Source organism: Myotis lucifugus, unplaced genomic scaffold (assembly GCF_000147115.1).
Source record: "Myotis lucifugus unplaced genomic scaffold, Myoluc2.0 scaffold_10, whole genome shotgun sequence".
NCBI classification, from domain to species: domain Eukaryota; kingdom Metazoa; phylum Chordata; class Mammalia; order Chiroptera; family Vespertilionidae; genus Myotis; species Myotis lucifugus.
The window spans coordinates 9192272-9245052 of record NW_005871058.1 but is presented as its reverse complement, the minus strand read 5'-3'; the positions used below and the strand labels follow the sequence as shown (position 1 = coordinate 9245052).

Sequence of the window (52781 nt, the reverse complement as noted above, 5' to 3'; positions counted from 1 at the left end):
TGGGCATGTGCCTTTGACTGGAATCAAATCTGGGACCCTTAAGTCCCCAGGCCAATGCTCTATCCACTGAACCAAACCAGCTAGGGCTTAGAGCATGTTCTTGAGCTTTCCCCTGTCTGCTTAAGGATTCTACTCTCTATAATTAAGGTTTGACTGACTCAAGGTGCCTATGGACATCAAAATAGAGACGTGTTCTTGTACATTCTGACAAGAGCTCAGGAGATCTTGGTACAGATCTTGGAGCATCTATATATACAAAAGCCTAATATGCAAATTGTCCCGGGAGACCGATCGCTCACTATGACATGCGCTGACCACCAGGGGGCGGCATGGAATGAAAGGAGGCCCCAGCCGGCAGCTGGAAGGCTCCAATTGGCCCTGATTGCCAGCCAGGCCTAGGGATTCTACCTGTGCATGAATTTCATGCTCCAGGCCTCTAGTAAACCAATAAAAAGTAAATAAAGACATGGGAGTGGGTGTGATTAGTAAGAATGAGAGGATAGCCTGGCTCAGTAGTTGAGTGTTGACCTATTCCTGGTCAGGGCACATGTCTGGGTTTTGGGCTCAATCCCCAGTAGGGGGCATGCAGGAGGCAGCCGATGAATGATTCTCTCTCATCATTGATGTTTCTATCCCTCTCTCCCTCTCCCTTCCTCTCTCTGAAATAAAAGAAAAAGAGTAAGAGTATAGTCAAAAGAGAGGTGGCCAGCGCATGAACCTTGAAAATACCCACATTTAAGTGTAAACAAGAAAAAGAAATGTACAAGAACATTGAGTGATGCTAAGAGGAAAACAAGGGTTGTGATGTGATAGATCTCAAGGGAAGAGGACATTTCACAAAGGAGGTATTGATCAACAGTGCTTAATGTTGCAGAAAACAAGAAAATATGACTGAAATTTATCTATAATATTGAACCTCAAAGAGGTCCTTGTGTGACCGCTTTTCTTAGAGTTGTCAAGAGAAGTGAATTAGGTTTCAGGGAAAGGGCAGGCTACAAATGCCCATGTTTGGTACTTATCTAGTCCACTGAAGATTCAGTTTAACTTCAGAGGCACTGTGGTGGATTTCTGAAGGCGATTCGGGGTGGCAACGTAGGTCTGTGCCCAGTCAAACCTGCTTTCCAAGGTACATGCGTACAAGCCCATATTTAAGCCCCAACCCCCTTTCCGCTTGTGTCCTAGCTAGCCTTGCAAAACCTATTTCCCTGAATACTTATCTCAACAGGAGCTATAAACCATACACAGCCCCACAATGGGGTCTGACTGCCAGCACCAGACAGGGTCTTGTTCACTATCTCACTTCCCCCCTAACAACCGTCACAGGGGCTGCAAAAGCCGCAAAAAGTCTGGTCCGTATTTGGGAGACAAAGAAACTAGGAGGATAGAAGGGAAAGCCCCGCCCCATTCGGTGCTCAGTTTTGGGAACTGATTCTCCTGAGTCATAGCACTGGTGCTCCTGGAATTAAAGTGCATTTTCTGAATCTTCCGAGTGCCTGTTGTGCGCCTTCCCGCCGCCTGGTAACTTCTGTAACAGATTAAGGATGGCTACACACTTTTTGCCACTCCTCCCACCAAGAGGAGATGTCTTTGTCCTGTCTTTAAATTGGAACTGACTCTGTTGACTTATTTTGACCAATAGAACCTGGCGGGAGTAATGCTGGGTAACTTCTGAGGCTGAATCTTAAAGAGATCTGCAGCTTCTTCCCCTGCTTCTTGGAATGCTCCCTCTTTCAACCCACAGCCATGCTGTCAGAAGCCCACGTGAGTCAGGTAGAAATACTACATGGAAGAGAACTCTGGCCAGCAGTCCCATCAGAGATTCCTGATGGCGGGCAGCACCAACTAGCCATCCGAATGAGGCCATTGTGGATCTCTCAGCCAACACCATGAAAAGCAGAATTTTTGCCTGACTAGCATACAAAATCATGGAAAATAAGAAATTCGTCTTTTAAATCACCCAGTTTTGGTGTGGTTTGTTAACACTATTAAGATAATTGGGAAGAGGCAAATATATCAAAGGTACATGATAAACAAACGGTATGTATGTAGTGTTTGAAAAAGTAGCACCATCACCATCTTCAGGACAGCTCTATTAGCCTTATTCACTCATACCAGAAACTTTACACGGTGCAGGTGATCCAACTAAACAACAAGCAAATTCCAATTTCCCTGTGATGAAATTCAGTTCCAACCTTTATTAATCATCCAACCCATCATTCTGTTTCTAGAAATATATCAATGCCAAGTCACTAGAGAAAAAGTCTATCTCCAAAGAACTAATTTCTGTAACTTTCCTTAGAAAATGTAAGCAATATAAAAGTGAAATGTTGTCTACTTTATTTCTGCTATATCCCAAGTGCTTATAATGGAAAGGCTAGAGTATAGAAAGTTTTACATGTTTGTTGAATGAATAAATGAATTATTCATGGATATTTATTCAGGAAGTCACTCCAATATATAATTTAAGCTTCAAAATAAATTTATTTATTTTTAAACCATTAAAAAAATTTTTTTCAATTACAGTTGACCTACAATATTACATTAGTTTTAGGTATTCACCCCAGTGATTAGACATTATATAACTCACTGGGTGATAATCCTGATAAATCTCAGACCCATCTAACACTTACATAGTTAGAATATTATTAATTATGCTGCACATATGCTGTGTTTTACTAAACTTATTTTATTCTGTCCTAATTTTTGCAGAAGCAGTAAATATTATTAAAGTTTGATTCATAGTGAATATTGAAGGATAATTTTATGGCTTCTACGAATTCTAGAACTCTCCCATTCTCTCTGTTTCTCCCTCCTTTTTTTCATTCTTAGTGTCCATGTCTGTCCCTTCTCTCTGTCCTTCTCCCTTATCTCTTCTTTCTTTTAACCTCTCTCTTTTTTTTTTTCTTTCTGCTTTCCTCTGTATGTACTAATTCCAAAAGGAGCATAATCATACTTATGCTCAGGGCCTACCATATTGATATTGTGTTTCATAAATATTAGTTAGTTGATATTACTAACTAGTATATAATAACTAACAATTAATTGTATCAGTATCATAACATTATTATATACTAGTTATAAATATATACATGTTATCCTATCTAATAAAAGACAAAAGGGTAATTAACCGTACCTCCACTATGCTTCCCATTGGCTAATCAGGGCAATATGCAAATTAACTGCCAACCAAGATGGCGGCCAGCAGCCACGCAGCTGAAGCGAGTAGGAGGCTTGCTTGCTCCAGTGATGGAGGAAGCCAAGGTTCCCACCCTGCCTAGCCGCAGCCCGGCTCTGAGCTCCGAAAGCAACAAAGTTTCAATTATAGAAGCTAAACAAACCCCAGATACCTGCTTTCAGCCAGCCGCGGGCTCAGAGCTGGGAGTGCCAGTGACAGCAACAATGTTTCAATTATAGAAGGTAAATAAATATCAGAATTTAAAAAAAAAGAAAAAAAGGAGAGGCTGGGAGCTTCAGTCGCTGGCCAGCCTGAAAACAGCCCTCAGCCCCTCACCCAGACTGGCCAGGCACCCAAGCGGGACCCCCACCCTGATCCTGGACACCCTTCAAGGCAAACCAGCTGGCCCCCACCCGTGCACCAGGCCTCTATCCTATATAGTAAAAGGGTAATATGCAAACTGACTCTAACAGCAGAAAGACTGGGAATGACTGGTCACTATGACACACACTGACCACCAGGGCACAGATGCTCAATGCAGGAGCTGCCCCCTGGTGGTCAGTGTGCTCCCACAGGGGGAGCTCTGCTTAGCCACAAGCCAGGATGATGGCTGCCAGTACAGCAGCGCTAAGGATGTCTGACTGCAGCTTAGGTCTGCTCCCTGCTGGCAAGTGGACATCCCCCGAGGGCTGCCGGGCTGCCAGAGGGATGTCTGATTGCCATCTTACGCCCAATCCCCCGGGGAGCAGGCCTAAGCCAGTAGGTGGTCATCCCCCGAGGGGTCCCAGACTGTGAAAGGGCACAGGCCGGGCTGAGGGGCTCCCCACCCCCGAGTGCACAAATTTTTGTGCACCGGGCCTCTAGTATTTATATAATAGATACATAACTATGTGCAGTATTATAGTTATAGGACATACTAGTTATCTATTTAGCAGCTTAAAAAAGCAAACACTTATTTTCCCAAAGTTTCTGTCGATTAGGAATCCAAGTACAGTTTAGCTGCATACCTCTGGCTCAGGTTATCTCATAAGGCAACATAGTCAAGATATTGGCTTGGAAAAACAAATTTTTTAATTGAATTTATTGAGGTAACATTGGTTAATAAAATTATATAGGTTTCAGTCCTGGCTGTTGTTGCTCAGTGGTTAGAGCATTGGCCCACACATCTCTCTCTCAATCCATCCCTTCCACTCTCTCTAAAAATCAATGGAAAGAATATCCTCAGGTGAGGATTAACAACAAAAACAAATTATATAGGATTCAGGTGTACAATTCTGTAATACATCAACTGTATATTGTATTGTGTGTTCACTACCCCAAGTCAAGTCTCCTTACACCACCATTTATACCCCCTTTACCCTCTTCTATCTCCCCCTACCTCCTTTTCTTTCTGGTCTACCTCCCCCCACCTCCTTTTCTTTCTGGTAATCACCAAACTGTTAGCTGTCTCTGAGCTTGTTGTTTTTTGTTTTTTTTTCCTTAATCACTTCACCTTTTTCACTCAGCCCCCCAGTCTTCTTCTCAAGACCCAACAGAGAGTATCCACTTCCAAGTTCATTCACATGGCTTTTGACGGGCCTTTGGTTTTATTCTTACCACATGGGCATTTCTATAGAGCAGCTCACATTGTGGCAGCTGGCTTTGTTCAGAACAAACAAGCAAGCCAGGGATCAGGAGAGAAGCCCAGAACTAGAAGCCAGTCTCTTTGTTACCTAATCTGGGAAGATACACCACATTGTCTCTGCTGCATTCTATTTGCTAGTGGTCCCTAAATTCATCCTGCACTCAGGGGGCGAGAATTACACAAGGGGGTAAAGAACAGGAGGTAGGGATCATTGTGCCCAGCACACATAATCTATACAAAATATAAATATGTACTAATCACATAAACGCACTAAATCGAATAATTATATTAGCTGCTATTATTATTTCTTAACCATTATACAAAATTAATAATTATGTAAACATAAACTTTCCTGGTGATTTTTTCTCCCATATTTGCAAGTTCCAGGCTTTCTGTTTTCGTTTGTTTGTTTATGAGTTGCAAGGGAAGGTGGAAATTTTCTTCATGTTAATGAATGTATAGTATTTGTCCTATTTTGTTTGTGTGTAGTCAGTTTTTCAAAACTTTTGTTGTGGGTTCTATTTCAGGAAGCTTAAACAGAATCCTTAACTTGGACCAAGCATTTTACATTTGCACGGTCAAGGGAAGGTGGGTGTAACAATGCAAGACCACCAGAAAATTTACACCACGCAGAATGAGACAAAAGCACTAATTATTGTAGATATAACTTACATATGTTTCACATGCACTGATTTTCATTACAGCCTTCGTGTTACAATCCCTTTGTTAAAAAAGAAATAAGTAAAATCCCGTTGTCTCTGGAATAACTTGCTCACTTCCTCTGCCTCTTTCCCTTCCTTCTGTTCCCCTCCGATCACACTTCAATGCGTTGGCTAGTTGTTCCACTTGCTGTTGTGCTCTCAAACCACCTTCTTCTTTAGAACTTTATCCTCTACTTCTTTGCATTTGACTCAGTTTTTGAATGTTTCTCTCTCGAAATAGGAAGTTACTATTTCAAGTCTTCATCTCAACTCAGTTCAAATGTTGAAATTTTGAGTTGTTATGTACTGATCGTTCTGTCAGCTAGAGATGAGTAAAACCGAGCCTCTGCTATCAAGGAACTCTCAGTCTAATCCGAAATACGAATATGTAAAATAAATAATAGCGCTGATGGCATAATTATAAAAACAAAGAGGCCCCTCAGTAGAGGGGAAGGTTAATCCTTCAGAAGCAAGGGGGTTAGGAAAGGTTTCTGGGGAGAGGCAGCACTGAGCTGGGTTGTCATGTACATATAAGCATTTAGATACTAGAGTTGGGCAAAGGATATCACAGAAAGGAAGGGACAGAAAGTGCCATGTACAAAGGCATGAAGAACAGTGTGTTATAACAGGTCTGGGGTGCTAAGAAGCAGCAAGTTCTCCTTTGCCCAAGTTTTCTGAGGACATACGTTGGCTGCCTCTAAATCCTGCGGTGAGTCCATCTTTTAGGTTTGGCTGTCTCTACTCTATTGCTTCATTCCTCTATGCACACTGCTTTCTCTTCCCTCCCTCCTCCTCCCCCACCTCATATAACCCTCCTCCCTTCTTTTTCTTCCTTTTATGGAATATTTTTGTGTGTCTGTTTGGGCCCTGGATTTAATTTAGTTGGATTGGACTGTAGTAATAACGTTTCTGTACATTTGCCCAGAGGCCTTCAACTAATGGGTGTATTCTTACAGGCCAATAAACAGATGAGTAAATCCAGTTTGCTGTCCTGTATCTTTGCCTCCCTTCTCTTCCTTTGCACTTTGCCCATCTTCCATTGCTTGGAGACCTTTTTAGAAAACTAAAATTTTCCTAGGTAACGCAAACATTAGGTTGCCTTCATTAAGTCACGTGTGCACCTGCCACTCATTTCCATGGACTTCCCTATCGCTGGAGAATGTGTTCTCTGCCCATTAGAGACCCAGCCTGTGTCTAGTGGGAGTTCTGCTGCCCAGAGGCCTCTTCCCCAGTGTCAGCGAGAACCTCGGAAAATTATAGGTTCACATCTGTGAATGACCGTTGCTCATTTTTGACCACTGATGCTGATTATCACGTAATTCCATGATAAACAGATAATGCGATAGAACAGAGGCTGACCAAATCGCCTTGGACAAAGTAAATAGGAGGTTCTCCGAACCTGGGGATCCAAGCCTGGGCTCTAAAAATAAATGGGGAGCTGCCATGAAGGGGGAAAAAACACTAACCAAACTACTCTAAAACCAACTGCACTTCTGCATGTTGATTAAGCCCAAGAATAGATGGTGGTTTCTGTTCTTCAGCCAGTTCTCGCCTTGCTTTCCTTTTCTCCCTGTCTGCCTCCTTCTGCCCTGCTCTAAACATTCTGTTCCATGTTCACTGACCTAACTTCAGGCTCCCTCCCAGGACCCCAGGAGAGTGCCCCCTCCTACTGCCTGGGGAGGCTTCCCTGCACTTCAGTCTCTAGCTGGGCCAGCACATTGAGGTCATTGCTCTCCCTGCCAAACGATTGGCCTCAGTTCAGTTTCTCCATCTGTCTGAGCTTCATGGAAAACATGATTGTTGCTCTAGGCTCTTTATTATATGACCTGCCTCAGATTGTCTGCTTTGCATCTGCTTTTTTGTTTTTCCCCCCGATCAACACCCCCTGCTTTTTCCCCCCGTGACTCTCCCCAGACTAGAATCACATCTGTTTTCCAGCCTCTGTACTCTCACTGCAGAGCAGATGGAAGAAGAGCAAGTTCTGGGCCAAGCAGATGAGGACAGAGCTGGGTTTGTACTCAGATTTGTTCTAGGGACTCACCAGAATACATGTATCTCAAAAATGGCACACTGACAGCTCCTTCAAAGGAGTCAGAGGTGCTAGTCACTCGTTTCTCATTCTATCCAGTGCTCTCCCTTCCTTCCAGCTAGACAGCTAGTTATTTCTCTTCTTTCCTCCCTTGCTCCCTCCTCCCTTCCTTTACCCTCCTTTCCTCTAGTCTGTAATTTGTTAATACAATCTGCTCTGTGTCCATCTGTACTCTTCTCTAAGTTAGCTCATCAGAGAGATACACAGTGTAGACTACAGGAGTTAACAGATGCCTTGACATTTGCAGTTCTAGTGCACATAAGATTCACCACTCCTCCTTTTTGAGATTCTATAGTTCAAGTTGATTCTTTCTAAAGTGGAGATATTTTATGGTCTAATAACCACTAGGGTTTCTATGAATAAGAGAAAATACAAAAGCCCGTTTGAAATGAATAAAACTAAAAAAAAAAAAAAAAAAAAGACCGTACCCTTTTATGTAATGATGTTTACTTTGAATTTATATTAGCTCACACAAACACTCCATCCATGCTTTTGTTCCGGCCCTCCGGTCCAGTTTAAGAACGCATTGTGGCCCTCGAGTCAAAAAGTTTGCCCACCCCTGGTCTAACCACTAGGGTTTCTATGAATAAGAGAAAATACAAAAGGTTTTAATAAAACTCCTGGATCTGAGAAAGTGTTATCTGTGGGGAAGCGCGGGACTTGGTTGGAATGTCTGCATAGAGGATTCTCTGAAAGGTCGGGGGCCTCTGGGGGGACCTTGCCAAAGGTGGCAGCCCCTACCTTGACTTTTCCAAACAAGTCTGATCCCCCTGGGTGTTTTGCTAGAATCTCTATGTTTAGTCTCTAAAGACCTGACCTTGTAGAAGCATATACTTTCTCAAGGATACTTACCCTGCTGATTGTATCTAGAGGTTAATTTTAGTTCAAGCTGTTGTGACAATAAAGTCTAAGAAGGCAGGTGAACAGGACTGCTTTTTACTTCTAAAGTAAAACAGTACCTTAGAAACGTGTGTCAGAGCAATCTGTTCATCCGTCGCTCAGGGTCTGCTGGTCAGCCCCAGCAGTCATCTACATATTACATAATATGAGGGAAAGACTGGTGGAAAGTAAGTCCAACAGAACAAACATAAACTTGGCCCTCAGTTTTCTTTGGGCTTCTGATGGCATTTTGTCCTTAAGATTCCAGACACTAAGATTCTTAGCGTAAACGTAGACAAAGCCAAAGACAAAATACAGCTGGCATCTCCTCCCACAGAGCTGCTCCACATTCCAAAATGATTTAGAGTTGTGTCCCTCAACTTTTTCGAACCCTAAGACAGACAGCCCTCCTCTTGGACAAAATTTATGTGGTGTCTGTTTTTGCTTAGATGTGGGAATAAATGGGATTTCTAGAGGAATAAAACAACAAGAGTCTGAATCAGTGGGTCAAGAAAGAAGATAAATATAGGGATACAAAGGAATTTGTTGGACTTGAAGAGATGAATGTCCAAAATGAACAAAACTGAGAAAGGAAGATGCAAAAATGATTCAAAGATGGAAGACAGTCAGAGATAGGAACAGTTTCTGGTGATGTGCAGAAACACATCCCAAGGATGAGGTAGAATCGATTAGGTAAGAAGGAACCCAGGGAACGGGGGTGGAGGGTGCCCAGGCCAGATTTCGAGAGGGAAAATAGGCTCGTGGAAGAAAGGCATATGTGGGCTTGGGCCAACCCTTCCAGGGAGCAGCAGTATCTATCACCAATGTGGTAATAACCTTTGGAATGAGGGTGTGAGTGACTGCAAATTCCCATCCCCCTTCTCATTTTATCCTCATTACACTCCTCTAGCCTGGCTCTCTCTCCCTCTCCCTCTCTTTCTCTCTCTCTTTCACTCTCGCTCTACCTCATCTCATTGTTTCAGGAGGCCAAATTTGAAGTCCTTCCCAGGGAGTGGCCCTGTTCATCTTATTCTCCAGCCAAAGTGGGAATAGCGTGAGAAGGAGAGAGACACAGTCAGCAGCCAAAGGACTCGGTGGAAAGAGCAGAGGACCATAGACAGTGAGTTGTTTCATTGTATAAAACCCTAAATAAGCAGAAGGAGTGTGTATGTGTGTGTGTGCATATGTGTGTGTGTGTGTGTGTGTGTATACATTGAAAGGCTGGAGGGGGGCGATTGGGAATCTCATTGAACAACTTAAAATTGAGCAGACGCCTCAATTAGCCACAAAATTCAAATGAAAGAAGACACCAAGGTGAGCAGATGACATAAACAAGTCACAGATACCAAAAGAGAAGGAGATCAGACCCTAGGGGTGAAAGAGACCACAGGGCAGGGGCAAACATGGACCATTCCAAATATAAAATCTTCTCTGACCTGGTAGAAAAGAGCAAGGAGAGTGAGAATAATGGTAAGTGACCAAAGAATAGAATTCAAATTGAGAAATAAATGTCGGGTGAAAGATATGAAGAGGGAAAGGGTTTGAGTGATATGGGGGACCAGGAAAGGTCCTGGGAAGACAAAGAGATGTGGGCCACAGACAGCCTTCCCTGGAACTGAAATGCTGATGTGTCCCTGAGCGTTACAATCTCTACTCTCCCCACCATCCCTGTTAGATATGCTGCTCTTGGGACCCAAGGTGCTGCTGTTTCTCACTGCACTCATCATTTCCTCAGGTGAGTCCCTACCTTTATTCTTTTCTCCCTAAGATGCTAGGTCCTCAGCTGTACACTTGTCTGGAGGTGTGTTAGAGTGGAATGGAAGGAGGTTGAAGGGGAATTGGGAGAGAAATGCTTGCTCTTGAGTTCTAGAATTGCTATGAAATAGAAGAAAGGAATAGATTTGTGTTTAAAAAAAAAGGCAGAGATATGGAAAGAGATGACCTCAGACTTAGGAAAAGGTATCCTGAGAGTTATGAAATTAAGGTGAAATACATACAAATGCATATTAACCAAAAGAGGCTCACACACATAAATACCCAAGTACACAAATACCAAGGGAAAAGGAAGCTGATACACACACATGTACAGACCACCTAATAAGAAAGTAGACCAAATTTAAATCCTGTAGAAGAACAGTAACACATACCAAACACTAGCACCAGCATACACACAAGTATATTCACTGGCACACCAAAAATATGTGCCAAATCTATACACAGAACTAAATGATCTTCACAGATTTCACAGAAGCTGGCTAGAAGTTTAGTCATGGAAAATAAACTTTGTATTTTTTTTTTAATCCTACTCTATTTTTCTCATTCTGCCACATACAGACTTTGAGAAAAGAATCTTTTTGGCTTGTACAGTAGTGTAGCTAGTGGGATGGCTGTGGGCATAGAAGGACAGGACAGGGTAGAATTGCTACTGGCTCTCTCTGTAGAACAGGACCCCATTCCTTCTGGCTGGGAATGAGGGCAACAGGGCATGCTGAGTCAGGGCAAAACAGAGCAGGGGTTTGTTCTCAGGAATTTGTTGTCTTGCTTAAGTGTTTCCACATTTGTGGGTAGCACTAATGATCTGAGTAATTTTGTATTGAACCATATAAAAATAAAACACAAAAAATAAAACACAGAAAGATAATGTACAACCACTTCCCCATATTTTCTGGTTCATTTGATTAAAGCTTTTTGGGGCCCTAGCTGGTTCGGCTCAGTGAATAGAGTGTTGGCCTGCGAACTAAAGGGTCCCGGGTTCAAAATCAATTAAAAAATATTTTTAAAACTTATTTTTTTTGGCGGGGGGGCGGGTGTATAGAGCTGGAGTCACTCACATCTCTTTTCTCGTTCCTTTGTACAGACTGGACACCTCTAGGGGTCAGTGGTCAAGAAGGTAGGTGAACTTTTGGATCTGGGCTTTGTTGAGGTTATTTAAATGAATGGTCAGAATTAAAGAATCTGTAATATAACAGAGATGTGTTACCACAGGGTGGGAAATAGGATCTAATTCACCAGTTTCTCTAATCCTATTATCCGATTCATAAAATCTTATCTTTTTATTTATCTACCGAAACACTTTTCCCAGGACCTCCTCTATACCCATCTCTTGCTTACACTCTCCTCTGTTCATCTCTTATCTCACTCAGAAAATGCCCACTAATCCTAACAGAAAGCTTTTTCCTATCCATGTGACAATGGAGAAACTAAAATGCAAAGACAGGATTAGTAATTATCTCAGTACTATAGGCAAGTTGTGGCACAACGGAACAGAACTCAAACATTTTGGCTTCCAAAGGACTACTTCCTTCACCTTAATGAAGGAAATTCCAAGACATTCAACAAAGTTATAATATATCTCTTACTATTTCCAACCCTTGTGAGCACAGCAGTGTGTAACTCATTAATGGGTCATAAAATAAAATGAGTGGGTCACAACTGGTATTTTTTATAGAATTAGGGTAGACTAGATTCATTTCTTTGGATTGGGTAAGGCCCAGTCTTGGACCTTATCTAATAACTAGAGGCCTGGTACACGGATTTGCGCACCAGTGGGGTCCCTGAGCCTGGCCTGCACCCTCTCACAGTCTGGGACCCCTCAGGGGGTGTTGGATTGCTGGTTTCAGCCTGATCCCAGGCAGTCTGACATCCCCTGAGGGATGTGGTAGTGCACGAAGCAGCAGGCGGCCAGGAAGGAGCCCGAGGTCAGGCGTCTCGCTGCTGCCACTCATCCTGGCCCTGCTGCTCCTGCTGTGGGGGCGCACTGACCATCAAGGGGCAGCTCCTGCATTGAGTGTCTGCCCCCTGGTGGTCAGTGCGTGTCATAGTGACCAGTCGATTGGTTGACCGGTTGTACGGTCGACTGGTTGCTTAGGCTTTTATATAGATAGATAGATATCTATGACTTTGTGTTGCTTTTCTATCAGAAATATTATAATATAAGATGAAAATGTCTCCTTAAAGATTTCTTTTCAGAGAACATAAATTCTAGGTAAGTATTTATATGGTGATAGCTCATGGAAATGGGTGAATTGAGGAATATGCAGAGAAGCAGTATTCTGCCCTGAAATCCCGAGGCAGCTGGGATACACTCTCAACCCCCTTGCCCTCCCTGCTTCTCTTTTGTTTCTGTGAGTGGCTGGACTGGAATATGGCTAGAGAGAAGGGAAACAGAGCCAGATTGGGCTACACCCCAGAGGCTCCACTCCCCTCACAGTCTCCAGAATGATTCAGGTCAGTGGTTTTTCAAATATCCTGTAAGACTGAAAGAAACCTGGATCCCTCTTATCAAGGGTTGCTCTAAAAGAAGAAAGTTTATACTGAACAGTAAAGATAAAAATGCTCTATTGTCAGATCTGATTATTCTTCTGTCTGGAATTTTTTTTTAATGAGGTAAGCAGTTTGCAGGGGAAATTCCTTCATAATGCTTTATTTGTGTTTTTCCTCTACTACAATGATCAATAACTCTGGTGTGCTTCATTAAAATGCTATTCTCACTACCTTTAAATCTGACATTTAGACTTTGAAGTTAAAAAAAGTCAAACCAAATTATGTGAATTTGCTGACCCCTAGTGGGTAAAATAGATTATGACTACAAGCTTTCTACAATGAAGGATCATTCTAGCTGGGATATTTGCTATTGCTATTAAATATTAACACTGCTTTGTTATTTTTTTTAATCAAAATAGTTGTGATAGGAAGTGCTATTATTTTTGGTTTTAAATAGGCACAGTCTTCTTTGTTTATTCCAATAGATTCCACCTTAAGTCATGGACCATTTTTATTCCTTCTCTTGCCTGTACTTTTCAATGATCAACTACAAGGCATTGTCTACTAACACAGGCATTTTCCCTCCCCTCCCTTCACCTCGCTTCTCACTGAGCATCATAAAATTACCAACATCACCTTTTGTAAACACTCTTTGTATATAAGCACATCAGCAGACTGATATCCAATCACATCAAAGTTATAAATAGCAAAATCAGTGTCTTTGGTAAAGATAATTTTCATGATGAGTAAGCATTGCAGAAAGGTCACCAATCCATTGTACCTATTAGCAAGCTCTATGACTTTGGGTAAATTATTTATCTGTAAAAACAGGGATTTAAACAGTGCCTGGCACACATAATTAACTCAGATTAGCTAAATGTAGTATCATCTGTTAGGACAATAAAAATAATATAAATTATTCCTGAAGTCTAATGCTTAATCCAAGTCCAACTGAGAAAGGGGTGTCTGTGGAAGATTATCTGATGGGCATGTAGTTTAACTTATTCATTCCTCTATAATACAGACAAAGGAAAGAAGACATTCTAGGGTCAAGGACTACCAAGGTATATTCATGGAAACAGGAAAGTGACATTTGGTTGGGTTAGAGGGGAAAGGACTTAGGCTGGGAAGCAAACAAGAAAAACAATTGTGGAATACTTACTCTGTGCTCGACAATGCCACTTACTGGGAGGGGTAAAAAGAATGCTCAGAAAATGTTTTCTGATTTTTTTATTTCTCTCTAGCGACTGCGAAACCCGAGGAAAACTCGACAGAAGATCCTAGTAAGTTTTTCTTTATTTCTTTGCTTTCATGTTGGGGATAGAAGGATTGATGCTGCAGTCTATACAAAGAAAGCCTAAAAAAGAGGTTGGTGGGCACTCTGAACTCATGCAGAGCTCCATTGTCTATCTTAGATGCCACCGATGCTGCAAGCATGCCCAAGCTTCTTCTCCATTTCCTTCTGTGAAAGTCCCTTACATTCGCCCCCCACAGTCCACATTCTTTCACCTCAATCTTTCCTGCCTCCTTTTAGATCATCATCCCTTATCCTGCTTCCCTTTCTACTTTTCCTACTTGCATTTTTCATTCTCTGTGTTGTTTCCTTTGCAGATTTGGTAGTTGAAACCTCTACAGATGAAACAGGTAGCTTTTACTACAGTTCTTTAAAAATGGCATGATTCTCACAACATTTATTCCAGCTCTTGAGTTAATCCTATTTTTTTTTTTATCTCTGGGAAAGGCATAGAGAGATTGTGGGCATGTTGTTTAGTGACAGTGAGATAAAAAGAAAGAGAGGGCCCCTAGTCCTCTAAAAAGAGGAAACAAAGTGGATTAATAGTTAAAATAAGTCATGAATGATAAAGGCTCCCCCAAATTAGTTTAATGTCAATAGGACAAATATTCTTCAAAAATATTCACAATTACTTCAATTAATTCTATTTCATTGGACATAATACACAAACTCAGCCATAGCCTTGACCTTGACCTAATATTTCCATTCTCCTTTTTTTTTTAATTGATTTTTTTACAGAGAGGAAGGGAGAGGGATAGAGAGTTAGAAACATCGATGAGAGAGAAACATCAATTAGCTACCTCCTGCACACCCCCCACTGGGGATGTGCCCGCAACCAATGTACATGCCCTTGACCGGAATCAAACCTGGGACCCTTCAGTCCACAGGCTGATGCCCTATCCTCTGAGCCAAACTGGTTAGGGCTCCATTCTCCCTTTTTAATTCTGCCTTCTCTCTTGCCAATTCAAAGCCCTCCTCACACCTACTGTTTTGTGCCTTTTCAGCTCTGGCCGATATTGTGCCTTCCACAGATGACCTGGGTGAGTTCAGATCTGGGAGCCCAGGGTCACCGGGGCCATTCTGGGCTTTCCCTAGAGCCTATTATGGAAGGCATGACAGCTGGTGAAGGATCCTAAATATACAGGGTTACAGTTTATGTAGCACTTTCTTCCCACAGTTCAATTTAATGACTTCTTTTGATCCCCTAACAAGCATAACTCTATGCCAAGTGTTTGATGTACAAAATACCAACCCATGATCTTTTAACGTTTCTAATACATATGAGTAAAACAAAATATATAAACAAAGAAATGTATGGGGAGATAAAGAAAAACTTTCTAGAAGTAATGGTCAAGCTGAATCTTGAAAGAAGAATTGGTGCAAGCCAGGCAATTATGGAAGGGATGTGCATTCCAACCAAAGGAAATAGCTGTTCAAACATGTGAAAGCAAAATAGAGCTTGGCACACTGGAAAAACTGAGATTTTTTTAATGATTAGGGTCAAACCCACAAGGAATAAGTGGTAGGACATGAGAAAAGGAGATCACAACTACATTATTTTAAGCAAATATTTACTGAAAACCTGCTACGTAGGTGCCAGGGATATAAAGGTAAATAAAACTAATTTTCTTCTACTAGATATTTTTTGTCTAATAGACAAGATAGACACGTGAACAGATGAAAAAGAGCCCTTGACTATATTCAGTGTTGGGAGTTAGGAAAGGCTTTTCTGGAGAGCACATTGTCTAAAATGCTTCTTGGAAGACAAATAGAAGTGAATCAAGTGAATAGAAAGGGAAGAGCTTTAGGTAAAGAAAATAATGTGGGTAAAGGCTTGGGGTGGAAACAAAAACCAATCAGAGTATAGTTTATGCAAAGGAGGTTCCAATCAGACTTATGAATTGGAAAACCAATGAGGATGACGTTGCGGCAGTCCCAATAAAAGGTGGTGGCCTGACCCGGTTGGCATGGCTTAGTGGTTAAGCTTTGACCTAGAAACCAGGAGGTCATGGTTGATTCCCGGTCAGGGCAACATGCCCGGGTTGCAGGTTCGACCCCCAGTAGGAGGCATGCATTTGATTTCAGAGAGGAAAGGAGAGGGGGAGAGAGAGAGAGAAACATCAATGATGAGAGAGAATCATCGATCAGCTGCCACCTGCACACCCCGTACTGGGGACTGAGCCCACAACCTGGTCATGTGCTTTTGACTGGAATCCAACCCAGGACCTTTCAGTACACAGGCCGATGCTCTATCCACCTAGCCAAACCAGCTGGGGCTGAAATCAGTAAAAAAATATATATATATTTTTAAAAAGATGGTGGCCTGAACTAAGGTAAACGTAGTGAGAATTGAATGTAAGCTGCAAGGGGGAGGAGACTATTGTGATGATGTTCAGCTTTTCATCAGGTAGATGGTGGCTATTGTGTGGATGATACTACTATTCACTGAAGAACAATTTGAATTGGAAAAAATAATTAAGTCAGTTTGGGATTGATGGATTTGAAAAATCCATGAAATCGTTTATAACATGGTAGCTAGATTTATAGGTCTGAAGCTTGAAGAGAGATCTGGGCTAGAAGTATAAATTTGAGAATTCTCAGAATATAAACTTGGAACTGAAACCATGGGATAGATGGGATCACCTAACACACTTCCTATAATATCCTATTAGCAGCTCTGCCAATCACATTTTTACTGATCACTCCCATAGTTAGTTAATTCCCTCAAGATCCATCTTGCTCCTTAATTTGTTCTCCATTCTTCAAATTAGGCCCATATTTAACCAGCGCCTAGGTTAGATTAGGCTATGGCCATGACCCTTGCTATTCTTTATTGAATAAATTTTATCAAAGAACACATGATAGTGTATCTGACTTACAGAGAGGAAAATTCCTTTTTTGAGGAGCTTCTACAGCAAAAATATTTTCTCTTTTTAGCTCTAGGCTGAAACTCTTCTGAGCATGTGGCTCTTTGTTGTGTCCCTACTAAATTTGTTTATTGTCAATAACACAAAATCTTCTCAATATAATAAAATTTTCAACTCCCTAAGAAAGGCAAAATCATATTTACCATCCTAACTTCTAAATCACTGCAATTGTGCGAATCAAAACAAACCATTATGGGTTTGTTTGTTCTTTAGAAGTTGCTAAAGAGTTATTAACTCGCTTGTTTCTTATCTACATGGGTGCCACATGAGTCTCAAATGAGGTAACATGACAGTTATAGAGGTAGTAACTTCTAGAACTAATAACTGAATAAAATTTCTGCCTTCCAGCCTCGCCCAGTGATAAAAACACCACAGGTATGATTGTCTTTTTCCTAAGCTTTTTTGTCTTCTGGAGGATTCCTTACCTCTTTGTTCTTTGAAGGGTACATATCTTCTAGTTTACTTCCAATTTTTTCTCAAAGATTGTTTTTAGTGTCCTTAATTCTTCCTCCCGAAGCCCCACCCCTGCCTTTGTATATGAGCGTCTGTCCTAAAAGTCATGTGAAAAGATTTGACCACCCCTTCATGATCCCAAAACAATCCTTTGGACTTTATTTGGTTACAGGGTTGGGAACTGACTGCAAGTACTCAATAGTACTATAGACATCACGACTAAAATAGATGTCATTAGTATTTCTCAACCTTTCTAATGCCTCGACCCTTTAATACAGTTCCTCATGTTGTGGTGACCCCCAATTTCATTGTTACAAATTGAACATAATTAAAGCACAGTAATTAATCACAAAAACAATATGTAATTATATATGTGTTTTCCGATGGTCTTAGGTGACCCCTGTGAAAGGGTCGTTCAACCCCCAAAGGGGTCTCGACCCACAGGTTGAGAACCGCTGCTCTAATGCATTGATAATTCTGATGTGCAGCTATTGTTGACAACTACTGGGACAGGAAAATAGTTACCCGTCTTAGAAATTCCGTTTTTCAGAACGGGTTTATCAGCATTTTTGTTTGATATTTCACCTGTATAATGCTAGGAGAACTTTTTTCCTAGAAAACCCCGCAGAGATTATTTTAGCCACTTCTACTTCCAGGTAGGAAAGCACCTAAATTTCACTTTAGTCAATTTCCTATTACTCTGCTTTGGTGAGCAGGAAAGAGATGCCACAACTTACAAAGATCTTCTGTAGAGACTACCTTGTATGCTTTTCCCACGTTTTCTCTCCTCCTCCATCCCCTTTTTAAAAAATGTTTATCTGTATTGTTGTATTACAGATGTCCCCCATTGTTTGTGTGTGTTTTTTCCTCCTCTACCTCTTTAATCCTTTGTGTATATCTCTCATGTTTGTTACACCTCTCCTTATTTTTTTTGTGTAAGCTTCTTCAGAGTGCCGGGATGAAAAATTTGCTTGCACAAGACTCTACTCTGTGCATCGGCCAGTCAAGCAATGCGTTCATCAGTTATGCTTTACCAGGTAAGGGGTCCCAGAACACCCAGAAAGCATCTTCCAAGATAGTGTTTTCATGTCAGCAACTATTTAATGACTCCCGCTATGGAATTTCAGTCTTTGGAGGGACAGAAGATTTTAGCATAATCCTCTTCAGCGGTTCTCAACCTGTGGGTTGAGAACAATGAAAATACATCCTGCATATCAGATATTTACATTACGATTCATAACAGTAGCAAAATTACAGTTATGAAGTAGCAACGAAAATAATTTTATGGTTGGGGGTCACCACAACATGAGGAACTGTATTAAAGAGTCGCGGCATTAAGGAAGGTTGAGAACCACTGCTAGAGTCTAGCTGTTACTGAAAGTACCAAATAGAACCTGGAGTCTGGATTGAGGTATTCAGAGTACAGGCTGACTAACAAGTCCAGATGCTAGAGGGCAAATAAAAGTAAAGGCTGGAGGAAGGATAGTCATGAGGGAAACACAAGTACGTTGAATTTACTACCTCATAGAAAAAGGCTGAAATGAAAGATCCAAGTCTGAAGTTAGAAAATAGTGGGGAGGAGTTAGTATTAAGCTTGATTCTAGGGAGAGTATGCAAAGTGTCGATAATAAGAGTAATGCCATTTTCTGAAATACTTAAGGAAATTCAGATAAGAGTGGGGAAATACCTAAGGAAATTCAGATAAGAAGTTGAAAAGGCATCTTAGGCCTAGGCTAGTTCTCCCTCTCAACACTTCTTTCTGTCTCCTTATTTAACCATGACATTGGGACTATGGCAGTTTACGACGCATGTACATCATCAATAATGAGATTTGCTCCCGTCTTGTCTGTAAAGAACATGAAGCTATGAAAGGTAAGATGATGTCTGTGTTTGTAGTGGGGGAAGGACAGTTATGAGGGAGGTAAAGAAGGACACAATGCTAATGGATCCAAGGTCTGGCTTTGGCGGAGGGCTTTAGGCCACCCTCTTAACTCACATCAGTCCCTTCTCCACCAACTTACCCCAAGTAAGTAATCTAAGTAAAGCAGCATGCTTAATACATAAACATAACCCTACAAAAAGTACCCCCAGATCTCTTTCCAATTAGATAGTAACTCCAAATGTCTCCTGTATTTGGTCAGAGCTCTGGCTGCTTTGAAGATCATTCACTGAGGTTCTAGGTAAAAAGGCCAAGTCAATCATTACAAATAGAGATGCTACTAGTCTGCAGCCATGTTTATAACTTACAAAAAAACTGCACAAAACATTAATTTGGAGACAGTAATGTTTGGGTAGGCCTTTAATTAAATTAGAAACAGATTGGACATTTAGAAACTGGCTACCTTATAAACAGTCCACAGCTTGCAAGCACCCTTTATATTGCTCATTGTGAAATTTCTGAGGTAGAGGAAGGTAGAAAGACTTCGTAAAAACAATTAAATGGGTCGAAAGTGAGTGACCATGTATGATGGGAACAAAGATTCTTCTCACCTTCCCCATCGGCCAGCCCCCAAAGGTGGCTGTGGTTGGCGAGGGCACCACAGACAAGCCACTTCTGACTAAGCAGCCCGCCTTGTGCTGAGTTCCTGACTAAAAGCTGTACTTAACTTCGGAGAAGGAAACTTGCTGCTTGTCCCCACTGGCTCTGTGCAAGCCACCTGCAAGGGAAGCACCTTGAGATTGAGGTTGAGTCTTTGGGACTCTAGGCACTTTCAAGGGTCTCTGGGGACTTAGTCAAGTCAGCTATTTGCTCATAGTAAACACTTAGGTATATATTGAGTGATTGAAGCTCATTTTCTGGTTATTCAAAAGTCCATGATTAGAAAAAGTGGGAGCTAGGTGTAGAAAGGAAACTAACATTTACTGACCACCTGTGCTAGGTACTTTGCATACATTATTCCATTTTAATACAACTAAACTGTTGAGGCAGGTATTTTAATGCTTATTTTATAGAAAGGATAGCGAAGTTCAGAGAATTTAAGAAACTTTCTAGTAAGTCTCTAGTGGTAAATAAGTGGTAGAGCTGTGATTCTAACTCAGATACATTCCTCCCCAACCTTCTCACTCCACCACACTGGTCTTCTCTTTCCCTTAAAACATCAGCCCTTTGTTATCTTCCCGAATTCTAATCCCATCATGCTCTGCTTCTCTTCTAGATGAGATCTGCCGCCAGATGGCTGGTCTGCCCCCAAGGCGACTCCGGCGTTCCAACTACTTCCGACTTCCTCCCTGTGAAAATGTCAATTTGCAGAGACCCAATGGTCTGTGATCATCAAGGAAAAGGAAAAAAGAAAAAAAATGTATGGGTGGGATGAAGAGAATGCTTTAGGAAGAGGGAACCCCTTGTTTAACCATTGTCAGCTAACCCATACATTAGTATTTCTTAGACCAAACCCTTTGCAATGTTTAGCTTTGCCCCTACTCCCTGATGTTTCACCCAGACTGAAACATTGATCTCATTTTTGGTACTTACAATACAAACTCTATATTATTGCATGGTTTTACTGCTTCCCGATATCATAGACATAGTAGATAAATGATGACCAGGCAGTTTAAATGCAATTTCAAGGGAAAATAAACTTAAGGTTAATAATAGTTACTATTGAAGCTGTCTGAGATAGTTCTTAGGGTGGAAGAAATTATCATGGTCTATTTTGGCTAGCCATAGAACTTCATTTACTTTCCTTACAAGAGTTTCCTATACTAACTACCCTTTTTTTTTCCCTATAAAATTATAGTCCTCTTTACTCTTATTTTAACTATTTTGCTGACTATCATAACATTTACTTGGCAGGTTCTCTTTATGAAAAAGGTCATGACAATTTTTGTAGCTCTAGAAAATTCTCCAGAGCCAATATTTATACAATCCTACTAACAATATATAAAGACCCCAAATGTTGCCTTCTGCTAAGCTCAGAGGCTGAGGCTAAAGAGAGGAGTATGCCAGTTATAGAACTTGGACCCATGGTTTCCTATTCAATTGTTGATGTGGTTGTCCAATGGCAAATAGGGGTAGAAAGTAAGTCTCATTTTCTTACTCATTTATGGTAGAATTGGGGTTAGTCCACATCCACAGGTAAATTAGACAACTAATGTCAAACCATATCACTGGTCTGAGTTTTTGTGAGTTGTTGCTACTTCCATTCTCACCACTTACCAAAATCTGTAGTGATTATTATTCAAATCGGTTCTGGAATAGCCTGATTTGGGGCCTAAGAAAGGCATTCAGACCTGAACTTTAATAGGCAGGCACAAAGTTTACCTAATGGTTTATAGAAAAAAGTAAAAGAAGCACAATATTTAGACAACCCACACTCTTATCCTGGGTCTAGCAGTAACTAGGTAGCCTCAGATAAGTCATGTTTCCTCACTAGGCCCTAGTTTAATTTCCCCACTTTTAACAAGAGAAGGTTTAATGTACATTAGTTTCTTTTAATTCTATGATTCTCAAAAGTTAAATGTATTGTTAATATTTCTTGAAGCCTAGAGATGCAGTCTAACTCATAACAAACATGTCTGCTTTATAAGGGGGGGGAATAGCCTGTATTAATTAAATGGACAATAGTCCACAATATAATAGAACAAAATTTCACTATAAGTGACAAATTATATATTATGGACCGTCTATCTGAATAACTCAGTAACCTTCTTAAAAAGCCAATAGAATTCAAGTAGGAACTAGGGGAATCTGAGATAACCAGTTATATATGATAGAATACCACTTGTAGGGAGTGAATTTCTGTCATATCGCTGAGAAAACTACCCTGAGTCTTGGATTCTTGCTGTTAAGAAGCAATTTAGTTTAATGGGATTTGCACAATTTATTAAAGAAAAATGTTAGAAAAGGTCCCAAGGCATGCAATTTCTGCTCCACGGCCTCTAGAAGTAAATGTACTGACACATAGACAAACATATTATATGCATATTATAGCCGCTGTAGAGAAATCTCATGGGCACAGAGTTCCCAAGAATCATGTCAAAATGTCTTCATGAACTTGACCCTCCTACTGCATATTGAACGAGAGGTAGCATTCACCACTGGAAGGCACCTCAATCCCAGTGTTGTGTATATTGCAAATTAAACATTTTAAAATAATTGTTCCAAATTTTCTTCTCAGAAGAGAGAAGTGTGTGTGTCTGTTATTTCTTTTTCTATTTTATGTTTAAAAAGAAGACCTGAACTCATGCTTTTATTCCATTTTGAAAACTAAATAACAATATTGCTCAAATTTCTCTATTCCACTATCCTCTTTTGTATCCCTCTTCGCTCCATAACTTTACTGTTGGTCCTCCAACATTCCAAATTTATTTACTTTCCTCCTGATGCCCTTCCTTGATTCACCAGAAAATTCTTCCTTTTCTGCCCCCTTTAGGACCAACTGTCTTGCAAGGTGAAGTTCATGCTTTATTTTCACTTTTCTTTTGCATGATCAAATTCCTGTGTTTTGCCATTTCTCATTTTTCTTATGTTCTCTACCTGTTTTACTCTTCTTGATATGTAAACCAACTTGTCTAACTCACTTCCCAGCCTCTTTCCTCATCATTATAAAATATTCTTCTCCCTTATAGCTTCCTCCTAAAAATGGTCCCAGGTCAAAGCTTCTGAGAAGTACCACTTCTTAACCTCTGTACTCTCTTCTCCATGGGCAGAATCCCATTCACCTCCCTTCTGTTTTTTGTTTGTTTGTAGGGTGTGTTTTGTGTTTTTTTTTTAAGCCTTGACCCATTGTGAATCAGACCAATAACCCAAAACAAATGGAATAGGGAAACTGAGACAGATAGTTAAACAGTAGTTTGAAGCCTCCTAGAAAATCTAGATGCCAAGCAGTTTGCACCCATTTAGTAAATCCTATCTTCCCTAAACCAGGGACATTTTAAAAGTGAATGGTTTGTACTTCTCCTCCCCAATCAAAGGGTAAATAGCCTAAATCACCCTATTCATGGAGACAGATAGCAAAAATCCAATTAGTGCCATTTTCCAACATCTGTCCATTACCCAAGGACAGATGAAGAGAATAAACCTTATTTTAGTACATCAGCACAAAGCTGATGAATATTCTACTGAGATCTTCCTTTAAGAACTCTATCCTAGCTGGTTTGGCTCAGTGGATAAAGAGTCGGCCTGCAGACTGAAGGGTCCCATGTTCAATTCCTGTCAAGGGCACATGCCCACCCAGGTTGCAGGCTCAGTCCCCAGTAGGGGGTGTGCAGGAGGAAGCCGATCAATGATTCTCTCTCCTCATTGATGTTTCTAGCTCTCTCTCCCTCTCCCTTCCTCTCTGAAATCAATAAAAATATACTTAAAAAAAAAAAAGAACTACTTTAAATGCACAGCCTTTAAAACCCCTCAAAACAAAGGTCCAGAGTGCACTCTCCCTCCCAGGAGCATGCCCATGCCTCTTCCCACAGGGGTGCGTCTCCTAAACTCTAAGGGACCCCACGAGGCCTGCAACCAGGGCAATGGACAATGACAGTTCATCCCAGGAAAACCCCCTGAACCTGTCCCCAAAGTCCCTTTATCTCTGGTGTTTTTTTAAAAAATATTTTTAAATTTATTTCAGATAAGAAGGAAGAAAGAGACAGAAACATCAATAATGAGAATCATTGATTGGCTGCCTCCTGCATGCCCCCCACTGGGAATTGAGCCAGAAACCTGGGCATGTGCCCTGACCAGGAATCAAACCAGGACCTCCTGGTTCATATGTCAACAACTACCACTGAGTCAACCAGCCGGGCTTCTCTAATTTCTTAGTGAACCAAAGCAGACCAGTCTAGACCAATGGTTGGCAAACTGTCGCTTGCGAGCCACATGCGACTCTTTGGCCCTGTGGCATGGGCCACGAAGTTTCAATCGCACTGTATGTGCGCGCCCACACGTGGTATTTTGTGGAAGAGCCACACTCAAGGGGCCAGTTTTCCGACCACTGGTCTAGACTCATTTCTCCAACCCTTTCTTATTTTGTGCCTCAAAACTTTTACCTGGACTCCTGTTGTGAAATTTTTTCTGCAGGAAGTCAAGAACACACACCCTGGGAACCTACCAGCTGGCCCCAGGCAGACCCTCTCAGGGCCAGGTTCCATTTCCAGTAACAATTGCAGGTCCCTACTGGTCTAGTTTTTTCCCTTGTTCCTCCCACAAAAAGATTTGAAAACTTTTTACTCTTTAAGGTATTAATGTTATCCTTTTTTTCTTATCAATGCAAATGACAGCCTTCTTAAGCAAGGAACTTAAAATTTGATGAGAAAGAATTACGTGAACCAAAACAATGGATTTTAAATGTTGGAATTAAAGGGTTTGGTTAAAAGTTAGGCAATTTGAATGCCTTCCCGATACCTTGAAGAGATAGCAGGCTTATCTGCCTACTATAAGATTCACCCTTATGTTCTCTTCCAAAATTGAATCGATCCTGCTCTGAGCCTAACTTTTTCCATAGTTCATGCTTATAATAGAAGAAAGTTCTCCTTGAATGAACAAGTAAGTTCTGGAAATTCAAGTGTGCTCTGCACTCTCTATATATAGTTCCACGCACACTTTCTCTGAGTATCCTTTTGACTTACAGGCAGATGGTGCAAACCCCAGCTGGTCTCCCACTTCTGGACCTTATTTATGATGACATCAAGCACTATATGTTGCTAGCCACAAGCTCCACCCTCCTCTGCTTTACGTGCTGTGGCAAAAGTTGACTGTTTGACCAAATACTTTACACCCGGTCAGAAGGTGCAAGCAATTTGCAACCTCTAAGGTTCTCCCTTCCTTCGGTACTGCTGTAACACAGTGCAGAAAGAAATCAAAGAAGCAGAAAAGAAGATAGCAGAGCGCTAAACAAGAGGGATAAGGAGATGGGAGAGTGATGACAGGTGGCCATCAGGGCAGGGGAACCAGGAATTCCCCTGGGAATTCACAAATCTGTGTGGGAGAAGGGAACTTGGAAAGTGTGGTGAAGGGATCTGAGAGGTATGGAACCTTACTGGGTAGAATGGGAGGATATTGGGAGCACAGCAGAAGAGAGGCGGGGCTGTCCTTAGAGTTCTGTCAACTCAGGGAGGCAAAGATTTGGTTAAAAAATGCAACATCCCCCCAAAAATTGAAAATCCTTGTATCCTTTAGTGTTTCACCAACCAAACATCAGTGAAAGTGACTTGTTGAATTTCTCTGTGGTGGAGAAACAGGTGGCCACTGTGTGTGTGTGTTTTTTCTAAAGCCAGTCAAGCAAAGCCAGGAGCGTCAGTCAAATGACAACTTCTGGGCAGAACCTAAGTTGAAAAAACAAATGTTTATATAAATAGAGGTGCAAAGCTCCTATTTTCCTGTTGACAAATCAAGCTTCACTTCACTTCAAACCATCAAATTTTTTAAAAAATAGCTGATAATGGCTTTTTTTTTTTCAATTTGTCCAATCACTCAGTAAGGTTCTAGTATTTTCCTAACCCAGGGGTCCTGCAGTTTTTTCTCCGTTTCTTTCTCTAGTGTTTTTCTCTTTCCTTTCCCTTTCCCTTTTCCTTTGTTTTGTTTGTTTACTTAGCCATACGTCTATGCTGTGTAGTGAGTACTTTATTAAATTTACAAAATAATTCATGAAGATTGAATTCAGAAGGATCTCAAATTTGTGGGAGATTCACCTCCCCCAATAATTCCTTAATAAAAGATAATGATGAGCTTTGAGCAAATATATGGAAATATTATAATGGAAACAACCTGAATTGTATTTAAGGGATTGATGGCCATTGAGGTATCACCCTACATCATTGTCATTATATACTGTTCCCTATGTTGTTCTGGTCAAACACAGGAGTTACAATGAAGGGTAAATAAGAACTGCACAGGAAAACATTGCAACCATTTGTATAAAATTACATCCATATATGTATCCATCCACTCTTGAAAATAGATGAGATTTTTGGGGAGGAGGGAGATAAAGTAATATTAATACAAATAAACTTATGAAATGTGTAATATTAGCATCAAAGTCAATAGTTATTGAAAACAGGAATTACTACAAAAATGTTCAGATAAAATTATGAATGACAGCTGCTTAATTGGTTTAGAGAAACCAATTTATTTGTTGAAAAGTAATCTCTAATTTCATTAAGGTTAAACCACTATGCTCTTTTATGTTGCCATTTTCTTAGAGAAACTGAGATAGATCTGACATCCTATATAATAAAAGCCCAGTGACTGAACAATGGAATGACTAGAACGACCACTCGACCAGACTCTATGATGCACACTGACCACCAGGGGCCAGATGCTCAATATAGGAGTTGCCCCCAGGTGGTCAGTGCACTCCCACAGTGGGAGCACTGCTCAGCTGACCTTAATGAGTGGCTGCTCCCGCAGCGGGTCGATCTCCGCAGGCCACGCCCCCCACCAGTGCACAAATCCCGTGCACCAGGCCTCTATTAGTATAATAATTGATCATTAAGATATAATAATTCATAAATTCAATTATAAATTAAATCATAAAACATAATTCATAAGAATTACTATATGTTCTAATGACATAGAGCAGGGATAATTTCTCTCTTGCCACATAGAAACTAAAAAATATTATATAATTTATGCAAAGAACATCTAGACCTCAAATCAACATAGCTCTAGGATAACAAAACATATTTATATCATTCTGTTCATCTTAATATAAAAGAATTGGTCCCCTGGCAGGGTAGCTTAGTTGGTTAGAGCATTTTCCCCATATGCCAGGGTTGCAGATTTGTTTCTTGGTCAGAGCACATACAAGAATTAATGAATGTATAAATAAGTGGAACAACAAATTGACCTCTCTCTCTCTCTAATAAATTTTAAAAGGATTTCTGTTCGTTTCAGGGCCAATCCTGTCATAGCACTCACAAATTATGTGATATTAAGTGAATAACTTCTCTATTGTAAATTGCTGGCAACACATCTGTGATTCTGAGAATTAACAAGATCAGGTTTTCAAAGATTACACACCTGTAATATTATCTTAACTAATAAAAGAGAAACATGCAAATTGACCGTAACTTCGCTATACTCACAAGCCACGCCCACCAGCCAATCAGAGCAGCTATATGCAAATTAACCCAACCAAGATGGCGGCCAGCAGCCACGGAGCTGGAGCAAGCAGGAGGCTTGGTTGCCCCGGCGATGGAGGAAGCCAAGCTTCCCGCCTGCCCTGGCTGGCTGTCGGCTCTGCTCAAGGCAACAAAGTTTCCATTATAGAAGATAAATAAACCCCAGATACCTGCTTCCAGCCAGCCTCCACTGGGAGCTTGGGTGGCTGTGGGCTGTGGCCAGCCTGCAAACAGCCATCGGCCCCTCACCCAGGAGGTCCACACCCTCATGGGGTGAGGGTCCCCATTGAGGGGCTTGGCCAGCCTGCAAACAGCCAACAGCCCCTCACCCAGGATGGCCAGGCACCCCAGCAGGATCCCCCTCCCTGAAGAGGGTGTGGCCAGCCTGAAAACGGTCCTCAGCCCCTCACCCAGGCTGCCCAGGCACCCCAGCGGGACTCCCACCCTGATCTGGGACACTCTTCAGGGCAAACCAGCAGGCCCCCACCCATGCATCAGGCCTCTATCCTATATAATAAAAGGGTAATATGCAAATTGACCCTAACAGCAGAAAGACTGGGAATGACTGGTCACTATGACACACACTGACCACCAGGGGGCAGACGCTCAATGCAGGAGCTGCCCCCTGGTGGTCAGTGTGCTCCCACAGGGGGAGCTCTGCTCAGCCACAAGCCAGGCTGATGGCTGCCAGTACAGCGGTGGTGGTGGGAATCTCTCTCTCCTCCTCAGCAGCGCTAAGGATGTCCGACTGCAGCTTAGGCCTGCTCCCCACTGGCAAGTGGACATCCCCCAAGGGCTCCTGGGCTGCCAGAAGGATGTCTGACTGCCAGCTTAGGCCCAATCCCCTGGGAGCGGGCCTAAGCCAGCAAGTGGTCATCCCCTGAGGGGTCCCAGACTGCAAGAGGGCACAGGCCAGGCTGAGGGACCTCACCAAGTGCACAAATTTTTGTGCACCAGGCCTCTAGTACAGTTAATAAAACTATAGGACACTTTTTTCTTAGGCTGACTGGTTTCTCTCTAACTGTTCTTGAATAGGTTGACTCTTCTATTTTTTCTCTTATAACAAAACAGAGGTGATTCTTGCTGGTTAACCAGTGAGTACACAGGTTTGCCTCTCCCACCTCTGCGGCAGCACTAAGGATGTCCGACTGATGGTGGGAGTACACAAGAGTGACAATACTAGTTTCTCTACAGTTCAAGGTTTCTAATTTAATTTTTTTCAGCATCCAGAAACTTTTTAATAACAGGCAGAATCTGGATTTAGTTTTTGTAGGTGCAGTTGGCCTGTCGGCCTCTGGCACACTTGAACTTGTGGCCCTTGGATGTCTGACAGGTTTCAGTCCCTTGAAGTCTTTGACTAATCAGGAATACTTTTTTAATTGAGGTGAAATTCACATAATATAAATTAACCATACATTGTTGTATAACTACCACTTCCAAAACTTTATCACCCCCAAAGAAAACCCCTATCCATTAATGTATTCTCCCCTCCCTCCAGTCCCTGAGCAACCATCAATCTACTTTCTGCCTCTCTAGATTTAGCAATTCTGGCTATTTCATATAGAAGAAATCATATACTATGTGGCTTTTTGCCATAATCAAGATTTTTAAGATTATTTGTATGGGGCATAAATTACTAACTACAGAGCATACCTTGGGTAATTGTCTCAATAGGGTGAACTTTGACTTACTTTTTTGGTGCTATAGCCATACCTCCTTTAAGGAACCTGGGGATGTAGGTCTAAAGTTACAAGGATGCATGGGAGGCAGGGTGATCCTATATAATAAAAGGCTAATATGCAAATCGACTGAACGGCAGAACGTCCGGTTGCTATGACATGCACTGACCACCAGGGGGCAGATGCTCAACAGGAGTTGCCTCTGGTGGTCAGTGCACTCCCATAGAGGGAGCGCTGCTCAGCCAGAAACCGGGCTCACGGCTGGTGAGTGCAGCTGCAGTGGCGGGAGCCTCTCCCACCTCTGCAGCAGCACTAAGGATGTCGATTGATGGTGGGAGCAGACCTGAGCCATCAGTTGCACATGCCCCAAGGCTCCCAGACTGCAAGAGGGCACAGGCTGGGCTGAGGCACCCCCCACCTCCAAGTGCAAGAGTTTCGTGCACCAGCCTCTAGTGTTGAATATATTAGCCAAAGTGCTGAGTGTACTGAGCGGGTTAGTGGTGTTTTGTGTAATAGTGCTGAGGTAGTTGATACTTCCTGTCAACTTCTGGTAACAAAGTGAGGAGATCCTTATTGGTATTTTTAGCCAATGTGTGTGGATGGATGGGGGGGAAAAGAAATGGGCATCAAAGGACAGGAGGAGGAAACCCAGCTTAATTATGTATTAAAGAAATCGGGGCTGCTGATACAGTCACGCACTTCCTGACAATAGGGACTCATTCTGAGAAAAGTGTTGTTAGATGATTTCATAGCCTGTACAGCATGTCACTATACAAAACAATGCGAGATTAAATCAAGAACAAGAGAAAATGATGCAATTAAGAAATTCTGTAAACAGGAGACTGTATGAGCCTGCTAACGATATAACATGGCATGCTGTTTACAGCAAACTTTTTTCATAAGTAGAAAAAGTACATTCTAAAATAACAGTAGCCCAGCCAGTGTGGCTCAGTGGTTGAGCATCGACCAATGAACCAAGAGGTCACCAGCTGATTCTTGGTCAGGGTACATGCCTGGGTTGTGGGCTCAATCCCCAATAGGAGGCGTGCAGGGGACAGCTTATCAATGTTTCTATCTCTCTATCCTTCTCCCTTCCTCTCTCTCTAAAATCAATAAAAACATAAAAAATAAGATAATGATAAAAGGTGTAGTATAGTAAATACAACCAGCAACATAATCATTATCAAGAGAACCTAGGAGGAAGAATTTGCCAATATGATGCTAGGACATCCTACAGCAGGGGGTGATCTGATTCCAATGACTGTTAGGGACTATTTATACAGAAATATAGTGTGAGAACCTGAAAACTACTCACTCACAATTTACTAATCAGAAAACTTTGAACCATGCGAACAGATAACTTGTTGGTGATCATAATTTATGTTTTAATGTCTGGTCTTCTAAATATAAGAGTTATTATAAGAGAACGAGAGGCCCGGTGCACGAATTCGGGTCCGGCCAGCCTGCCCCGATCAGGCCAATCAGGCTGGGCCGGCAGGGGGAAGGGGCCGAAGGTGGTTGGCTGGTTGGCCCCGCCCCCTGGTCGAACTCCCGGTCGAAATCCTGATCTGGGGGACAATTTGCATGTTAGCCTTTTATTATATAGCACACTTTGAAAACAGTTGTTTTTTATGGAATACCTTCCATGCACTAGTAAACATTTTGAGTCACTTGTTTGCATTACTTTTAACAATCCTGCAAGATAATTGTCTCAACTCTGAGCCTCAGTGCCTGAAAATTAGGATAATAATCCCTACCTGTTGGACTTAAAAGAGATAATAATACTCAATATGCTTAGCACAGAACCTGGCATAGTAAAGGTTAGTTGTGCCCTAACCGGTTTGGCTCAGTGGATGGAGCGTCGGCCTGCAGACTGAAGAGCCCTAGGTTCGATTCCGGTCAAGGGCATGTACCTTGGCTGTGGGCACGTCATCAGTGGTGGGGTGCAGGAGGCAGCTGATCGATGTTTCTCTCTCATCGATGTTTCTAACTCTCTATCCCTCTCCCTTCTTCTCTGTGGAAAATCAATGAAATATATTTTTTTTAAAAAAAGGTTAGCTGTGATTACATTTATTTGTTCACATTTTACACATGGTAAAAATAAAACCTACGCTATTAGGCAACACAGTCAAAGACACTGTGGTCGAGATAAAACTCAAGGGTTAATGTGCTTGATTACAAAACCGAACTTTTCCCACTACCCTCTACTACATCTTGTATGTGCATGATAAATGAAACCTCTTTAGTTAATTTTCTCATCAAAAATAACTCTCTTTCTTTAGCCCTTTGCCCATGCTAGGCTTTTGATGAATGCTTGCTTAGTTGCTCTCTTAACCTCAATAAGTCCTAGGCAGCTGCATAGCAGAAGTTGAGTGAGTAATTCCTGTATATGATTAAAGGCCTGTCCCTCCACTTCTTCATACCCCAGTAATGTGGCTGGCAGTAAACTGAGAAAAACAAAAATCAGGAAAAGCAGAAGTTGAAGCACTCCAAAAATCAGACTTTCACCCACGCAGACTCTTTTTTGGGACTCTTTCAAAAACAACAAAGTATCATATTGAACAATCTACCTGGTGTCCAAAAATAGTGGGCTGGGGAGTCCATGTCTGAGCATCTTGGCTTTCAGACACAGGAATGTACACCCTGGAGGGGTCCCAGGGGGCCCTTCTGGACTCACACACTGGCCATAGTGAAACCTCACCTTGTGTTTCTCGTGGTGAAAGTTAGCAGTGGTGAAGTCCAGATGTCCAAGGCTTACCTCAGCCACCAGAGGCACAATTTCCAAGTCAGGTGGCTTTTGCTAAAAATAAACTAACCAGGTTGTCCTGGGGTTTTTCAAGAGAAATTGGTAAGGGGAGAGGGTAGTTAGTGAGAAAAGTAACTTTTAAAAATAGCCGAGTGAAACCCTATAAAATTGTTTATTTCAAATACCCAGGAATGCAAAATGTTATTATAATTATAGAAGATGTACTTCTTCCTTTAAAAGAAGAAAAGTGCACAAGGGAATACAACTTTTGGAGAAATAAAAGTTACTTTCTTATGTTGGACAAGTTTTTTCTTTTTTAAATATATTTTTATTGATTTCAGAGAGGAAGGGAGAGGGAGAGATAGAAACATCAGTGATGAGAGACTCATCGATCAGCTGCCTCCTGCACGCCCCCTATAGGGGATTGAGCTCACAACCCGGGCGTGTACCCTGACCAGGAATCAAACTGTGACCTCTTGGTTCATAGGTTAACACTCAACCACTGAGCCAAATATTTTTTACAATAAAAAATACTGTTTTCTCCTAATCTTTGGACAATTTATGTTTTAGGATAGCATGAGACGTTTACCCTGGCTTTGACTAACTCCCAGATATGTTGCCAGGCATATGTCCGTCTCCAGACATGTATATCCTATTTAAAGAAGAACAGGGCTAGCTAAATAAACGCTAAAGTTCCTTCAACTTTGAGATGCTATGATTTTATGATTTTCAGATTTGTCTTTTATTAACATTTAATTCTTTTATATTGTCATTTAAGTATTGTCTATTTTTGTTGTTGTTATTCCTCACCTGAGGATATTTTCCATTGAATTTTAGAGAGAATAGGAGGGAGAGGGAGAGACACAGAGAAACATCATCGATGTGAGAGGGACACATCAATTGGTTGCCTCCTGCATGCACCCTGACCGGGGGTGGAGGTCAAGCCAGCAACTGAAGTAGGTGCCCTTGACCAGAATCAAACCCACAAAACTTCAGTCTATGGGCTGATGCTCTATCCACTGAGCCAAACCGGTTAGGGTGGTATTGTCTATTTTTAAAACTTTTAACAAAATTATAAATTCCTTGAAGAACTATAATGTACAGCATTGTCCCCTTCAAAGCTTAGCCTTACACTTTCTCATAATAGGTCATCAATAAATAGTAAATGAATGAATTTCAGTTTTCAAAGATGGTGTTTATTAATCACTTATAAAAGCACTTTCTGAATTGCCCCCAATGGGGTATAACATCAAAATAAACACAACAGAACTTTTTGCTTTCCAGAACCTTCATTTTCAAACACTAAATAACTAAAACATATATGTTGGAATCTTCTTTATGTAGTCTATGCACTAAAAGGTAAGATTTTCAAAAAAGAAGGTATTATACAAGAATGTATATTGAATATTTTGTGTGTGTTTATTAGATTTTTCCAACACCTTATAAAATCTACTTTATAAAATGGGATAAATAAATATCCACAGATAATTCTGCTTCAGAAACCAATTTGGAGAAATTAACTCAATAGCCACCTTTCCAATATTCTCTCCCATACTGCCTGGTCTTATGCTTCCCAATATGCACCATTTTATTTCCCTTTGAATGAGGTTCATGAGATTCATCATTGAACTGAAAGATGAAGAAAACATTCCAGCTAAAGATGTGGCCAAAAGATACTTTTAATGTTTTTTTAATTGATTTTTAGATAGAGAAGAAGGGAGAGGGAGAGATGGAAACATTCAATGAGAGAGAAATATTGATCTGCTGCCTCCTGCATGCCCCCTACTGGGGATCAAGCGCACAACCCAGGCATGTGCCCTGACTGGGAATTGAACCAATGACCTCTTGCTTGGTGCATGGGACGATGCTCAATCCACTGAGCCATACCAACAGGGCCAAATGCTCTTTTGATAAAACAAAGAGCTTAAAGTCCATGTTTCTATTAGATTTAGATTTAATTACTTGTTTGACCAATTTCTAAATTTTTTGTGAGAGAAAAGTTAGATCTTGCATCAGCCATTTATTGAGTTTGCCTGATATATGCAGCCAATGTTTTGAAAGGTTTACTCTGATTGCTCTGTTGAAAATAGATAGTAACTGAAGAAGGATGGAAGAAGGAAGACCAGTTGGGAGGCTAAATGCAATAATTCAGGTTGCTTGGACCTGGAGATGGTGAAAAGTGGCCCACTTTGTAAGTAGAGTTGTTAACAAGATTTGCTAATAGAGTGGGCATCGGATTTAAAAGGAATAGAGCAATCAAGCAAGACTGCCAGCCCTGGCTGGGTACCTCAGTTGGTTTAGAGCATCAGAGATTAGTGGTTTGGGAGTCAAACATTTCTATGTTCTAAGTCCTACATAACTGAGTGAGCTTACTTAGTCACAAACCAGAACTATTAGTGGACTTCTCTATTGATTCAGAGACATTGTGTAACTAAATGAGGAAATAGATGATTTCAGCTCACAGAACACAAGATGCTATTTAAATGAACATTACTAGTATTATGCTTTCTAAATTAAAGATATTATTCATTACCATAATTATAATTTACTAAGGGTCTACTGCTACTGTCTCCTGATCTGTTACCTGTGGAGCATGGACTGGGTTTTTAGAGAGGCAGACCAAAGAAACCAACACATTAAGCAGAATGGCCCTCAATCATTTTACCCATGTGACTCTGCCTACGTCAGCCCCACCCATCTTCACTGGACCCAAACAGGAGGAAGGCCTTTGGGGTACCTGGTGGTGATGCTGTGGAGGGAGGAGCCCAAAATGGTAAGCTCAAATTTGAATGTGTAGGGCCAATGCATTGTCAGTCAGTGAAGCAACCGTGCTTGAGGCAAGCTTTCCTCGGCCTAAGACATTTGGGGAGCCAAGAAAGACACTCTGGAATCCACTATGGACAGGTAAAAGGACAGTGCCTTTTGGGTAGCTTCATTGGCTTTTCTGCCAGAGCAAATCTGAGTAATGAGATTGGTACCTATCCCTTTCCTATCACTATCTGCTTTACAAGATCTGCCTGGTCAACATGCAGATTTATTTCTCTGGTTCTGTCTCATCTTCTGTTCAGATCTCTCTCTCTCTCTCTTCCATATTCAAGAGAACTTTTATGACCATGTGTTGACTTGTTCTGAGATTTTACTGCAGTTATAACTAGTTTGTGGTAATTATGTCAACATAGTAAATGGTTCTAGACTCAAATCATGAAAAGAAAATAGCAATACTGCACTAAAACAGTAGTGGCAATTGTAGTAATAATTTTATAAGTATTCAACTATAAAAATTGCTTGAAGATAAACTTTCCTAGGGAGATTCTACTGAATAACTTAGTTACCTAGTGAGGAAATTGTTTTTTAAATGCCAATATTCAAAATTAATTACTTAAAAGTCACTATGATTGTGTGTATAATAAGGAGGAAAATTCAGTCAAGTAAATTATTTAATGTTGTATGTCCAATTGTTAGGCAGTTAATGGCATTTTTACTACCTAGTCTTTCAATCTCTTTAGATGTGGCTGAACTTACTTCTTCTATGTGTATTCTGTAAGATTTTTCACAATGTTTTCGCATCCAGTTTATGTCAGTTAAGTTACTATCACAGAACTTAGTCTATTCCCGCTTTTATGATTATTACAAATGTTATGAGGATGATACCTAATCTATATACTTTATCTCAATTTACCTCTATTACAAAGAATGTACACAACACAATTAAGATTTTTAATGGCAGAGTAAGTGTTCTTCAGAAAATTTTCTTTCTTTCTTTCTTTTTTTTTTTTTAACTCTCATCCAAGGATATTTTTTTCATTGATTTCCAGAGAGAGTGGAAGGGAGAGAGGAGGGGAGGAGAGACAGAGAGAGAGAAACATTGATGTGAAAGAGACACACTGATTAGTTGCTTCTTGCATGCACCCCTACTGGGGCTGAGGAACCTGCAACTGAGGTATGTGCCCTGGCATGCTAACCATTGAGGGAACCAGCCTGGGCAGAAAATTTTCTTGAGAGCAAAATTGTTGAATGAATGTCTGCTCAGTTTCAGTGAAATTTTGAAAACTGATCTAAGGTACAGGTCAGAGGTAAAGGACTTAGTAGAGATACTTGTGTATAATGAAATGCAAAACAGTGGTAAAATCAGTAGTAGAAATTCAAAGAAAGACAAATAAAAAGGGAGAAAAAATCAATTCAACAGGAGGAAAAGGGAAATATGTAATTATCATCCAGGAAAATAATATCTGCAGAGCCCATTAGTGACGGTACAGGGCAGGAGAGGAGGGCTTTGTCACGATTATTTTTAACCCGTCTGCCTCCAGGCTTGCACTGCTGGGGATGCAGCTAGTGTTCTGCCTGAGGGAGCACAGCTGTTCAAACAGCTGTCAATCTGGAGGCCTAAAAAACTGCCTCCGCAAAGTCCTTTGTGCCCAGAAAAGAAACCAAGAGAACAAGGTGCTGGAAACAGGCTCCTAGCTACAGCTGAAGGGAAGTGATGGATCAAGAAAGTTAAATAGGTCATGATCATGCAATTCACTTCATTGTGATAGGTAACTTCTGACAGAAACAGTGAAGAGCTATTGCATTTTCCTGTGGAGGGGGAAGTGAATTCCTTTACCTCTGTCATGTCATTTTCTATAACTTTCAGAACACTTTGTCCGCATGGTAACAGGTCCCTGCCACACTACCTTCAGTGCATGATATAGTTACCATACCCCTCCTCCTGCCCCACTGCAGCCTTTCTCCTCCACGCGGCCCAGAAGGGTAGGTTAAATGTAAAAGGAACTTATTAGTAAGAGATGATGCTTTATCTATTTAAAACTGATTGGGCCTCAAAGAGAGGATTTTTTTTCTTTCTCTTCAGTATTTATTAAGCACTTATTATGTATTCAACTTATATATGCTATGGGTTATTATATGATAAGTATGTAACAACAGTAATAGTAATGATTATCGTAATAAATCACTTTCATTTTAAATAAATCCAATTATTATCAGATCTTTGTTACCATCCATTTCAGATCCCTGCCAAATATGCATTTTTAAGTCTTAAGTAATATAACTGCCTGATTTTTCTATTGTTTGCCATACATAATGTGTATATTGGCGATAAATCTAGTTCTCTGCCTCGGGATTTAAAGAGTATTCCAATAAGCTCCATGTGTATGAATGAAGACATTTAAATTGTGACAGCTATAAAAAGCTCTTGTCTTTGTTTATTAACTTAATAAGATTGACAATTGAGTACTTAACTTTTAAATTCAGGGTCTACCACATGTATTACTTTATTAAAGTGAATATTCTCAACACATGTCCACACAAAGACTGGTATATGAATGTTTGCAGAAGCTTTATGCACAATAACCCCAATGTAGAAACAATCCACAGGCCCATCAACAGGTGAATGAACCAACAAAATGTGCTCTCTCCCTGTGATGAAATACTATCCACTGGAAAGGAGCAAACTACTGATCCATGCAACATCATGAATTAATCTCAAAGTCATTAAGCCAAATGAAAGAAATCAGACACACAGGAAGGGACAATGTATGCATCATATGAAATTCTGGAAAATGGAAAGTAATTTATAGTTACAGAAATCGGATTATCGGTTGCCTGTGGGAGAGGGAAGAACCGATGGGAAAAAGAGAATGAGGAAACTTTGGGGGAGGGGTACCCTAGCAATGTTCTGGATCTTGGTTGTGGTAGCAGCTTGGGGTATTTACATCTACCAGTATTCATAGAACTGTACATTTTAAATGGGTGAAATATGTAAATTATACTTCAATGTAAAAAAAAAAAGGAAAAAAAAGTTTCAATTCTCTTGCCAGCAAACGGTATTCAAATCCCTGGCTGGGTGTTTATTTTTACAAATTCTTTGCACTTCTGCTTAATGCCATTAGGTGGCAGCATTATTTTCACAAATTGGATAAATACATTTCTGAAAAAGATTAGGACAAAAACCAGACACTATTAGTACTTTGGGATCAACCACACTGTATTGCGTGTGTTATGTTCATAACTGCAAAGAATTTTGAGTTAGCAGAGAGTATTTCTACATGTTCAATTCAATATAGTGCTTATGATATGCAAGACACTGTCCTAGGAACTAGGTAACAGAAAAAGAACTGATCCTTGTGTGTGAACACAGCATAATATTTAGATCACATTGCCAAGTTAAAAAAGCAGCAGAATACAAAATTACACATGAAATCAGTCTCATCAAAATCATGTATATGTAATCGTGCAAAAGACCAGAAGGAGAAACATAATTTTAACAGTAATTGTCATTAGACACTGATATTCCACATTGTAAAATTCTTTAATATTTTAAATTTTATAACTTTCTACTTTTTTGTAGTATTCAAGGAGACAACCATCAAATATTGCTCTTATACTTTTAACTATACATATATACATTATATATATATATATATACATTATATATATATATATATATATATATATATATATATATATGTTTTACTCATCAAGTGACACTTTCAAAACAGAGTCTAGCCTGACTGGTTGTCTCGGTGGTTGAGCATTGACCCATGAACCAGGATTTCCAGGTTCGATTCCCGGTCAGGGCACATGCCTAGGTTTAGGGCTCAATAACCAGTAGGGGGCATGCAATAAGCAATGAATCAATGATTCTCTCTCATCATTGATGTTTCTATCTCTCTCTCCCTTCTCCTCTCTGAAATCAATAAAAACTATTTTTTTTAAAAACAGAGTCTAATTGGAGAGACAGATATCAGCAAGAAATTGATAACAAAAGAGGAATGCTTTGATAGCAACAAGGTGGGGAACAATGGGGAACTGAGAAGGGTTTCTTGTTATCATTTGATTTTTGCCTAGTAATCTTGGGATAGTGGTGGTAAGAAAGATCTTACTAGAACAGTTGAAACTGTGGCTTTGAAGGACATGTAGGTTTTGCCCAGTAGAAAAGGGTATGGAAGCTCTTAGTCAGAGGAAGTGCCATCAGCAAGATGTCTAGAAATAAAGAGGAAAGGAGATTAGGGCCAAGGGTCCGGCTGCACAAGGGGGCCTAACGTGGCGGGGAAAGGGGGAAAATACTAGGAAAGGAGGCCAGAAATGTAGACTGATGTCCAATGTAAAAACTGGCCTATCACATTAAAGCGTGTGGAGTTTATCCTGTGTGCCAGACAGAATGCATGGTTAGGGGTGTTTCAGCATGGGAATGACATGGCCACACCTGGGCTTTGGTGAGATCACTCTGGTACAGCCTGGAAAATGTTCCTGTGGAGGGACTTGGAGGCAGAGAGGCCAGGGTAACAGATCAAGTGAAAGAAGATGAGGGGTCGTTAGACTGATGTAGAGAACAGAGAATAGAGCAGGTACAAATTTAAGAAATATCTGAAGGTTTGAATCAATATATTTAGACCATTAAATATGAGGAGTGAAGAAGCAAAGATGATCCCAGTATTATCTGAGATGGGGAAGTCAGAGGAGAGGCGGGACATGCAGGAAGAGGGCTGGTTAGGAATACTATTTTGACCATCTTGAGTTTGAATTTTAGGTTAAGATTGCAAAGGAAACCTGAAAATACAATTATGGGACTGAGGAACAAGTCTGTCATTCCAAGTTATCAGCATCTAGAAGACAGCAGTGGGAGGAGATGGTCCTGTGAGCTCGAATGGCTTTGCGGTTCTTGCTCTCTCTCAACGGGCCTTACATATAAGCATGAGAAGGAGTTTATGATGGATTCCAAGCTCAGCTGAAGGGAATGAAACAAGAGCATCTTCTCTGCTTTGGCCCAAGTAATTGAGGATCTTAAAACAGCTGAAGGAAAGCCTTGAGTGACCAGAGAATGAGCTGTACTCCTGCATTCTCTTCCCTCCTCTCTCCCACAGCCTCCTGATGAAGCAGAGGAAGTTCCTTTACCACTTCAAAAATGTCCGCTGGGCAAAGGGTCGCCATGAGACCTACTTGTGCTATGTGGTGAAGAGGCGAGACAGTGCCACCTCCTTTTCATTGGACTTCGGTCACCTTCGAAACAAGGTATCAATTAACATTTGCTTCCCAGACAGTTAAAAGCTAACACTTTTCATTAGTGTGAGCACTTTTAGAGCCACCTAACCTGCTGACGGTACTACTTTTAGTCTGTTTTGCATTTGTCCCCACTAGATTCCTCAAATCTTTTTTTGTTTTCTTTTTTACATGTCCCTGTAACCATAATAGTTATGCCCCCAAAGATGTCATTTCATGATCTCTTCATCATGTCCGGCACATTAATGCCACACCGTCTTTCAATGCCAAGAATAACTGCCCCCAAACGTTCCTCCCCTAACCCCAGCATCCAAATTGCCTTTGAGATTAAGGAAGAAATCAAAGGTAAGAGCCTTTTGATCTGGGGGGATATTATCAGCTCATTCAAGGTAAATTTTAAATGTGAAAAACAAATTGTGTCTTTTGAATTTTTGAAAATTAAGGGAGAAAATGTTACGAAAAATGATTGAGGACCAATTCTGTTTTCCAAATGATTTCTATTCTCTCCTGCTCACACGGAGCATAGGCCAGTGAGGACGTTGAGCATGGCACACCCCAGAAACAGGGAAGCCTCAATTGGTTGATTAAATCAATCTCTCAGCATCTGGAACATTTGAGAATTACATTTCCAAGGAAACTTCTTCACCCCAATCCCAAAGGATTTACATAATCTTCTACTAATGAATACTTCCTCCCTCGTAACAGCTGGTCTTGTTGGAGTCCCAGAGATGAACTCATGGGTGGAATGGCACTGATTAGCACTTACTGTACTATTTAATTCTCTTTCCTCCCTTGATTATGTAAATTATCTCATCACAATTGTTTTACATTCTAATCTCTTCTATTTGGAGATAAGACTAACTACAGAAGGCTTTGTTGATACCAAGCCTTTACTTCTCTCTCCTGTAATCCTTATAACACCAGCCCAGCCTATTTTATTTACTTTTAAAAATTACAATTTACTTACTTTATTTTAAACAATTTTATTTTTAATCTTTATTATTGAAAGCATTACATATGTCCCCATTTTTTCCCCCTTTAACCCCTTCTAGCTGCACACACCTGCCCCAGGCCTTCACTAGGCTATTGTCTGTGTCTGTGGCTTATGCATATGTGCATACAAGTTTGTTGGTTAATCTTTTCTCACCAGCCCAGCCTATTTTACTGATAAGATTAGAAGATCCAAGAATTGGGTAACTTGTCTTAGTCACATGAGGGGTAATGGAACCAGGGTCTTCAGATTCTGGGACTTACGACTTCTCTGCAATACTAAGTGGACTTGCTATGTCTCACTATTGTGGATAGTATTACAATTACCCACTATCTTCAGGGATATTATTTAATTTGCTCTTGCAACACTCACTGTCTGCCTCACCACAATCCATCGTACCTTTTCCAGCCCTTCAGCTCATATATTTCCCACCAACTGGTCCTGTGTATTTCATGTGTGTGTGTGTGTACACTTCATGTGTGTGTTTGTAACATCACTAGACACTTACAAGCCATTTTCCTCCTCCTCAAAGGCACAACACGAACTTCACAAACACAAATTAAATCTCTACTGAGATGGTGGGTTGCTACTCCATTCAAACTCAACTCATTTGGTCCTCCCCGCGCGACAGAAAACCCACAGCCTTTCCCCCTCTCTGCAGGGCCAAGCTCACCCCTGTGCTTTTTCGGGCAGTTGTGTAACCTCTCTGTGACCTAAGGACAAAACTGTAGACGCTCCAAAAAAGATCACCGTGGGAGGGAGGTGAGTTAATGCCTGCAAAGCTGTCAGCTCAGTAAACATGAGCCGAGACCTCTGCTCTCTCCCCAGTCGGGTTGCCACGTGGAATTGCTCTTCCTGCGCTACATCTCCGACTGGGACCTGGACCCTGGCCGGTGCTATCGCGTCACCTGGTTCACCTCTTGGAGTCCCTGCTACGACTGTGCCCGGCACGTGGCTGACTTCCTGAGGGGGAACCCCAACCTCAGTCTTCGGATCTTCACCGCACGCCTCTACTTCTGCGAGGACCGCAAGGCCGAGCCCGAGGGTCTGCGGAGGCTGCACCGCGCCGGGGCCCAAATCGCCATCATGACCTTCAAAGGTAGGAGGGGGACCCTTCTGCCCGGCTCAGGGCAGCCGCTGTCATCCAGGATGGCAATTCAGACTCAGATGAGTGAGGGGGAAACTCGAGGGACGGAAAATTGTACCAGGATTCTAGTTCACTTTAGGAGCCCAAAATTATCAGCTAGAATTGGAGGGAAAGAATGGATGGCTTGGACACAAGGATGAGAATTAAAAGGAGGCTGGGGATTTCTTGATTTTCTTTTGATTTGGGATCTGAGCATATTGGCCCCCCTCCCCCTTCCTTTTACAGATTACTTTTATTGCTGGAATACTTTTGTGGAAAATCGCGAAAGAACTTTCAGAGCCTGGGAGGGGCTGCATGAAAACTCAGTGCGTCTGTCCAGGCAGCTTCGACGCATCCTTCTGGTAAGGGGCTCCTGCGTTTCTCGTTTTCTTTCTTTCTCAGTCATCTTTTCCTGGAGCTGTTTTCTTTGCTTCTGTTTCTTACACATTTTCATGTGTGTATGTACACTTCATGTGGGTGTTTGTACATTTATCACTCTCTCCTTATTTTTTTCTTATGAAAACCTTATTTTCTCTGTGTGTGTTTTTAATTATTGTTGTCATTTCTCCTACCATTGAGTCTGCTCTTCTGTTTTACAATTCAGAGCCCTCTGCTAAGATGGCTCGCCCTTCCCTTCTCTTTCCTCACTCACGTGTCTTTGTTCTGTGCTAGCCGTGGGCAAACTATGGCCCGCGGGCCGAATCCGGCCCGTTTGAAATGAATAAAACTAAAAAAAACAAAAACAAAAACCATACCCTTTTATGTAATGATGTTTACTTTGAATTTATATTAGTTCACACAAACACTCCATCCATGCTTTTGTTCCGGCCCTCCGGTCCAGTTTAAGAACCCATTGTGGCCCTCGAGTCAAACAGTTTGCCCACCCCTGTATTAGACTCTCCTCAGCATTTATTTCCCTCCAGGCAAAAGTCCTTCCTCTCCTCTTCCTGGCTCCTCTTCCTCCTCCCTCCCAACTCAGTTTCTTCCAAAATGTCACAAAGTCATCCACTCAGTTTATTTCTCTCTTTCTCTACAGCCCCTATATGAGGTTGATGACTTACGAGACGCATTTCGTACTTTGGGACTTTGATACCAGCCTCCGAGAATGTCAAGTACAATGAGATATCCCTGAAGATAGTGGGTAAAAGAACAGTCCTTCGAGAATTCTCTTTCTTCAACTCTTAATATTTTAGAGTTTAGAGACATAATATTCATATATCTGACTTTAAAAAAATATATGTCTTGAAAATAGAGAAGGAATACAGGCCCAGCCGAGCAATGCTGCAACTGGTGCTGTTTCTAATGCAACTGTGTCCCCTACTGGGAAATGACAGAACTGCAGAGTCTGGGAGCACCTACCGTGTCAATATTCTATGACATGTTAGGCAAGGAGAAAGCAGAAGATAAATCCTTAAAAGCATGGTGAGAGGATAAAGTGTTTTCAGAATCAATATCCTTTTTTATTTGATTCATTCTGAGTTTTCAATGATATCAGATTTTTCCACTCTTTTCCTTTGGGGGGCACTTTCAAGTGAACAAGCTATTAGGCCATGATCTACAGAACCTCTTAATGAGAAGCTCTGGGTGATTGTAACTCCAAGCCATCTCCTTAAAGAATTAATACTCAAGCATGTGCTGTATGTTTTAATTGTCTGAGGCATATTTTTTATGTTTGCTTATAAGAGGATTTTTTCTTGGTATGGAATATCATGGTCACCTTCAGGCTATCCTCCTATATAATAAAAGGCTAATATGCAAATCAACTGAACTGTGGAAGGACCGGTCGCTATGACACACACTGACCACCAGGGGGCAGATGCTCAACGCAGGAGCTGCCCCCTGGTGGTCAATGCACTCCCACAGGAGGAGCGCTGCTCAGCCAGAAGCCGGGCTCACTGCTGGTGAGTGCAGCAGCAATGGCAGGAGCCTCTCCCACCTCTGCGGCAGCACTAAGGACCCCTCGGGGGATGTCTGACTGCCGACTTTTTAAGAAGCTGGCTGTCGGACATCCCCCAAGGGGTCCCAGACTATGAGAGGGCGCAGGCCAGGTTGAGAGATCCCCCCCCCACTCTAGTTATATAATAAAGGACCTTAAAATGAATATAAGGATTGTGAAAATGATACCCAAAATGAGCTGATGCTTCCAATAACAAATCTGGAAACACACATCCTTTTAAAAAATTTAGAAACCAAAACATGATAATTAATGAATGCTTATAAGGGAGTGGCTTAAATACTGAGAAGAGAAAAATCTATTTTCTGCTATGGGTCTTTAACCCCAGAAATGTCAACCAGGTCATGGTTTTCTGCTTTTTATATGTATATGATGCTTCTCTCAAAGAAATGTTCACTATGTAAGAGAATATAACAGAAGAGAATAATATTTGAGAGGGGAGAGAATATCAAATGCACAATTATGTTGTTTTATTCTTATTGTATATACGTTTTTCATGTATCCATTCATATTGTATATTATGCTATATTGTGTCTAATATTTTTGTTATAATTTTCTTTTTAGATATATTGAAATTGATTCCTTAATGTCTCATAAATTTATACCTTTAGAAATGAGTCTAATAAATTATATAATTATAACACATCTACCATGTCATAATGTTGCTATAAAACTGTTTTCTTGATTTTTAGTAATTTTTTCCACAGCAAATTTGATTCTGGTTCATTTCAATCAACTGAATAAATGACAAATAATTTTGGAAGCTCTGGAGATAAAATGTTTCATAAAATAATTCTATAAGTGAATTATAAAGTTAAACTTAGAAGTCAGTATGATGACATAGACTTCAGAGTCCAGAAATTAGTCCATTCATCTATGTTCAACTGATTTCTGTCAAGAGTGCCAGGACCATGTAATGGGAGAAAAGAAGAGTCCTTTCAGCAAATGGTGCTGGGACAACTAGCTATCTGTATGCAAAAAATGAATTTGGGCCCTAGCTGGTTTGACTCAGTGAATAGAGTGTCAGCCTATGGACTGAAGGGTCCCAGGTTCGACTCCAGCCAAGGGCACATGCCTGGGTTGTGGGCTCGATCCCCAATGTGGGGCGTGAGGCTGCCAGGCTGCCAATCAATGATTGTCTCTCATCACTGATGTTTCTATCTCTATCCCTCTCCCTTCCTCTCTGAAATCAATAAAAATATATACATGTTTTTAAATGGTCAGGAATTCAACAGTAGTGACTGTGCTAAAAATCACATAATTGTGTATTTTAAAATAGTAAAAATTCACATAGATGTAAATTTTATCTCAATATTTTATTTTATTTTTTTATTTTTTTACATGTCAGTAGTGGAATGATCCACCCCTTTTTACTTGCAAAGGATGAACAGAAAGCTACTATATTTCTCTAGGACACTTACAAAGAGTTTTCTTCACCTTAAGAAGAAACTGAATAAAAGTAAATGTCCATTTATCTCAATATTTTAAAAAGTCAATATAACTTTGGAGTCTGACCATCCTGTATTTAATTTCTGGTTCCATACAACAGTTGGACCTCTATAAAGCCTTCATTTCCCATTTGAAATTTGGGTATGATAATGTTATCTTTTCATATATAGATGGTCCCCAAGTGATGACAGTTTGACTTAGGATTTTTTACTTTCAATACGCATTCAGTAGAAACCATACTTCAAATTCTGAATTTTCACCTTTTCCCAGGCTAGCAATGTGCACTATGATACTCATGAAGCTGAGGAACTCCCAGTCAGCCACACGATCATGAGGGCAAACAACCGATCATCTGTAGTGAACTGTGTTGCCAGCATTTTAAAAATATTATTCTGAGCACATTTAAGGTAGGTTAGGCTAAGCTATGATGTGTGATAGGTTAGGTGTACTAAACGCATTTCTGACTGACGATAGCATTTTCAACTTTCAATGGGTTTATCGAGATGTAGCCCCATTATAAGTTGAGGAGCATCTGCATTTTTGGTATTAAGTTGGAAGATAACACAAAGCTGGTACTATCTTAGTGAACAGCATTGCCATCCTCTCTGTTTACAAGACAGAAACCTAGAAATTACCCCTGGCATCACTCCTTTGCCGGAAGCCGGTCCATCCTTGCTGCTTGACACAGTCGCTGCAGGAAAGAAACATCTGCACAGCATATGTTTCAATGGACCTGGCGTATATAGCATACTGTTCTTAATATGTTTGCTCCCTTTAGCGCCATGTGTTTTAACCAAGGTCACCTCTCCAAGAAAGGTTGTTTCCCCAGGTGGGGATCTTTCCCTGAGGTTAGGGAGGGGATACAACCCCTTAATTAAGTGCCAGGCAGGTAGTTAAGCTACATAATCTTTTCTCCCTGGAATGGAGATAAGAAACGCCCTAACCTTTGTAATAGAAATTGACAGGATTAAAATCGGCTGGTATAAATACGGATGTAACAAGACAATAAACATCAGATCCTCATCAGATCCTAACCAGAACTCCGACCAGAACTTTGGCTGGAGTTCCTGGCTAGAGGTCCTGACTAGGCTGCTGATCAACTGAAGGCTGTCTTCGTGTCATTCCTTCTTCGCCGACTCCGTCCACACCTTTGGGGACCCCTGGATCCGCTGGGATTGGACCCCAGCACTCCTTCTCCTCCCCTCCCTATCCAGTCTTGTAGATATTGCGTGCAGAATGTTTTCTTGGATTTATTTACTTTTCTCTAAATTCTCTACTAGCACTTGAGCGGGGAGAGGGGGAGAAGCAGCCCCTGATAGTCAAAAGCTGGCCTGACAATCATAACAAAGCCATATTATTTTCCAGTTGGACATACACAATCTCATAGACTACCAACCTCAGACAAGATTACTCTGAACCCATAATAAAATGAGAGAGAGTAAAGCTACTTCATACTTTGTCTTGAGCCACCATAAAATACCAAATACCCCCCTCTCTTGTCTAAAATGAATAACTACCACTTCTTAGATTTTTTACATACCCAATCATAGAACTGCCCCCACTGCCTCACAATATCTAATCTAAAGCAAATCCCCATTTTCCTAAATGCTCCCCCCAACTCACCAACACAAAGCCCAAATTCTATAATTGAATGTATAGTCATGAAGTGTCTTAGTAAGAGAAACACCCTCTCACTGAGACAGTTCATGACTGATTGTTCCTTAGGTATCCTCCCTCACTGCAAGAGTAATAAACCCACCCAGCCAGCATGGCTCAATGGTTGAGCATCGAACGATGTTTCTATCTCTCCCTCTCCCTTCCTCTCTGAAATCAATAAAAATCTATTTAAAAAATAAAAATATATTTTAAAAGACTAATAAATCTAACTTGTTCAACTACAGGGGTATTCTTCCAGGTCTTTGGCTAGAGATCACACCTTAATTGGAGCTCTTTATATCTCTTGCTAAGTCTACTCCAATAGTTATGGTGTTCACTAATACTTATTACATTTTACAGAGAATTATTCTGTGGTGGTGGTAATAATTGCTTTCAAGAAAATTTCATAAGCAACAAATACCTCATCTGTTCATTCATTGTTCCTAATATTTACTAGGTACATAGCATTGTGACTCACAAGTCTAGACTTTATAGAGCTGTATTTATTCTACTTAAAATAATAGAATTTAATATCTAACATGGACTGGGAATTCAGGACAATAGTGCAGTTGCTTATCCATCAGAGACTGCATACCAGAACACAGAATCTGAGTACTGCATAATTCCAGCACTGTACCCATGGGCTCTTTTATTTTATTTTTTTATTTTTTTTATTTTTATTTTATTTTTTAAAAAAAACACTGGGAAACAAACCCACAACCACGATGCTCCAACCAGCAGAGCCACCCACCAGGGTTCCATGGGCCCTTTGATAAGGTTGATTTCTCAACAAGAGATTCCCAACTATGCTCAACAACTAAATTTTATTTTTTTATTTTTTATACATTTTAAAGTTTAAAATGTTTAAAGCATTATTTACACATAGGTAAGAAAAGAAGACAGAACCCAAGACTGAATCCTGGTCATATTGCGAGGTACCACTACAGACTTGTTTTCCCCTTTGCAAGAACTCTGTGTGCCTTCCTACATCCTTCTCCCCATGAGCTGCAGGTATTGCCACACCCTGACAATGTGGTCAGAGGGGTCAAGGTTCAATTCCCATGTGTGCCGTAACCGCCTTAAAAAGAAACTGCTCTGAGAGAAACCAAGATGGCGGCATAGGTAAACACCGGAAATTGCTGCCTCACACAACCACTTCAAAAATACAACTAAAAGACAAAACGGACATCATCCAGAACCACAGGAAGGCTGGCTGAGTGGAAATTCTACAACTAGAAGGAAAGAGAAAAGCACACTGAGACTCAGAGGAGGTGCAGAAGTAAAGTGCAGAGGTACAGAGGGGCATGTGGAAAGGGCTGGCAACTGAGGACAAGGTTGTCTTTTTCAATTCGGAGGGAGTCTCAAGCTCCCGACTGCTCTGAACTCCAGTTCCGGGCGAGTCTCTGGGGACCCAGACTCAAAATATGGACTCTCTGGCATCGGTCGGAACTCTAGGGTGGCTTTCTCTCAGAGGTGCTTGCAGAGATTACCAGGACACAGATACTCGGGGCCTCTTAGGGTAGGACTGAAGATCAGCCATAGCTGCTTGCTTCGCTCTGTTGATTCCCTGAGACCCCGCCCCACCCAAGCTGTGCACAGAGGCTTTTGCATATGAAAGGCCTGGCCCTTTGAAAGCTGAAAATTACCTAACAAACTGCAGCTGGGTCAGAGACCCAGAACTTCCAAAAGAACTTCCCACAGCAGTTTGCATTGCCTCATAGCTGGGCCTCATCTGGGCACCTCCAAACCCCAAACAAAGAAGAGGAATCTGCAGATCTCTCCGTAGCTCCTGCTGGGTAGCCTCAGGCAGAGGCTAAATTAGCACCTCCTTAGAGATCCAAGAGCCAGTGTACCCAGTGGTCAGAGTGGACCATCCAGATTACAACTCCTCAGATCCATAAGGGACACACTCAGGGGGCAGACTCAGTGAGCACCAAAGCCCCACTGAAGCAAGTCTTGCCCCAGAAGGGTGTCTCCAGCACAGAAGTTCTCCCACTGTAGACACAGCTGATTCTCACAGTCAATTGGCCTGGAGGTCAATTCCTCCCAGTGATACCTACAACAATCAAGGCTTAACTACAACAAGACTGTACACAAAGCCCACAGAGGGGTGCACCAAGAGTGTCCACCTCAGGTAATTGAGGAGGCTGAGCCACTGGGCCCTATAGGACACCTAGCACAGAAAGCCACTCTACCAACACAGGGAAGCAGCCAAAATGAGGAGACAAAGAAACAGGTGACAAATGACAGAAATGGAGGAAAGCAAACTACTGGATATAGAGTTCAAAACCAAACTTATAAGGTTTTTCAAGAATTTTCTAGAAACTGCCGATAAATTTAGTGAGACCCTCAAGAAATCTAGTAAGACCCTCGAGGATATGAACAAGGACCAACTAGAAATTAAGCATAGACTGACTGAAATAAAGAATATTATACAGAGTTCCAACAGCAGACTAGAGGATCGCAAGAATCGAGTCAAAGATTTGAAATACGAAGAAGCACCCAACCGGAAAAACAAAAAGAAAAAAGAATCCAAAAATATGAAGATAGTGTAAGGAGCCTCTGGGACAACTTCAAGCGTACCAACATCCAAATTATAGGGGTGCCAGAAGAAGAGAGAGAGCAAGATATTGAAAACCTATTTGAAGAAATAATGACAGAAAACTTCCCCTACCTGGTGAAAGAAATAGACTTACAAGTCCAGGATGCACAAAGAACCCCAATGAAAAGGAATCCAAAGAGGACCACACCAAGACACATCATAATTAAAATGCCAAGAGCAAAAGACAAAGAGAGAATCTTAAAAGCAATAAGACAAAAAAAGTCAGTTACCTACAAGGGAGTACCCATACGACTGTCAGCTGATTTCTCAACAGAAACTATGCAGGCCAGAAGGGAGTGGCAAGAAATATTCAAAGTGATGAATAGCAAGAACCTACAACCAAGATTACTTTACCCAGCAAAGCTATCATTCAGAAGTGAAGGTCAGATAAAGAGCTTCACAGATAAGAAAAAGCTAAAGGAGTTCATCACCACTAAACCAGTATTATATGAAATGCTGAAAGGTATCCTTTAAGAAGAGGAAGAAGAAGAAAAAGGTAAAGATACAAATTATGAACAACAAATACACATCTATCAACAAGTGAATCTAAAAATCAAGTGAATAAATAATCTGATGAACAGAATAAACTGGTGAATATAATAGAATCTGGGGCGTAGAAAGGGAGTGGACTGACTATTCTGGTGGGGGTGTGGGGGAAGGGGTGTGGGGGATGGGATAGAGACTGGAAAAAAATGGTACACCTATGAATGGGGGGGCGGTGGGTAAGGGCAGAAGGTGGGGTGGGAACCTGGTGGAGGGGAGCTACGGGGGGGAAAAAAGGAACAACTGTAATAATCTGAACAATAAAGATTTATTTAAAAAAAAAACACACAGAAATTGCTCTGGACAGTCCTGAGGGGACAGAGCCGGCCAACTCGTCCCCAGCGCAGCAGACGCCTCACATCAGATCGGCAACGTTCACGGGCATCTCGTCGATCTGCGTGGCGTAGTACTGCTCAATGTCCCGCAGGATGCGGACGTCGTCGTCCTTCACGAAGTTGATGGCCACGCCCTTCCGGCCATACCGCCCCGACCGCCCGATCCTGTGGATGTAGAGCTCCCGGCTGTTGGGCAGGTCGTAGTTGATGACCAGGGACACCTGAGGGACGTCCAGGCCCCGGGCCCAGACGTCGGTGGAGATGAGCACCCGGCTGGCGCCGGACCGGAACTCCTTCATGATGGACTCCCGCTCCTTCTGCGGCATGTCTCCGTGCATCGACGACACCGTGAAGTTGGCTTCTCTCATTTTCTCCGTCAGCCAGTCCACCTTCCTCTTGGTGTTGCAGAAGATGACGGCTTGCGTGATGGTCAGCGTGTCGTAGAGGTCACACAGCGTGTCAAATTTCCACTCTTCTCTTTCCACCGCCACGAAAAACTGCTTGATGCCTTCCAGCGTCAGCTCATCACGCTTCACCAGGATGCGGATGGGGTCCGTCATGAACTTGCTGGTCATCTCCAGGATCTCGTGGGGCAGCGTGGCGCTGAGGAGCACCACCTGCGTGGCCGGGGGCAGGTACCGGTACACGTCGTAAATCTGCTCTTTGAAACCTTGATTCAGCATCTCATCAGCCTCATCCAACACCAACATCTTGATCGCACGTGTCCTCAGACTCTTGCGCCGAATCATATCGAAGACACGCCCCGGCGTGCCGGCCACCACGTGCTGCCCGTGGTCCAGCCTCCAGATGTCCTCCCCGACCTGGGTGCCCCCGATGCAGGCGTGACACTGCACCTTCATGTAGTCGCCCAGCGCGAGCAGGCCCTTCTGGATCTGCACGGCCAGCTCTCTCGTGGGGGCCAAGATCAGAGCCTGGGTCTCACGGACCTGGCTGTCCAGACACTGCAGGACGGAAATGCTCAAGGTGGCGGTCTTGCCCGTGCCAGACTGAGCCTGCGCGATGACATCTCTCCCTCTAATGATCTGCCGGATGGCGCGCTGCTGGATGGCGGACGGCTTTTCAAACCCGAAGGCGTAGATGCCGCGCAGCAGGTCCTCCCGCAGGCCCATGGTGTCGAACGTGGGCGTCACGTCCACTTCCTCGCTGGTCTCGAATTCCACTTTGGTCATGTCTGCCTCTCTGAGCAGCCACTTCCGCGCCGTCCCGTAGTTCGCCATGGTGGAGGTGGCCGCCAGGATCCTGGGTCCAACAACTAAATTTTAGTTACCAGATGTGGATAGATGAAATTCAGCACTCCCTACCAAGTTGCAACTCACTTACTGATTGGATTTAGCTAATTGCCTCACTGATTGATTTGATGGTGGATTCTTTCCATAGTCTTGACTACAATAGAGTAGTCATTCTAAAGTCTGGAAGTTGTGAGATTAAGAATGGCGGTGGAGGAAGTGCTATAGATAGACCTTTTTTAAACATAAACCTTCATATACATATATGCTTAGCAAAAAGCCTAAAGAGACCAAATCCAAATTACTAGCAGTTGCTATCGCCAGAAAGAAAACTGGCTAGGAGGAGGAAGCTGAAGAAAAAGAAACTTTCAGTTTTTACTTCATATACTTCTGCAAAGAAATATAGCTTATAATTTTTTAATAATTAAAAAAAAGAAAATTTAGATTATGTAACCACGGCCGCTCCTCTTCGTTACTGTTTCTACAAGATGAAGCCACTTGTTCCCAACGAGCTTCCGAAAACACAAGTTTCTAAAACACTGTTTCCATCTCCCACGAAGCCCTTGTTCCCAGAAGACCCCCCTCGAGAGCTACCCTTCGGGGGAGCTGTTCCTCCTGTGATACCACCACCGAGCAGGGCCCCCGCCTCTGCCCTGGGCCCCGGAGCCCCAGACAAAGGGGCAGAGAGCCCCGCCAGGGCCCGAGGAGCAGGGCCAGGTGCGGGGCTGCCTGCGGGGCTGCGGGGCGCCCTCTCCACACAAGATGGTGCCCTTCGCGCTGCCACCGCACACTCTGCAGGGGACCGCCATGCGCCACCGCACACTCTGCAGGGACCCGCCATGCGCATCTGAGCCAAGCCGGACCCGAGCCCCCTGACCCAACCGTCTTTGGGGAGAAAAGCCCATAAAAGGCCGTCCAGGAAGCCGGGCCCCGGGTTCAGCAGCCCCGTCCCCACCAGCGCCGAAAGCGGGCAGCGCACTCCCAGGCGCGGGACTCCACG

General features: G+C 41.8%; 2 protein-coding genes, 1 non-coding gene and 1 pseudogene across 7 annotated transcripts; 2 read left to right on the top strand and 2 right to left on the bottom strand.

Moving 5' to 3' along the window:
• The first annotated feature begins 9399 nt into the window (after positions 1-9399).
• Positions 9400-22510, top strand: MFAP5 (microfibril associated protein 5). Of its 5 annotated transcripts, XM_014451646.2 has the most exons (12): positions 9400-9588; positions 10144-10203; positions 11326-11358; positions 12426-12453; positions 12598-12695; positions 13976-14014; positions 14343-14375; positions 15030-15065; positions 17301-17327; positions 18346-18442; positions 19204-19277; positions 20561-22510. In XM_014451646.2, the coding sequence occupies exons 2-12, from the start codon at positions 10146-10148 to the stop codon at positions 20671-20673; spliced, it is 636 nt and encodes a 211-aa protein (XP_014307132.1). In that variant the 5' UTR covers positions 9400-9588; positions 10144-10145; the 3' UTR covers positions 20674-22510. The 5 variants fall into 5 exon arrangements, with proteins under 5 accessions (XP_014307132.1, XP_014307133.1, XP_014307134.1 ...); XM_014451647.2 differs by lacking the exon at positions 14343-14375; XM_014451648.2 differs by lacking the exon at positions 15030-15065.
• Positions 22511-39281: 16771 nt separating this feature from the next.
• AICDA (activation induced cytidine deaminase) lies at positions 39282-43085 on the top strand. Its single transcript, XM_006084328.1, has 5 exons — positions 39282-39367; positions 39743-39890; positions 41698-41968; positions 42242-42357; positions 43032-43085. Exons 1-5 carry the CDS (start codon positions 39282-39284, stop codon positions 43083-43085), a joined length of 675 nt encoding a protein of 224 aa, XP_006084390.1.
• Positions 43086-45288: 2203 nt separating this feature from the next.
• Positions 45289-45419, bottom strand: LOC111824991. Its single transcript, XR_002828097.1, has one exon.
• A 5110-nt stretch (positions 45420-50529) lies between these two features.
• On the bottom strand, positions 50530-51784 carry LOC102441372 (annotated as a pseudogene).
• Positions 51785-52781: the final 997 nt, after the last annotated feature.

Coding starts and splice junctions, on each gene's coding strand:
- MFAP5 (XM_014451646.2), top strand. CDS start 10,146: ATGCTGCTCTTGGGACCCAAGGTGCTGCTGTTTCTCACTGCACTCATC. Junction 12,454..12,597: donor TCAGAGAACATAAATTCTAG/GTAAGTATTTAT, acceptor TGTTTCTGTGAG/TGGCTGGACTGGAATATGGC. Junction 17,328..18,345: donor CAGTGATAAAAACACCACAG/GTATGATTGTCT, acceptor TTTTTGTGTAAG/CTTCTTCAGAGTGCCGGGAT.
- AICDA (XM_006084328.1), top strand. CDS start 39,282: ATGAGGAGTGAAGAAGCAAAGATGATCCCAGTATTATCTGAGATGGGG. Junction 39,368..39,742: donor GACATGCAGGAAGAGGGCTG/GTTAGGAATACT, acceptor TCTCTCCCACAG/CCTCCTGATGAAGCAGAGGA. Junction 41,969..42,241: donor CGCCATCATGACCTTCAAAG/GTAGGAGGGGGA, acceptor TTCCTTTTACAG/ATTACTTTTATTGCTGGAAT.